Source organism: Mercenaria mercenaria, chromosome 8, assembly GCF_021730395.1.
Source record: "Mercenaria mercenaria strain notata chromosome 8, MADL_Memer_1, whole genome shotgun sequence".
Classification (NCBI taxonomy): Eukaryota; Metazoa; Mollusca; class Bivalvia; order Venerida; family Veneridae; genus Mercenaria; species Mercenaria mercenaria.
This window is the reverse complement of record NC_069368.1, coordinates 49,758,095-49,830,183: the sequence shown is the minus strand read 5'-3', so window position 1 is coordinate 49,830,183 and position 72,089 is coordinate 49,758,095. Positions and strand designations below refer to the sequence as shown.

Sequence of the window (72,089 nt, the reverse complement as noted above, 5' to 3'; positions counted from 1 at the left end):
AACTATTGTCTATGTACATGATCTTATTTGCTGATGACATAGTATTGTTCACTACTGATCAAAATAGTCTGCAGTCACAAATAGATGCTATACATCATTACTCTGTAAAATGGGGCTTAAAAATCAATGTTAGTAAAACGAAAATATGTGTGTTTGAGAAAAGGAAACAGAATGTTTATCCTGACTTTCATATAGATAATGAAAGAATTGAAATTGTTGATAATTTTGTATATCTTGGAATCAAATTCACCTACACTGGTAGCATGGTAAATGCTGTTAAAGCACTACATGATCAAGCCCTTAGAGCATATAATAATCTCTTAAATGTTTTTGATAATGTTAGTCTTGATATTAGAACAAAGTTATCTTTATTTGATTCTATGATTGTTCCTATTTTAACATATGGATGCGAAGTATGGGGTGTTTATAATTACAAAGAGGTAGATAAATTACACATTCGTTTTTGTAAATATATACTGGGTGTTAAAAGGCAAACCCCTACCTATGCTGTATATGGCGAACTTGGACGCGTGCCTTTATCAGTTATTTGTAAGGAAAGAGCTGTTAAGTTCTGGTTAAAAATTATGAAAAATAACGAATTACCTATTTACCACATGTATAATGATTTATGTAATAATGTTAATACTGCTTGTTGGGCTAGCAGAATGAATTCTATCATAGATCACCTCGGATATTCGAATATCAGATTATTCTTTGATACCAGTGTAAATTATTATAATTTGTTAAAAACAAGAATAAGGGACCAATTTGTCCAAGAGTGGAGTGTTAATGTTAATGCCATTTCAAAATTAGACAGTTATTGTAAATATAAAACTGCATTTTGTTTTTAGTATTTAGATGTCATATCAAATGACAACCTAAGGAAACAAATGACTAGTTTACGATTATGCTCACATAATTTAGAGATAGAGCTAGGAAGATATGCTAATGTAGAAAGGAATAATAGATATGTAAATTATGCAATCAAAATGTCATCGAGTCAGAATACCATTTCATATTATGTTGTCCACGTTATAGTTGCATAAGATCCAAATACCTGGGCCGATGCTCATGGCCTACTGTGCAGAAGTTTAATACACTAATGTCATCCAGTAGTAAAAAATGTATATATAGTCTTGCAAAATATATTAAAGAAGCATTATCTGTAAGAAAGAATACTCTTGAAAATCTACTTGTCTTCTGATCGAATACAATTATTCTGTTTTGTCCTTTGTCTTCTGTATATATGTTCACTTTCTCGTGTATGATTGTCTTTGCCATAAGTTTTTTTTGTAAATGGCCAAAGGCAAATGTATTGCTGATTGCCAATAAACTGAAACTGAAACTGGTATTTGATTGACGTTTCAAGACAACTTTTTCCTCTCTAGACCTGTCAATCAAAATTCTTATGGGCGGACGTTTATCACTTCAAAGCGTTCGCCGACATGGCGTACGTGACATTTTGCACAGGCAAACTGTAAATCAGTTATTGGTCATATCAAACTTTATAGAACTTATTGCTGCACTCCGCTACGCTACGCTTGCTATAAATTCCATAAAATTTGATATTTGACCAATAACTAATACAGAATCTGATAAATCACCCTTTAATGTTATCGGAAATTATGCAAACCTATTTTTACCATATTTCATCTTTATTACACTGAGAAAAATATATCTATATTTATATGTTTTGTTGTCAGTAATTACAAGAGGGTATTACGTAACAACATTTGAAAATCTGAGAAAATCGCCTTTGCAAGTTTCACTCACATTGTTACAGATACAATATAAATTTTTGTATAAGGCACACAAAGCATGAAACAAGTTTGTCATTTTTCCCTGCCAACAAAAGTTCAATCAATATTAATGATTTAAAGAGTTTCTTTGCAATGCAAAGCTATCATTATGAAAGGAAGACAAATATATAAGAAAGTATTACTGCGCATTTGCATGTATTTGCTCATTTGTAGACTTTGAAAAGTCAAATATCCTGGTTCTCTCTAACCATATCGCATGCTCTTTTAAAAGTGCAATGCCACCAAAGTATGCGAACACGCCTTTTATATTGATTTTAGCCTTGTTAAAATTAGGTGATGACTTTCTTAAAATACCAAACAATATAGTGCCTAATATTAAAGCGGATTGGTGAAAAAAGATAGATACAATGTAATTACAAAATAAAGGTTGTCTATTCAAGAAAAATCTTAAATAAATGTTTTTCAAAAATAATTCCATAATTCTAGTACATTGCAATCATAAAGGTTTTTCGTCATACATGTTCAAACGTTAAAATCCCCTATTTTGGTTGGGCAAAAATAAACAAATTGTCTTTAAACAGTTTTCGACAATATTTAACGTGTACTTAAATGTAACGATGTAAATGATCAATCATAAACTTTCGAACAAATCCATTATAATTCATACTCCGGAAATACAACATTGATGAGCTGGTAGATTTGTTGTTGAATATGCACGTCCGACGTACTCCTACAAGGCGATTTTCTAAAATTGGACCGGTGTTTTTTGGTGGTGATTTGTTCACATACATTTTGTAGTAGCTTATACTGCAATATCGTATATTCGCATATCTCAGGTGTGGGGAATTAACTGTTATGAATTTTATCCCTTTACTTAGTTTAATCATTTCCGTTAATGATGAAACTGTCAGTACTGATTTGTTAGACACGATAACAGAGATGTGATCATATAAGCAAATGTTGATCAAGTTACAATGGGTAGTGCAGTCCGGGCATTTATTTTACAACGTAACGGTAAACTCAGTATTGGTCTTCGACCTAATTCCAAATATTATACCGTTTGGTTCGTAACTATTCAACACTGGAAAATAACATTTCAAATGTCATGTGCCTTCCTCGCTGAATGTTAAGTTCACCATATAATCGTAAGATGTATTTTGTCCAGTTAGGAGTTTGAGGTTTACAATATGATACACTATTAGCATTTGAAATGTTTTACATGTATTTCAGATCTAATTCGTTATTGGGATACGCTTTATGAATATAAAATGTCGCCATAAAAATTTACTTATGTCAGAACTTAAAGACATTTGTATAAGTTACGTATATGCACCAAAAGGTCTGGAATTAAAAACTAGCTAAAAACGTTATAAGTAAAGAAAATACATATAAAAACAAAAGTATATCTTTGGCGCGTCCTGTAGAAAAAGAATATTTAAAGATCCATAAGACTTTTATTTTTACATTAAACAGATAAAGCAGTTGCCCAAATAGATAATATGTATAATAAATATGTTAGAAAGAAACTTCTTTCAATATTACACAATCAACGTATGCAGGCAGGGTCACAGGTGGAGGTAATTATAACAACATATTAAATAGTACTTTCTTCTCTGTTAATCAAATATTCAAACCTATGACAAATATATTAGAAAACAACTACCAAAACTAGGAATTAACAAGATAATATTATTTATCACACGTGACAGTCAATTCAAGCAAAGTATCATGTTATATTTGCGTGTTATCTTACATTATTCTAGTCAAAATCAAACTCTATACGGCACCTCTGTATTCATAGGACTGGTATCCACCCTTTTCTTTTAAACTCGGCCTTTTATGTGTATTTTCGGGACTTCTTTTCGTAATTCAGTAATTCTGAAAGTTTGGAATTTATTGACAACATGTTAATCTAAACGTTTGTTTAGTTTCGAAAATGAATTTACAGTGACTTTTAAGATATAAGCAAAATAGCAAATAGCGGTTTAATGATGTGTTCAAAATACAGTGCGTTATTAATTGCTTTGAAAAATGATAAAAATATCTAGTAAGTAAAACCATTGGTTTCCTACTTGATGTCATTAAATCATTGCCTATGCCTGAAGGTAAGCGCCAACCAGTTTCCAGAGCCACAGGACAGTGATTAGAAGTTACTCTAAGACACAAAACGGTAACAGAATACTCTTTTAGATTAATATAAAAAGAAGCATAAAATACCAAAAACGCATATATTAAATTCTTTTGCAAGACGCCGAAGTACCAAATGACACACCACAGTTCGAAGACGGGATATCAAAACAGCTATTACCTGTTCCTAGGCAAAAGTATAGTGTAAGTCTGTTAGCAGACTGAATACCATACGAGTTTTGTGTTCCATAGCAGTCGGGTTATAACCGTTTTAATAAGATGTTCATAACTTCAGCAAAGAAGAGTTAGCATACTGCTATGACCCAAAATCTTATGTTTGTATCAACAACATCCCAATGAAAAAATACGTTAAATGCGCACCTATTCCAATGTGCATGCAGATTATAAAATAAATCGTCCTTCTTATATTATAGAATCGTAAAATAGTGATACATGACTTATCTTATAAAAGCAAGCTGAATTGACCGAAAAACAGCACATTGCACGTTAAAGACATGAGCGTCTCAAATCCGTAGGGAAACATTTCAGCTTGAAAATTCAGTGGCGCCTAATTACAATACGCTACAATTAGCACGTACAATAAAGCAGACATAAATTTATCTTGTTAATGCTGAATGCAGTGAACATGTCTCATATTTGCTTTTCAAAAGTAATGAATTTCAGTACCGCCATATAACGTAATATTCTAACAGCAGACATGATATAAATCAAACTAATGCATAAGATCCTGCACTTTACAGTTTGTGCAGCAAATAGCAAAATTAATCTTTTGCAACGATTGATCTTATGCTATGCATTTTTATATCAGAACACGAGAATATTATCATTTAATGTGAGTGTAAACGATTTTCACTACAAGTATGGTTAGACAAGACGGCAATTTAGGCTTCGTCATCACGTGTCCAGCTCGTCCACGAAATCTATCAAAGAGTTCAAAAACTGAAGAACTGAAACGCATGGTTTCAGGGTTTTTCTTTTTTTGATTCTGACAACTATTTTCTTTGTTGTTGTCTGCATGCATGGACAAATGCATTTACATTAAGTAACCTTACATTTGTCATTTATCTTAACAAAGTATGTCGAAATACACATTTTGCAGACCTATCGTTGGCCAAGTATAGCAAATCTGCAAGTCCTTTTTATAGGTTTCTTGATTCGTTAATAACTCGTACTGGATGCTAACACACATTTTACAAAGAAACATAGATAGACATTGTGTAAAAGGCATAAAGACAGAAGTGCACATAATTGTTTTGATAGAAATGACTTAACGTCGAAAAATATTTGATATTTTGCGCATACACATTCCGCTATATAATAATCATCGTTCTATATGGAACGTGACAGTTAATTCTAACTGGCAGTTGCTTTCCTGAAGGCTAATTTAAATGACTTAAACATTTAGGAAATGAAGATATTAACTGTCAACAGTTTTTTATGCCAGTAGGAACCAAGATGACATTTCATGAATACTACTTATCCACTGGCCTTTTTTTCGCGATACTGAACATTTATCCTGACTCTTCAACTGCGGTGTTTTAAATAAAATAGAGGTGGCAAATACAGATGGTTATATAAACTTCAGCGTTTAATTTATAAGAAAGAGACAAATACATTAATGAGTCTAAAATACAATTTCTACCATATCGATTCATCTGTATTTTGAAATTGACAACGTGAAGACAGTAATGCCAGAATAGTCCGCTAGCACACAAAAACAAATGTTTTCCATTCTGTAATTTAACATGATTGATGACACAGACTGTTGACAGTTAATCTACAAATAATACTGACATAATTTGATTTTTTTTGACAAAATTTCGAGTTATTCCCAGACAATGCAGAAGTTTTAAAAGAATATTTTCCTAAGGGAAAATGTAATTCGGAGACACTATGTATAGATAGTACCTAATTTTTTCAAATTATAGGTATGAAGTTAAAAAGGTTTGAAATGAAGGCAAATGTACATATATTTCTCAAAAGTAAATATATTGACAATATGTTAACCAGGAGCGCAGAGTTATGAGCATTTAATATTTTTATATAAAAGAAAATTTTGTGATCAAGGAAATGTAACTCTTCTTGAACATGGAGAGCAGAAACATCAAAGGGACATAATATATTGAACATTTTCTATTTGGGTGCATTTGATTTAACATTCAGCTGTGATCTGGATTACTAAACAATGATCCATGATACTATTCACTAAAATTATAGAACATGTGGAAAAGTCTGATAACAGCAAAAACATGATGTAGCAGAGTGCAAATATTTAAGCTCTGACCGGGACTCGAACCCAGGACCTCTCACACCTAAGGCAGACACTCTACCACTTCCCTATAACAGCAGTATTACGTGAACTGGAACAATATCTTGACAATAACATGTTCGGTGTACTCCGGATTATCGGCGTATTCGTTTTGTTACCTAACTGCAGTTTTTGTGTAAAGAAATAGTATAAACTAATTCTGCCAACAATTTAATCTGTCAAAACTATCCAAGTTTCTCTGACGTGTTTCTTAGGGTATGAACTTAATAACTGGTAGTACCAGTGAAATATAACTTACACCGAATCTTTAATATTTGCCCTTTCACCTTTCTGCAACACACGAGGTCATTAGCATTCACTGTCAATCAGTATTATGACTAAGATCGACTGTCATTCATTCATTCCAATGGTTCATAGACAGAGTCCGTTGTTTACATTTTTAATCGTAACCGGTGCTCTTGTAAAAAACACTACATTTTGAAAAAAGATGTGGTTAAATTTTAAATATCGGACATTTTAATCAAAAGTATGAGGGCCGCCCATTAAAATTAAAAATGTCGTAATTTTTAAGACACATATAGTAATTATTTCGTATCTAATATGTTGAAAACTGTTTCCAAATACAATAATGTAAATGATCAATTATAAAAGTTTCGAACAAATTCATTATAATCCTTACTGCGAAAATACCATTCATTTGGAATAAAAACATAGTAAATACAAATTATTGCAATTAGAATTTTAAAATTTTAAAATGGGTTTGCGTGTTTGGTTGAAATATAGCTGTGATTTACAAAATTTAAAAGTAACATACATATAAATGCGGCATTAAAAGCCTACTGTCAGATGTTATAATTAAATAAATCTATAAGAAGATAACTGGCAAGCACAGGACGCAATAAGCAAAGTGCTAATTGAAAATCACGCAAGTTTTGCAAACATCCCATAGTAATAATATTCAGTACTGAGAACAAGAGGGCCATGATGGCCCTATATCGCTCACCTGTTATCATTGCACTTCTTGTCCTCAGAAAAAATATCTAAGTCCAAAGGATAGGAACAACAAAGGGAAGAAAGTTAACCAAAAAGAAAAAAAAATTCTTAAAAGGTACAGATATGTCAAAATACACCTAAAAATTGGAGGTACCATCCATGTTGTACCACAGTGGTCTCGGTTTTAGCCAATAATAAAAAAGTTACTTAAAATAAGCTATTTATAGCAACGTAAAAGGGAAGTAATTAAAAAGAAAATTATTGTAAGTGAACAAAAGAAGGAATCTGTTGACATAAATGAAATTTCAGATTAGTATCTTCATTAGTTACGAAGAAATACCAATCTTAATTTGAAATAAAGGAAGGTAATTTGACACAAAATCAGTCCATATTTATCTACCCTGATTGGCTCAGTCCAACTAATGACAATAATGGAATTTCAAATAAGTCCTATAAGTACTTACTGATATAAATCCAGTTTGATTACAATCAGGGGAGGTAATCAGATATAAAATAACCTACGATTGGATCTGATTTGTCATGGAATCCAAGATTTATTGTTGTTGAAGATATTTTGGAAGTTTGTATCAAATAAAACCATAAATCAAGTCTCTATATGGCTGCAAAAGCCAAAATAGCCAATTTTGGACCTTTAAGGGGTCATAACTCTGGAACCCATAATGGAATCTCGCCAGTTCAAGAAAGAAACCAAGATCTTATAGTGATACAAGTTGTGTGCAAGTTTGGTTAAAACAAAATCATAAATGAAGCTGCTATTGTGCAGACAAGGTCAAAATAGCTGATTCTGGCCCTTTCAGGGGCCATAACTCTGGAACCCATAATGGAATCTCGCCAGTTAAAAAAGGAACCAAGATCTTATAGTGATACAAGTTGTGTGCAAGTTTGGCTAAAATAAAATCATAAATGAAGCTGCTATTGTGCAGCCAAGGTCAAAATAGCTACTTTTGGCCTTTCAGGGGCCATAACTCTGGAACCCATTAAGGGGTCTGGCCAGTTCAACAAAGGAAATGAGATCTTATAGCGACACAAGTTTGTGCAAGTTTGATTAAATTCAAATCATAAATGAAGCTGCTATTGTGCAGACAAGGTCAAAATAGTTAATTCTGGCCCTTTCAGGGGCCATAACTCTGGAACCCATAATGGAATCTCGCCAGTTCAAGAAAGAAACCAAGATGTTATAGTGATACAAGTTGTGTGCAAGTTTGGTTAAAACTAAACCATAAATGAAGCTGCTATTGTGCAGACAAGGTCAAAATAGCTGATTCTGGCCCTTTCAGGGGCCATAACTCTGGAACCCATAATGGAATCTCGCCAGTTCAAGAAAGGAACCAAGATCTTATAGTGATACAAGTTGTGTGCAAGTGTGGTTAAAATAAAATCATAAATGAAGCTGCTATTGTGCAGACAAAGTCAAAATAGCTAATTCTGGCCCTTTCAGGGACCATAACTCTGGAACCCATAACGGAATCTGGCCAGTTCAAGAAAAGAACCAAGATCTTATGGTGATACAAGTCGTGTGCCAGTTTGGTAAAAATAAAATCATAAATAAAGCTGCTATTGTGCAGACAAGGTCAAAATAGCTAATTTTGGCCCTTTCAGGGGCCATAACTCTGGAACCCATAATGGGATCTGGCCAGTTCAAGAAAGGAACCGAGATCTTATGGTAATACAAGTTGTGTGCAAGTTTGGTTAAAATAAAATCATTAATGAAACCACTATCGTGCAGACAAGAAATTGTTGATGCACGCACGGACGCACGAGACGCACGGACTGACGACGGACGACGGTTGATCACAAAAGCTCACCTTGTCACTATGTGACAGGTGAGCTAAAAAAACAGCAAATGCGCCATTTGCTATATGCCAATATCTTAAACATTTGTGAACGCTCATTTAAAATTAAGCATAGGGTTAGAAAAACATTTTATTAATAACATCCAATGTTCAAAAATATCATATTACTTTTAACAGCACGTGAGCGCGAGAATCTCTCTGTTAACATATGTTTTCTCTTCTGTTAAAACAGCCCCGAAAAATGAGAAGAACAAGAATAGTATGTTAAGTTAAACCACATTATCGTGAGATAAAGTTTTCTCCAGTTAGGAATTTGAGGTAACCATAAGCATTTGTAAAAGTTTTGATATATATTCTAACATATTTAAGATTTTCTTTTCATATAATCAAAAAAGGATTTTAACGTGTATTGTCTTGTCGATTTGAACACGTTTCACAAAATGACCTACTTTTGGCTATTCCAGTTTACTCCCTCGTATTTAAAATAGCATTTTATTCCAGATTAGTATCCCTTCCTGGTGTAATTCGAACGTGTTAGAATGGAAGTTGATTTTAGTTTTGCGCTCTTTGTTGGCAAATATAACATAATGAACGTATGCAGTCAGGGCCATAGAAAAAGATAATCAAAGTAATAGAATCAATAATACTTCCTACTTTGTTAATCAAAACTGCGACAAATATATGAGAAAACGATTACTAAAACTAGGAATTAACAAGAGATTAATATTCTTTATTTAAATAACACAACACGTGGCAGTCACAACTGAAGCAAAAAATTCTGTAATATGTTTGTTTTGTTTTACTTTACATTTTCTAGTAAAACTCAAGTTCTATACAACACCTCCATATTCGTAGAAATGGTATCCATCCGATTTAAAAAAAAACAACGTCTTTAACGTGTATTTTCGTGACATTTTAAAACTGTGTTGTGGTAGTAAAATTAATAAAGTTACTTCTTTGCATAAATCGGTAATTCTGAAAGTTTGCAAATTACTAGCAGTTAATCTTAATGTTTGTATAGTTTCAAAGACATTTACAGTGACTTTTAAGATATAAGCAAATTAGTAAAAAGCGGTTTAATGATTTGTTCAAAATCAGTGCATTATTAATTGCTTTGAATAATGATGAAACTATCTAAGTAAAGTCATTGGTTTCCTGCTTGAGGTAATTAAAATTGAGCCGCACCATGAGAAAACCAACATGGTGCATTTGCGACCAGCATGGATCCAGACCAGCCTGCGCATCCGCGAAGTCTGGTCAGGATCAATGCTGTTCGCTTTCAAAGCCTATTGCAATTAGAGAAACCGTTAGCGAACAATATGGATCCTGACAAGACTGCGCGGATGCTGGTATGTTGGTTTTCTCATGGTGCGACTCAAATCATTGCCTATGCCCAAAGACATGTGTGTCATTAAGTCCGATAACTTACATCCGTTCCAAAAATCTAATGACAGAAAAAAGCATCGCGTGCAAAATACTCCTTTCCTGATTCCCAAGTGAAAACAAGCTATTCACAAATTCATTGGTTGCAAATTACTAATAGGTTGTCATTAAAAAACAAGCAAATATGTCATCTGAAATGTGCACAGGAAAAAATCGTTGGTTTTCAATGTTTAGTGCAGCCAACTTGTCTCAGATTTCATTTTTTAAAGTTGATGACGCAAATGTCTTAACTCACGCGAAGGCCTTAATAATGGCAACAAGAAATATCTTTAAAAATGATGGTCGGCGAATTGTAATAAGGAAAGAAATTTATGAATTTTTCATCTAACATTCATCTTTCATCTAACATTTTTCAAATTGCAAAACTAAACACCGCACTTTAACAATTTGAATGGTTCTCTTTTAATTTTTCGCAAAAGTTTCGTAGGGTTGCAATTTTGTTTCGTTTATCCTTAGACGAATAATTACAGCAGTAGTTTGATGAAGATTCATGAAGCGGTTCATGAGAAGAGTTCATTAAACGTGTTTATATTTTTACCTAAATTAGTCACTATCCCCATTTGTAACAAAATAGCAGGAGACCTTACGATATTGTTACACATCGAGTTTGATAAAAATCCATTACATTTTAGTGGTTAATGCGAAGAAAGGCATATCTACTTTTAGCTATAGTGGTCCCTAATAGGGCCCAAGTTCCTAAATAAATTAATTTGGAAGAGGACCTTATAATGATGCTCAAGACCAAGTATGACAAAGATCCACCAAGCTGTTCATGAGACGCTGTATAAAGGCATTTCTAGTGTTAGCTCTAGCAGCCCCTAAAAGGGGTTAAATGTCCCAGCTGAACAAAGTTGGCTACGGGCCTAATAAAGATGCTACAAATCAAGTTTGATTAGAATACATGAGAAAAAATCAATTAAAGGATTTTTTTTTATTTATTATCTTTACTTGTTTCTAAAATAGGCCAACTGATCCCACTTTAACAAATGCATATTCGCTATTCATGAATCTTTGGACAATGACGTCACACTTGTAAAAAGTGAAGGTCAAGCAAAACATACAATTGTAATTATGTCATTATTTCTGTTTCAAAAGCAAAGTTTGACCGTAGTCATATCACATAGATAAATTGTATGCAGCGTACCTTCGTTTCAGTGTAATGAGATTCAGTCATTATTTAGCATATATATAATAAAACTGATTTCAACTGAGTTCAATATTTGCATGCCATACTAAAGAAAAATATTCATATATAATAAATCAGTTAAATAATTTATAACAAATATATCAAAGCAAACAAGTACTCATTTTAATATGCAATCTGAATAAGTCACAAAAGCAAGAAACCTTTTCATATACAGACGACAACTGTAACAAGGAAAATCTTTTAAAAAGCACTTCTCTACATAAAAGACTCTTATCACACCCTTATTTGTGTGATACGCAGACCGTATTCAGCTCTATCTTTAATTTGATATATGTTGGTATTTGAACAGGTTTTTATCATATTTATTAAACTTACTTATCATTTTGAGATATATCAATATTCTTGCTAAATATACTGAGCCAAAGTTAGCTTTAAAACTGTGAACAGCGTCGTTTAGGATAAACGCTTTGTCTACATTTCACTCAGCGTAGCACAATCAACAGAGTGAAAGAAATTGACACTCTCGTCCAATCAGGCAGAGCGTTGCATAAATCTTCCATTTTGATAAATTATCTATAATGCGTTATCAAGTAGTTTGATTTGCAATCTGAAGTCACGTGGCATAGGTAATGAAAACGAATTTAGACGGCGTCGCCGAAAAATAAGAGACTGAAACATTATCCTAGAAATATACATTTGACTCAAATAGATACTTATTGTTATTCAAGGCTCATTTCGAAGCGATTAAATAGCTGGTATGATATTCTACATATACTGACACTTAAAAAAATGTGTTCCTTTATACACTGTAAAACAGTGCCATTTTAAATCTTACTATTATTGACTGAACGTGTTCAATCACTTGAAGTAACATGTTCACTTTTTGTATACATGTATTCAGTTAGAAATTTATTAAAGGAACGAAAAGACCCGTAACTTATAGTTAGAACCTTTATTAGAATTTTATATATATATTTGATGAAATGTTGCAGTCACCTCGCTTAAATATGAAAGTATTTAGAAAGCTGTTTTCTATTTAATTTCTAGTTTAAGGTTTCCATTTGACCGACACTGGTGTGTAGCTTCGGATTAAAATTATGTTCATGCTATCTTAATTGCGAAGCCAAGATTGGAAAGGGAGGTAATAATAGTTTTGAAAAAAGTTGATGAATTTTGTACAGGGAAAAACCTTCCACTTGTTAACCTATATACTATGCCAACTATACATATATGCATATGCTGACGTAATTCTTAATTGCCTAAGACCCTAAAATGTATACACAAGTATATGTTCTGTTTGAATGACAATTGAAATTCAATAAACGTAATGTGATTATTGTCTCTTTCAGAATTCCTTGCATAAAAAAACGAACTGTCAGGTAAAAATAAAAATCCAGTCATTTACAGCTTGTCTTTAAATGAGTGCAGTTATCTGGTTCCCATTCAGTATTAAGGGAGAAAACTCCTCCGGGCTTGTTTGCTTTGGTCGCGAGCATTTTGTGATGTCATAAATAAGTGACGACATCGAGATCAGGCGTGTGTGTGTGTGTGTGTGTGTGTGTGTGTGTGTGTGTGTGTGTGTGTGTTCGGGTTGAGATCAGGCGTGAAATTGTCCTTTTCCACGCTGGATTCAAGCAGGAAGGTCGACTATTTTCTTTCTCTTAAAATTTTTTAAAATAATTTTGTTTAATTCGTTATATAAAAATAGCAATAACGTAGAGTTAACAATTTAAGTAAAATTAGTAGTACTACAGTAGGCTCTGTAATGTATTATAGCGCAATTGTCGTCTTTTTTATTTTTATAAAACTGCTTTATGAAATTACGATAGGAAAGACCAGTCATTGAGTCAGTGATTTAATTTCGAGAAAAATGAGTGCCGTAAAAAAAACATGTAGTTTAGAGTTGGGTTTAATACCTAGTCGATACATTTATTATTTTGTTTAATAACTAGTCGATATATTTTATTATTTTTCTTTGAGAAAAATGCCTCGGACACAGAAATCCACATCAAAAAAGAGACGAGGGACCACTGCCAAAAGACAGACCAATTCCAAACGGGACACGCATCATACAAATGTGTCGGATAAGAAAAGGGTCACCACCACGACACAAACAGACAATAATACGCCATTACAAAATGATTCATTCGTTACACCTCCGGCTATGGATACTATGTATGATTATGTGGACAATGTGAATCAGGGTTATAATTATGTGGACAGTTATGCTGATCAGTGTTGTGGGAATAACCCAGCCCAGGGACGTACATTTGCGGACCCAAACATATATGGACCAGAGCTCGGAATCACTCATGCATACGGGCCTCCACCACCGCCACCGCAGCATTATACACAGGGATCAAATATAGCCCAATACTCAAGTCAATCCTGCCTCAGGGGTATTCGGGCCTCCACCACCGTCTCCGCAGCACTTGGTACACAGGGAGCCAATCTAGTAACTCCTACCTCATCAGCGTTCAGGCCACCACCACCGGCACCTCCTACCCCATCAGTATTCGGGCTTCCACCATCAGCACCTCCTACCTCATCCGTGTTCGGGCCTCCACCTCCGGCACCTCCTATCTCATCAGTATTCGGGCCTCCACCACCGGCACCACATGTTATGTCACAATGTCAAGGAACCAGTTCGAGCCCCCGATGTTACATGGAGCCAACACAGATACGCCCGCATCAGGTAAAATTACTTTCATTTCTGTGGTATCAGATATGGCTATACATGTCAATGCAAATATTAAAGAAAAAATCTTGAATGGCGAATTTGTTGACTCAGAGCCACACGTTAAAGGTTGTAAACGGCGAAATATTGTTGTCAGACAGCTCTAGGTTCAAAAAACTAAATATACAGTCAATTGAACAATGGACCGATGCCTTTCTTATATATATGAGCATTTTAATATCTAGAAGCCCGGCATTAGCAAAAGATTTGTGACATTATTTCAACACGATCCGGTCTGCATTAAAATTAAATCCAGTCGGCTGGATAAAGTACGATAAATATTTCAGGTACAAAATGTCACAATATCCAAATACAAAGTGGTCCAGTATTGATGCTGAAATATGGATGGTTACCATGACAACTAATATAGGTTCAAACGTAGTACACAAACAAAATCACTGCTATGATTTTAATGGAAAAGGATTCTGTTCAAAGCCGGGCTGTCAATACTTGCAAAAGTGTATGAAATGTACCGGTACACATTCTGCTTTATTATGTAGAACACCTGCTTCGGGTTTTGTGAACTCTTATAATACTTTCAGGCCAAATACTTTCAGATACCCCAGATTTGAACACTACTCAAAATCTGAACCTCCCTAGAGCATCTCTGGGACCTAGGCAGCACCCCCATAGACACGTTGCGGTTAGAAACGTGGCTCAAAGATTATAACTATGCAGATGCTAAATTTATATTACATAGCTTTAGAGAAGGGTTTAAGTTGCATTACAGTAGACCACACTGTACATTCACAGCAAAAAGATGCAGTCTGCGTCACGATATCCCGACAGTCTTGCAAAAAAATTAGAAAACGAAGTAAAATTAGGAAGAATTTTGGAGCCATTTACAATTAAACCGTTATCGAATTTACGAGTTAATCCAGTGGGATGAGTTCCCAAAAGCACAGGCGGAGTGCGTCTTATTACTCATTTATCATATCCATATGATAGTACTAGTGTCAACGATTTCATTGATCATGAAATTTCTGCCGTGCAATATTCCCGATTCGATAATGTTTTAGAAATAATACAGCGTTTAGGCCCGTTGCACTGATGGGTAAAAGAGACGTAAAAAATCAGCTTTCAATCTTTGCCCTGAACGCCAAACCGATTTTGATTTATTAGGTATCAAATTTGACGGCATGTACTGGATTCAAAAGATGCTTCCACAAGGCTGTGCTGTCAGTCCAGCCATTTTCGAGATATTTTCAACATTTCTCCAATGGGCCGTAACTAAACGTGCAAATTCATCGAACTTGGGCCATTATTTAGATGACTTTTTCTTTGCAGGAAAAACAAAAACAGAGGATTGTACAAATCTCATGTTGCATTTTGAATATATATGTAATGATATAAATATCCCCATAAATGACGAAAGATCAGAAGGGCCAACTACAATAATAACATATTTGGGCATAGAAATTGATTCTTTGAAGATGGAAATCAGGGTTCCAATGGAAAAAATAAATAAAGCAAAGACGCTTTAACGAGATGCACTTGTCAAACCTAAAATTAAGTTAAGAGAATTACAATCAATTTTGGGTGTACTAAATTTCTTTATTAAAGCAATACCAGCGGGCCGAACTTTTAACTGTAGACTGTACACGGCACAGTCTCAGGCTAAGAGACCTTATCATTACATTAGGTTAAATAAAGGTCTTAAGGATGACATCAGATCATGGCTGCAATTTCTAGATCAATTTAATGGCGTATCCATATTTAGCAAATTAAACTGGTTGTCCAGCCATGACCTTGACCTTTATTCCGATGCAGCTGGTAACAGACAGTTAGGCTGTGGTGCTTACCTGGATGTGGATGGGGAATGGGTTGTTTTCAAATGGCCCGCGTTTTGGAGTGTTGATGTTTTTAGAGACATAACTCTTCTGGAACTCGTCCCGATTCTTTTAGCTTTTTACACATGGGGATCAAAACTCAAAGGAAAAAAGATCATACTCCACTGTGACAACATGAGTCTTGTACAAATATTGAATACAAAACGTCGCGAAACTCTAAAGTCATGATACTTATGCGAAAACTTGTTCTGTTATTGCTTTATAACAACATACAAATAAAAGCAACTCATATCGTGTCGAAGGAAAATGAGATATGCGACGCTATAAGTAGATTACAATTCCGTAGACTGCAGAATTTTTGCCATTTACAGCAAGTAAAACCCCTCTCTATTCCATTCGATTTTCAGCGGTATATCAGCACGAAATCGTTCGATTGGTAAATGGGTCAGTAGCCGAGAATACAAATAAATGTTACAAGTCAGGAGTGGAATCTTTTGAAAAGTTCCGACGCTCGATGATCTATCCAAACTTTTGGCCACCTAGATTGAATGATATCATAGAATATGTAGCGTTCATGTCGCAGCGCGGATATGCATATAAAACGGTAAACTGCCATATTGCAGCGATTAGTTAGATTAATAAGATAAATAATCTACAGGATAATACCCAATTTTGCATAGTTAGGAATATGTTAGAAGGAATGAACAGGTTACAAAGGCGGTCTGACACACGCAGGCCGATCACATTAGACCTCTTGAAACAAGTTGTGCATAGCTTGACGTTTATATGCATATCAAGCTATGAAACATTACTCTTCCAAACAGTTTTTTTTTTACTTGCATTTTTCGGTTTAATGCGTGTGAGTGAAACGGCATTTCTTAGCAGTGAGATACTTTGCGACTCATTCGTTCAGATACACTTAAAATCGTCCAAAACAGATCAGCTGGGTCAAGGTCAAATTATTCGAGTAAGTTTTGAAACTGAACAAGCCGTTTTGCTCAAACGTAGTTTGGAAGATTACGAAAATCAAACGCCTTATGTGCAAGGTCAATATTTTTCTGCCATGCAAATGGAAAGCCTTTAACGCAATATCAATTTAAGAAGGTTCTACGCAAATGCCTTAAACAGTTGGGGCAGCCTCTAAAAGTTTTCAAATCACAATCGTTCAGAATGGGTTGAGCTACTTACATGTATAGTAAAGGCATGTCGGAATCTGCAATAAAACAGGCAGGATGCTGGAAATCGAATGTTTATCGGTCATACATAAGAGAATAAAATATTTCATTATTTATTTAGGTCCTTCCGAGGTATGGGTGATAGGGTCCTCGATTATCCGAGACGTTTTCGACTATGCCAGAGAAAATCAAGGTTGCAACCTCGGATTGGACGTTAATATTATTTGCGATTTCAGGCCGGGAATGAAAGTGCAGCACTTGGCTAAAGGAATACAACAGGTTTCATTAAAATATCAAAAAATACCCGGACCTACTTATCATTCACTGTGGGGATAATGATATTGGACAGACACCCTTAAATGAGGCTGAGCTTCTAGCTATACGCATACTGTACGATATCAGTTATGTATTTATAATGGCATTCGTATAAAAATTGTGCGGTCGCAAATTTTACCACGTCTTTGTTACCGTGGTGAACGTTATCACGTTAAGTTGAACAAGGCCCGAACGCGTTTTAATACCACACTCCAATCATAATATTGTAAAGCAATTGGTGGTGCCTATATCAGACACCAGGATATAGTTGAGGCTCAGCCTTTTTTCCGGGATATGGGTTATTTGTCTGACTTCGGTAATGAAATCTTTACAAATAATTTGAAAGAGGGTATTGTGGCTATTTTGCAACATAACAGAGACTGTTACCCGTAAAATAATGTATTTTTCAAAAGTTTTTAGACATTGAAACGCAATAAAAGTAGTGACCGAAATCCGGCATTATTTTCATAACTATATGATATTATAAATGTATAAGCAGATGAACCGCTTACAATATACAAACAAAAAAAACCCTTCCTGTTTGAACTTCATAATTAATAATCAAAATATCTCCGACAGTTTTTTCAAGTTTCTGAGCTTTATATTCATTATATTTTTCAAGATTGGCAGGGTCTGAATTCCGGTACTAGCTCCGACGTCCGGGGATGCATATACATATCACTGAATCCCGGCACTAGCTCCGACGTCCGGATATTATACAATCACTATTTGATGACCGAATTCCGGCACTAGCTCCGACTTCCGGAGATCTTACCATTATTGGTGACCGAATTCCGGCACTTGCTCCGACGTTCAGGAATATAGATTGAATATGTCGTATAAACATTACCGTTGACCGGATTTTCGGCACTAGCACTGATGTCAGGAGATACAAATATTTAACATATTTCCACTATCGTTCACTAACTCCGACATCCGGAGATATAGGTATTTATCACATAATCAATATAGATGACCTAAGTATATCTCGGAAAAGATATACTTATTATATATTTGATATAATCAATAAATCACTAGTGGTGACCGAATTCCGGCATGAGTTTCCGATGTCCGGAACATAGTTTTAGCGATGACCGAATTCCGGCATAAGCTCTGATGTCCAGAGAGATGTAATAATTACAATTTAAGCGGTGTCCGATTTCCGGAACCCCCTTTTTGATGCCCGAAATCCGGCGTCACGTTTCCGAGATCCGGAAACAGATTAACAGATCATCTAAAACCTTGCATTGGATGTGCAATATGATCGCTATATTAGCGGGCCATCCCAAATTATCGGCGTCCGAACTCCGGGCCCACCTCCGATATCCGGAGTAAATTTCACAATTATCTGTAGAAATTGGGGGGTCCAGTTGAATTTGAAGGGGGCCTTAATACTTTTTTGCTGTTAAGGGCTATTGATAATGCGCTTGTCCTTGGCAGGGCTTGGTCCTCGGCTTATCGTCTCGTACCGGCGCTTTGGCATTCTAGCGCACTTATCAATAACATATTCATGTTGTTTCAAGTTATTCGGCATTGTACATGATTGGTATTTGTATTACTAAACATTTTTCTTGCATATTTGCAATCGCAGTCAAAGTTATACTACAATTTTTGTATAATATCTATTCAAAATTTGCATGTACAATGTTTTTTATTAACAGTCAGTCATGGCCAAAGCAATTGCCATCCTTTTAAACTCTTAATACTATATCATGATATGAATATTTACTTGAACTGAATAGAACGGATTAACATATAATTGTGTTGTTAGTTGTCTCCTATGGTGACCAGGTAACAAACCATGAATATATCTGTAGTATACATTTCAGAAAACAACATTGTGCGATATCATTGCAAGACACTGAAGGCATATATTAGTAGTCTGTCATATCTGTTCTGTCGACATAAAAGACATAAGTGCTTTATATCTGCCAGTCACATTGCGTGTTTTATCACATTCATCTTAGCACTTTACCCACAACATAGAGTACATAATCACCTCAATTACGTGGATATCCGTCATAAATATTAGAATATTTGCACAAAAATAAGCAATGTTTTCTTCTGGCAAACTTACATATCATAACAAACCATTCCATATGACATAAAATACTATCTATATGTCTTGCATGTATTCCTTTAAATACACACGGGATAAAGTCGGTAGATAGGGGCTCTGTACAAAATCAAAACCTGTCAAATAATGTGCATATTGTTATAATAATACATAGGCGTGAACGAAGTAACCTTTATTGTGGGATCCAACAGATTGTGTTACTCATATTCAGGAATTAGCATGTGGCTAAGCCAATGTTAAGCCTATAATATGGTGGCTGATTTTTGCCATGCCTTGTGAGTGTGGCGGCGAGGCGAAAACACGACAACACGAAAAGTCAACACATATTACACAAAAACACGATATTTGGGCACGATTATTCATTTGTTGAGTTTTTGTGTTGGAGGGTAAGAATATGTCATGTTCGTGCTATCGTGATTTCACCTCGCCGACACGAAAACATGACAAATACCTTCTTTGTCGAGTTTTCGTGTTTTTGTGTTTCACTCCGTCGACGAGGAAACACGTCACATATCTTATTGGTCGGGCGTCCGTGTTTTTGTTTTCACGTCTTCCGTTAGACATGCGTGTAACAAAAATCAATCAATGTCTAACAAATTAGTATAAAAAAGTAGTCATACCTCCTTCGTCAAACAAACTTTTTGCATTATCACATAGTCATATTAGACTATCAGACGTATTTAACATGTATATATGTTGTATTACAAAAACGTTTCAATGAACCATAAAATTACATGATAAACTTTGATCCAAAGTAGCACCAAGATACTGATCGTAAGCAATCTTCAGATGACGAAAATAATTTTAAATACATAAATCTGCCCTAGAAAGCCCGTGGATTACATGAATGTAAACTGTAAGATATTTCATAAGGCAGGGCAAAATCAAAATGATATCATTTGTTTTTCTAACTTTCACATTAAAAGTTGCACGTACAAGTGTAACACTATGCCTTATTATATATATATATATATATATATATATATATATATATATATATATATATTCATTGTATACAAAAACAATGAAAACAAATATCTGTATCATATATGTATCTCAAAAAGAAGTTGTTTTGTACATGTATATTACATACTAAGCACATGTATAACAAATATATTTGATAGTAGTACGTCAGTTGTACTCCAGTTGCAGCTAAGTCTGACGTATGTCCTTTTTACTGACGTATGTCCTTTTTACTGACGAATTTGCTTTTTATGCACTTATATTAAAGACTGTCTTACGATGGACTTATTTGCGCCGACTGTTCGTAATCTACGCCGACGAAGATACACTTTTCTCTGTTTACCTAAAATGAGCCAAAATATAGATTTTTTTGTAGGTAAGTCTGACAGACTAATTTGTTTATTTAACATCTTGACAAGTCGTGGGCTGAGCGCGAAACTATTGTAACTGTATATAAATAAAGTACAAGATACAATAGTTTCGCACTCAGCCCTCGAAGTGTAAAAAAAACTTTATTTTACATTATTTAACGACATAATTATCTAAAACGAGCTGAAAGATAGAAGAATTTGTTCTAGGTAAGTCTTATAGACTTACTGTTTATTCAACGTTTTGGCAAATGTAAAAACTTTAAGTTTATTGCCGCGGCGACTAGAGTTTATTTTGATCTATTTAACAACAAAATTACCCTAAATAAGCTACAGATTTAGATCACATTTTAGGTAAGTCTAATCCCGTAAAACATAAAGTTTAGAATTTAAAAAGACTGCACTTAACATTGCTATAAATATTTATGTTATATAATAAGATTTGTTTATGTTATTTGAACCCCGTTATAGATATTAAAGACCAGATCATACGACAAAAAGGATATTTATAGATATTAGTAAATTAAATGCTATATTTCTAAGAAGGTCAATGACAGATTATAAGTTATGAAAACACGTAAGAATTATTAGTTTTTACTATTTTACCATTCAAAATCGAAAAGCTATCGTAACGGGAGGTACTGCATTAATTACAAAGCTTTATACTCTACAACCATTAACTGTTTTAAAATAATTGCGAAATTTATTACACTTATTTAGGAAATAATTTTACTATATTGTAGCTCGTGTTAGGTAAATATATTTTGAAGAATTACGAAACCTATCAGACTCATTTGGTAAGAAAATAAATTAACTGTGTTTTGCAATCTTTATGTAAATCTGTTGTTAATAAAACACGAGATTCAGCTAGACATGTACAGAAATAAATGTAATATAATATATAATCTGAAGTAATAGTTTACAGCGAAATTTCTTTACAACCAGCTTGAGACCGCTGGCGTGTAAAAATAAGTGTAAAGTCAATGAACTGTCGAAAAATAAGATTACGTAATTTGTTTTCATTATATTTGTTGTTAACAGTTACATGCCTTTACATTTTTCTGTCTGCAGAAAATAAAGCAATGTTACATATGTCACTTGGGAACAGAAATTTTACTTCATAGGCTCCGTATCGAATTCTGTATTTGCACTTTACTTTCCGGCGATAGAACCAGAGCACTTTTCTCAATTCAGAGCTTATAATGTTTAAACTATATACGGCTAATATTGTGTAAAGGATATAAATCAAAATATGTTTAAAATAGCCTCATTAAAATAATTATTAAAATATTGTCGTTAATGGACTTTTTGACGACATTAAAAAGTAAAAGGCGACATGGCCAATAACAAAATGTGAAATTTGTGATGTCTGAAGTCCTATTGCAAGGACATGGAGACCGAAAATACGTATGCAAAAAGATACTTTTTTTCAGGCAATTTATGCGCTTTGTCATTAGTAAGATTATATTATGCATAATGATGATATGAAATTGATCATCAAATTTGACGTCAGAAACGTGTTATACACAATGGCAAAATACCTGTTTCGATTCTAACACAGTCTGCATCAAATGATATATAAAAATATATAACCTATGTTTGATTATACGATTAAATATAGTTTGCTGTAACATTTACAATCTACGAACTATTTCAGTGACAAACGGTAGTATATACATAACGAAGAGCTCGTCTAATCGTTCTGTTTCCCATCATAGTTTACTGTTACACGATGAAACAATGTCACATTTGAAACATTTAAACATTTTATCCTCCTTCAAACATTGACTAATGTTTACAAGAACAAGATACAGGCTGTTCTCTCAATATCAGACTAGTATTTAACATTAAAGTTCTGTGACCTTTTACTTACAGTGAACATATTTGTGAGATGACAGTATGCTATAGGAATGGAGATAAAAACATGCATCGTAAAGGCATCTTCTCTAGGACATAGGCTGTAACTGATGTTATCTTTCACCTGACCCTTAAACACCGACCTATATGTTGTATTGCATCTGTAGATGGTATCCACTTTGTCTGATTTCAGTTGCTTTTGTAATAAAGGTGACCAAAATTAGTTTAGATTTGCCGTTTAGTTAAGATGTTCGAAACTTTGTTTTTATACTCTACAACTAAAACTATAAAAAGAAATTTTATGATAAAATAATTAATTAATCCATTTCGTAACTAAAAACATATTACAAAAATTATGTGCTAATATTTAAAGAAGACTTTCACATGTTTAAACTTTGTATTACGAAAATATTAACAAAACTCACTTTTGTAAGATGGTGAGTCATCTTTGAAAAGAGGTTTTGTATTTCACCTAGTTTAAGTCACTAGCTATGTTTTATTCAGTGTAGTTATATTGTCTGGTCATTTCGGATCGTTGAGTACAGCAACACAATTCTGCCTAAGCTATTGCTAGGGCCGTTTCAGACCCCGTCAAACCGAGTCTGCTATTACTTTGCTAACTTGCGTCCTGTGGTTCTAACGGATCCTGTTTTAGACTAACTCGCACAAAATTGCTAATTATATAGACCGCTACTTCAATTTTCAAAATCTAAAAAAGATTCAATTTTATTCTAGAAATACTTCAATAATGTTAAAACAAAGATGTTATGTTTAAACAGTAATATTAATTGTAATATCTGACTTAAGTTAAAGATACTTGCTCTCAGTAACGAAATCTTCTGTTACACAGCGATATGATATGTATATGAGATTTATCAAAAAAGTTAAAAGTTAATATTGAATATTTGTATTAATCTAAGCAGAGGTTGAGTTTGTACACTGTTTCAAAAGTTACTCAGAGTTACTCAGAGTTCTTAAACATTTTGAGGCATTTATTTCTCCACAAATTTCAGTGGTACTTTACTTTGAATGTGGTAGATAATATAAAGATGCATTGTCATATTGTAACTTTGAACAACTTGAACGAATTGCAACATTGCAAACAATGTATACAACTTTCTTTAAAATTCATTTTAATTCACAACTAGCTTATAATTGCATTAACTGTTTACATAACTTTAATATAGGGACATTATATTCAGAATGATAAATATATTATTTTTAATCATATTCTTTGAAAGCATTTAACCCCATCCCATATTGTCCAACCAACGTTCTACGCCTGCCTCTCTCTTTTAGTTATATTTTCCCATACTCCCAACCTCCTTCATAACTCCATAACATACAAGTTTTACTTAATTCTCATTTCTAACATATTTCATACACAGGTGGCAGTAACGTACCTAGGATACAGTATGGGTCCATGAGCCATATACACTTAAAAATATTACAATTATAACATTTTCTTAGAATAAATTACCAAAACGTCATTCTGAAATTCATTTGCCTCTGTGACAATAAGCCATTAGAAAGGTGTATATGAGCATTTTGACAAGTACATTACATCCAGTCCGTATTTTTTTTTTTTAAAGTATTTCTTTATCAATGATAGGCCGTCCTTTTGGCAAGTGAATACTCTTTCAGAAAAATCTTACTTCAAAGTCCAGTTGCAAACCGTTTACGCACAACGAGCTATCAAAGGCGTAAAATGGTAATTTTTTCTGTACCCGAATAAATCCCTCACATTTTCCGCACCAAGTCTTCCCCCTAAAACAGATCAAGTACACCATGTCAGTCAAAAATAGCGTAACAAGCGATCAGAATAGGGTAAATGCAAAATAACAAGACTAGAAATTAGGTTCAATCCCACTTAGTCACTTAATTTGAATTTGGTAAATAAAATTCGTCTATCATAGCTGCTTGTTTGTATTCGGGTATAATTCGAATTTTATCGTTACGTTTGAAATACGTAAACTGTATCCACCGATGAAAACGTTCTTTACGTCTGCCGTCTTTTCATCGAAAATCATGGCAGGCGAAGGTAATTTGTGAAAGCGAAAAAGTTAAATAGCGAATCTGTAAGTAACAAAGTGGGACTGAACCTGATTTTCGGTCTTGTTAGTTTGCATTTAGTCTGTTCTGACCGGTTGTAACGTTATTTTCAACTGGGCCAGTACTAGTTTACTTGATGTGTTTTAGGGGGTGATTTTGGTGCGAAAAATGTGTGAGATTTATTCGGATAGAGAAAACACTACCGTTTCGTACGCCGTTGCTCGCTCGTTATGCGTAAACGGTTTAGAACTGGTCTTAGAAGTAAGATTTTTCTGAAAGATTATTCACTTGCCCAAAAAACGGTCAATCACTAATAAAGAAATATTTTTAAAAAAAAAAAATACGGACCTGGAAGCAATGCACATGTCAAAATGCGCATAAACACCTTTCTTATGTGCTCATTGAGGCAAAACATTTTCAGAATGACGTTTTGGCATTTTGTTTCTAAGAAAACATTATAATTGTAATATTTTTAAGTGTATATGGCACATGGACCCATACTGTATCCCAGGTACGTAACTGCTACCTATGATTCCATATAGTTAATGGATATTTGAAGCACTTTATCTACTTAATATAGTTGTGGCTGGTCTCTTTAAATGTGTGGCTTTGGCTGTGTTTGTTGTACTCACTTCTTTCAGTCTACTCTTAACAGTTATGTTTTGTTTATTGCAGTATGTAACCAAATTTGAAAAAGTAACCAACAGAATAAAATCACCTAACGTGAAAAACGAAACAAACATCGCATGCGCAGAAAGTTAAAACAGCGCTATTTGATCACTGGGTAAAATGATATACATGTACATGTAACATGGGGGACTCTGCATGCAGCATTCAGATGAGTTATAATGATATGTAACTGTACCTATAACAGGTAGATTCTGAATCATTTATGATTTTTTTATAGTTTATCATGATGAGCTTAATGTTGTTAACCTATTGAGCACAACATCAAGAAAAAGAATAAAGTCTGGAAAGTAGATCCCTCGGAAGACGAGTCTCTATATGTTATAAGGAGCATGGACTGGACAGTATTTAGCTAAAGTCATACTAAGAGAAAGAAATTGTTCCCTTGTTTGGGCTTTTATTAGTCCCTGTCTCAGCAATAAGCATTTTGATTATTTACCATGCGCTGACTAGTCCTTTTGCTGAAAAAGACTGTCAGTAACAATTGAGATATCCAGTAAGTTATATTATTGTCCAAAATCATGAAATATTTACATCTCGAACAACAATATCATTTTCTTACAATGATCCACACTATCTTTCTACATTTGCAAAACTTGATTTGTACTTTCGTCTCGTTTTTGTGAAATAAATATTTCCTCAAGGACTGGAACCGTGTATCCAGACAATTGATTATTATGATAATCACCCAAGTGTTGTTATGTTATATTAGCAGTACAATGTAAAACACATTAGCTGGTGCATATACCTAATAGGCTCACGAAACTACTATCAAACCTCGTTTCGTGTATGCCAGACAGAATTTTCCTGTTTTTGAAATGTGCTAGAAAAATTTGTCTTACACCCCGGGGTGTAAGATGACTCACGTGCTGCAATTAATGAATGAATGCGTTAATTCTTATACTACTATAATGAAATAGTGCTAAAAGGAAAAACAATCGTTTTACTTCATTTCTTCTATTAATTAAAGAATACGGCATACAAGAAAAAGAATCTATCACTAGCTGAATGTGCACATGGAAATATCTGACTCGGCGGTAACTCGACAGAGGCTCGTTACAGCCTAAACAGTAGCCCTCAAGCCAATTATTTCCATCCGTACCAACAACCAGTGAAAGATTCTTATAATACATCATCTCAAGGATTAGTTTAATGATGCCGTGTGTATCAGGTAATTGGGGCCTAGGTCATGCCGATACAATAAAGACAATATAGCGACCTTCCAGATGTAGTATGGGAACAATGCTAAGTATAATATACCTAGTAATTGAAATGTGATTAAAATCTTGATTTTAATAAATCGTACTATAAGAAACAGTAAATTCTTGCTCTGGTAGAATAGGCGAGTACATATATAGTACATGATAAAAACGCTAAGCATATACATCATTCCAAGCGACATATTTTACGAAATTAAGAGGGAATAGAAGTTACAATTTCCCGACACTATATATGTCCAAACAAATATTTCATCAGTATTATTTCGCTTAAGTTTTTTCATCTTTATTTATGGCCATATCAAATTAGGCCATACAAAACTAGGTCAACCAGGGATTGGGTTTTGGCTGTGTGGTGGGAAAAACATGTAAATATTAAATTAAAATAACAGTTAGCAAAAATGAAAAACATTTATAATTACACACGTACTCTTTTACAATGTACTGTGTTGCATACATTATACTTCTGGAGAATATACTTATAAATATATCGTATATAACTTAATATTTTCTTACAGCAGGCAATTGTACTGATACTGTAGATATCCGTAACATAGTGAATATATCATATTCTATCATATCTTGACAAAACTATGGTGAAGACTACGGTGTCCCACTGTGGTCTTTCACTTGTTCGTTTTGTCCTCATGCAAGTGCGCGTTTGGTAGTTTGCGCTTTTGGAAGGCAGCATTTTCGGAACATGGTTTTTCCTGTTGGATATTTATCCTTGTTTTTTTTATCAACATTTTTGACTTTACGATCATCTAGTGTGCTTCACAATAATTTTTTTCAATTGGTCTTTATAATCTTAGGATTTCCATATTAATATATTTCCATATATTTCCAAGCAACGTTGTATGGATGGATATGCAAATAACGAATGTTCACATAAACGCGCCGCACGTGCGTGCGTGTCTGTGTACCAATACAGTTAAAATTAAAAGGTAAAGGTATGTTTCTATGAAGCACACAGCATTGCAAACAGCCAGAGCCATATAGCGCAAAGTAAGCCCGCAACAAAAATGCTTAAAAATCCAACAAGTATATTTTAATCATATTAATTTTAAGATTCAAAACTGTGTATAGACAGTAAACGGAGAGGTGGGCGTGAAAGAAGTGGGGTGGGGGAGGAGAGTAGCTGACATATTAGATGACTGTATTCTGTTAATACATTTGTTTACGTATCCTGTAACGTATACAATGTTCCTTCCTGTTAATATTTTAAAATAGGTGTTTTCATGCAGACAATATTCGGACTACCTTTGTTTTACTATGTTTTAACACTAATAAAATTCTTTAAAAGACCGTTTTTCACTTTGTTTGGGATTATATGTAATTTGCTTAGCCAAATGGTAACCGAAGTTAAAACTTTACATTTATTTCTATAGAACGAAACTGTCTTAATTTATTCTTGAACCTTAAATGTTAAACGTCACAACAGTCAGGCAAGGCTTCCTTTGCGTCTCGATATACATATCTAATTGCACATGATTCCCATTTCTTAACGACTGATTGTCTGTTACATGTCACATACATGTCGGTAGAGTATCTGTTTATGGTTATTGCACTTGTCGAATGCACAATTTGAAGTTCCAAAAACTGCTGTGCAAGACATACTATAAAATGTTTACATATCCGCTTTTATTCAATCTCTTATAATTGCGTGATGTGATTTCATTTAAATGTAAAATCGTCTCTGAGATAGACAATAATCACAAATTCCTTTTATACAAACAACCGTTTGAGACCCCTCTAGTTCAAGATATCGATTTCTAGAATTGTTTAGTATAAACGCTATATCAATGTACATGTACAAATGTATAAGGATTAAATCAGGCTGATGAGAAAGTGGAACACTTAGCCTTCTTCTACTTTTAACCAACCCGGCTTCAGCATTCCCACTTGATAAGATGTATAATTGTTCCTTCTCTTGCGAACTGATGACCAATATTTAAAACAGACATTGCAACCAAAATTTTAAAAGATAATAATTATATATTTATATAGATGTGCCCAAGAAGGCACATTTGCTATGCTTTAACTTGACAAATTGAATGTATAATATTTCTTTTTAGAAAAATTCAATCAGTGATCTGCTTATCTTAGTTACGCTTTGTACATTATACATTATGTTTTGTACCGTGAGATTTACCTGACATGAGATTACGAAAATCGTTTTCAGATTACTTGAACATACGTACTAAACATTTGGCTTTCGTAAGTATATAGCTGGGATGCACATCGATCTTGACAGACTGTATTAAACTGACAATACAAATCATCGCATTTCCTCAGAGCCCATAAAACAATAGTCTTCGCAATACATATTTATTACATGCGTAGCACATGATATTAAGACCTTAGACAGCAACCTATTCCAATAACATTTCGGACTGCTTTGTACGTAAAACTGGCAGCGTAACAAAATTGGATTGTATAAGAAGCTTACGAATTATGCATACAATTACCAAAGCGCATATGCAACCATTTTAACATTACCTTTGTGAGAAAGAAAACGAATCCATGAAGGAAACAAAGCATTTACTAAAAAAACGTTGCATTATCACAGACCTTCAAATCACACAGTTAAGAAACTAAAGATACACACAAGTAATCAGTAACAACAGTAGCTGAGCAGAGTTACGGATGTTTTGTTACTATACTATTTACATACAGTCTGCATATGCAATCTCGTGCGCACCTATCCTCTTGAGACCTATGTACACAATTTAAAGAAACTTAACCCAAGTGATCAGTAGTATCTCTAGTTGTGCATGGTGTATGTAAGGTTCTTTCAGAAAAAAGTTTTACACAAGTGATCAGTAGTATCCCTTGTTGTGTAGCTGTGCATGGTGCATGTGAGGTTCTTTCAGAAAGAAAATAAATTGCAGAGTTACGGATGTTTTGTTACTATACTATATACATACAGTCTGCATATGCAATCTCGTGCGCACCTAACCTCTTGAGACCTATGTACACAATTTAAAGAGACTTAAACCAAGTGATCAGTAGTATCTCTAGTTGTGCATGGTGCATGTTAGGTTCTTTCAGAAAAAAATGGTTTGCACAGTTATGGGACTTTGTTTTTGATAATATGCTATATGCATAAATCTGCATATGCAATGTTGTGCGCGCCTAATCTCCTGAAACCTTGCACACCAACCCTAGTTGTGCATGGTGCATGTTAGATTCTTTCAAAAAACAATTCTGCAGAGTTATGGGACTTCGGTTTCTTGTTTCTATACTATATACATACAGTCCACATCTCAGAACGTGTGAGATATTATGATATCCTTAATACAATTATAAATATCAATATTTCGTACATCATAATAATTAATATCAACATCAATTTTTACCTATTTAAGGGATAAAATGAAATCTGTCTTATGATATCTGAATATCTGTACGTATTTCTGGATACCAATAATTCATTTCATAATATTGTAATATGCATTTGTGCTATCAATAACTGAATAAAGGATATCATAAAATATTGAATATATCAAACGGCATCCTATAATTTAGGTAGGGAAGATGCAGGAATTTGTCTATCTGGGAAAAGTTTTGTAAGTCATTTATTCAAATCTTCTTCATAGCTGTTCTTTTTTAGTTTCTTTTTCTACATTTTAGAATGTATATGTATTGTAGACTCATTCCTGAAATTTATCACTGAAATGGCTTTTATATACATTTTGTCCTGTAGAATTTCAAAACTCTCTATCCCCAGACTCATTTCAAGTGAAACCTCGTTATTCTTCACGGAGACACAATTGAATTTGACAAATAGCTTTGGCAAGCAGTATCTTTGATAGAGGAAATTAAAGCAATCAAAGATATCAGTCCAAAATAAATGAAGAATAAAATCTATAAGTATAAAATACAACCAAACAAAATAATAGGCTACCAGTTTCGGTTCGATTCAATCGGTTCATGACCATGCTATTTACTCATTTAGATTCTCACATGTTTAACACGATCAAATAGATAAGAAAATATGATAAGATATTGAAAGTTTTATACGATATATTGTATACAATGGGGTCATTATACGTATTTATGATTTTGTTTTCTTCGTCTTTAGTGTTCGTAGCAGGTGAGTAAAATATACACTTTATTCATGTATATAGCATTGAAAATGGTTTCCACATTTTGATGCTGAAGGTTATGCTATATTTCTGCAATGTTTAAACATGAAGTTTTCCGCAGTTGAGAGAAATTGATAAGGTCGCATGCATGACGATAATGCTTTCGTTAAATACTCTTGACAAAGGCTGTCCAATTAAAATGTTCGCATACAGACACGCGATGGATCAAGTAATTGCGAATGTCTAGTTGTTTTATTTCTAAATTCCGATGCGACATCTTGTGTAACATTTTATTTATGCTGTGTGCCTCTTTCATTGAGTCATTGAACATAATATTAATCTATTGTTTTAGGTTCCGACTTTTTGCCCGAAATTATTATACAGACACCTGAAATATTCCTCAAAGTGCGTCGTGGTATTTTAACATCTTTTATAGTTATAATTTTTTTTTTCTTAAGTAATGTAGATGCCCGAGAGATTATTTGGTGTTCGGTGACCACGATCATAAACAGAGGGTGTCTGCAGACGTTTATACACAAAACTAACGTGTAATGTCACTTTTGGCATAACCTTTCACACAAAGATTAAATCCATCGTTTTTGTGGGTAATTTACTTGATGAAATCCGCTATGTTTTTTAATTAATATTCCGGTTGAAGTCTTTCAGTTTTGTTATATTTCTTGGTCCTTTGGGGGATCATACAGTATATTCAAGCTTGCTCTTGTGGTATTAAATTGACAATATACATCACCCCATTCCCTCAGAATCCATAAAACAATAGTCTGCGAAATACATATCAATTACATGTGTAGCACAAATTAAGATCTGAGACAGAAACCCATTCCAATAATAGTTTAAACTACTTTGTCCATAACACTGTCAGCGTTATAGAATCGGATTGTATGAGAAGCTTAAGAATTATGCATACGATTACCAAAGCGTATACGCCACCATTTAACGTTACCTTTTCGAGAATGTTAATAAATCCACGAAGAAAACCAAACATTTTTAATAACGTTACATTATCACAGCCCATCAATTTGCTAACATGATTACATTTATGAAAATCGGTTTCAACTGGTTTCTTTGTTGCGTTGTTGTTGGGACAAAGGTTTAGATGTTTGCAACTACGTCAGTTGTAGTGTTCACGGATTGAACACTATTGACTTAGCTTAACTTCTCTTATGTTGCCAAGTGTTATCTTTGAAAGAGGAAATTAAAGCAAGCAAGGATGTCAGTCCAAAATAAATGAATAATAAAATCTATAAGCAAAGAACACAACCAAACAAAATAATGTCAGTGTCTGACTCGGTTTGACTGAGTCAGTTCTTAACCATGCTGTTTTCTCATTTAGATAATCACCATGGTCAAATTGTCACCTTGTATGTGTTTTGACCAATTCTCTCAATTCTCTCATGTTAAAAGGATCAAATAGATAAGAAAATATGATAAGACACTGAGTTTTAGACGGCACATTCTATACAATGGGACCATTATACGTATTCATAGTTTCTCTTTTATCGTCTCTAGTATCAGGAGCAGGTGAGTAAATTTACAATTTGTACACATATTGAAAATCACATTACTGCTTAATTCTACAAAATTCTATTCAAACATGAAGTCTTTCGCCGATGTGGTAAATTGATAAAGTGGCATGGCGACGACGACGATAATGCTTTAATAATCTTAATGATAATACTTTTGACGAAGGCTGTCCTTTCAAATTGCTCGCATATAGGCACGCGGGCGGATATGTAGTTTTTTTTCTAGAATTCGTTGTGAAAGTTGGCATAACATTTTATTTTCGCTGTATGGTTGTTTCAATGGTTCATTAAAACATATATTAATCTGTTGTTTAGGTTTCGAGTTTTTATCCGTATTTTTATACAGACACCTGAAAATATTCAACAAAGTGCGTCGTTGTTTAACAAATTTTTATAGGGATGGTACGTATTTTTCTGAATAAACGTCATCAGATGCCCGAGAGATTGTTGTTGACCGTAGCCACAAAATAAACGTGTATTGTCGCTTCTTGCATAAAACATCACACACAAATTTAATCTATCGTGTTTATAGGTGATCACTAAATGATATTCTTTATTATTCTGGTCGAAGCAGTTCAACATGTTCAGTTATTTTTTTTTTATATTTCATGGTCCTTCGGGATCATACAGTCCATTCAGTTTTACTATAGTGGAGTCATGCTGACAACAGTGCTAGTGGATGTGAACAGTGTTCGCTGATGGACAGATCAAATGAAACCTAGGATTCTATGATTTTGCTTGATTGCTTTCTCTGTTTTTGATTTAAATAATATCCGTTACTGGGCGTATAAATCAATTACACTACAAAATCATGTATTCATTGTTTTAAAACGATAACTATTATGCCTCTTTATTCAGACTACTATATTAAGATAACTATTATTTATCATGACTTCTACGATACTTTTGCTTACTGGTTCAAAATTTGTTACGAACCATAGATAATATTTTGCATGAGTAAACAGAACTGACTTGCTTCAAACAATTATATGCACTGAGCGAGAAAGGAAACAAATACCGGATGATATTTTCTAGCGTCGTTGGTAAGATTCCTGAAATTATACAGTAAGTTACGTGTGATTCAGTAATCATGGTTATCGATGAAAAATAAATACCTGTTTTCTTATGCCGAGTTCAAGAGGGTAAAGGGGGGTGGGGGCGGGGGTGATCGAGTAAGCACAATTATAAGACGGCTTTATGTCAGACGGGAGTGCTTTTGGTTGGCAACTAATGCAGCCAAATAAAATGCAACTTTTATGCTAGAATAAAAAGATTTTTTATGAAAAAAGAATACGATGAAGATTTCAGAAATTCAGTTGAAACATTGTAAGAAAATTGAAAAAAAAATTAATAACCATCATTAACAACATGTGATATGCCTTAAAACTGTAATTTTTAATGCAATAATTTTCATTTTGAATTTGTCTTTTAATAGAAACATCTCCCTGAGCTTGATAACATTCAACAGAGTTCTAAGCAACCAGACTAGCTTATGACTTTACTCATTGCCAATCAATACATTTGGGATATATATACATAAAACTTCGTATCAACCAACATTTATTTAGAAACTTATTTTTAAGATGGCAGCTGTCCAAATGGATGGATTCGGCATGGTACAACTTGTTACCATTTTAGTCACGATACAGAACCGATGCTACTGGCAGGTGTAAGTTTATATTAAGTATTACTATATAAGTCTTAAAAATATACTGAAGTATTTAGATACTGTAACTGAAGGTTATTATAATGGATGTTTTTGCGTGATAAGTCTCCTTCGTAACAAACGTAATTTTACGTACTTGAATGTCAGTCTATCTATACTTTGTATTTCATCAATTAATAAAATAATGAGTGTTTTCTATGTTCAAATTAATGTTGAATTATACCTATAGATAGCTTGTCAACAAATGGATGGTGCTTTGGTGGAGATAGAGTCGAAGGATGAAAACGTTTACCTGGCTGCACATGGCAAAGATTTAAACAGTATGTATAATCACAAATGTGCAAGTTCATATTTTACTTCGTAACGTATCTTACAAATGGTTAAAAAACTAATAATAGTTTTTTATGGTATATTTTACTTATAACATGTAAAGTACTACTAGTAAAAATCTCGTTAATGTTTTGCATTGTTAAATTTCTCCCAGCCTGACTAAAGTACATCTCCTTTTACGCTACGCATAGGATCTGAGAACGACCTATTCATAGCCTCGTTCTGACGACCCTTTCGCTAGCCAATCAGGGCTTAACTTACAAAATTTTGCAAATCTAACTGTAGCCTTGACTTTCAATACAATATCATTTTCAATATAAGTCGGCAATATCGACGTTACTGTGATATTTTATTTCGCGCAATTTCGAAGCCTGAAAAACGTTTCCGTAATTGATATAGCATTTTCTTTTAAAAAAAGTAGTAAGTTAAACAATTAAATCGTTCTTTGGGCGCGTAAAATAGTTTAATAGACCTTTTTTTAAATTCTTGTTGTTTTATGTGAAGAGTTTTATATACTAACGGCACAAGACAGATATGCAAATAACTCACCAAAATTATGTACAGTGTCTTATTCATGGTAACAGTAAAACGTCCATGGTCAGAAATCAGTCTCATTGGAAAAAATCAAACATGATGTTGAAAGTAACTGAAGTAAAATTTCAAAATACGGTAGGAATTTTATTCCATATGTATCAATGAAACATTCCTCGTTATAAGTTTCAAATACTGTAAAAAATACCAAAATCTGTTATATACCTAAGAATTTTCTGTCTGAAATACAGCCTGTATTCTACTAATGAATACAAAACCATGTATTCAACTCCCATCGGATACGGAAAAATACTCAATGGGTGAACTACCTGATTACATGTGACGTGCGTCAAAAAGTTCACCGTTTTATACGAGCTTTCTGCCAATTTGTCTAAAATTAGAGTACATTTGGCCGATATTTCACTAGAATAGGTTATATATATTAAATTCATTTGGCCGATATTTCACTAGAATAGGTTATATATATTAAAACTTTAATTCAAGTAGTGCTTTGATCTGCAATGATGCATTCAGCTCCGAGACTCATGGATCTTACCTAGACCGTATCGCACTCGTCGCGTGCGCCTCGTGAGATTCAAGTCTCGCAAATTCCATATGAGCCGAATACAACATCGCTTATCAAGGTACTATTATGATAACCATATCACACATGTCTTTTTTTGTGAGTAGCTTATTACTTCATCGGCCTAACTGACTTACAAGAAGAAACAGTTTGGGTTTGGAATGGGAGCAAACGTCCGTTGACAACAACAGGTTACATTACCTGGAGACCTGGTGAACCAAATAGCGTTGGCAGTGATGAAAACTGCGTCGTCATGGACACACATAATAGTGGACAGTGGGTTGATGTTGCATGCCATACATCTTTCCATTATATCTGTGAAAAGAAAGACACGTAAGTAAATATTATTTGCTCTAATAAATTATGAGCTGTATATATCGAATACCAGATAAGTCGCGGAAAGTTTTTCTCAACTACTTCGGTCTTTCACATTTCTCGGCTTGCTTGTCTTGATTGTTAGATGTGTGAAAGGCTAATCGCTATATTAATGGGCTGATTCTACGTATTGTGGTATGTTCTTGCATAAAAACTACTTTTTCACTGGATCCGCCCATGTATTAACGGGGAAAAAATCGTGTGCAAAGAAGACGATTCACGTCCCAACAATGTACACACCCGCTTTGTCTTGTCTTTTACAGCGTACTTTTGAACAGTATGTCTTTTTATTCTTGTGACCTTTCCTTATGACCTTTGCGACCAGTGAAGATCATGATCAGCCTGCACATCCGTGCAGTATGATCATGATCAGCACTATTCGCTATTCAGTCAGTATCTTTTCGGTAAGCACCCCTTTTAATTAACAGTTACTGGTACGGTCTAAATTGAAAATGGACAAGTTTATTATAGAAAATTAGCAAATGGTTTAAGACAGCTTTCCATTCTTATCACATGCGTCAATAATTGATCAATGGCATTGAATTTCAGGGAATCCGAGATTATTGGATAAAGCTTGCGTTGACTGGACCATGGGAATACATCTTGTACACTGGCAACATAAATATGACTTCTTGATAAAGAAATGAAAATTTACAATATCGTTAAATATTTTTAGCATTCAATGTATTTTCATGGCAATGGTCAATAAATTGTAAAATATGAAAATTCAAACTTTTGTACTTTCAACTAAAACGTCAGCTAACAGCGATTAGAAATGCTAGAAGTCAACCTAAGCTTCATGTGAGCAAATAAAAGATGTTGATACATGGTGTATGTGGATATCATTCTAATGGCAACCAAAATAATTGAACATATTAGTTCCGATATATCAGTATTGTAATATGCTTTTTTTTCAGATTAACGTTTGTAACAAAAATTTTGATTAAAGAATTAAAGCACATTTTGCAAATTAACACTTATGTCCATTAAATCTTTCAAAACATATTTTGTAAAAAGATTGGAATTGGCCGTGAAATACAGCTTATTGTAATTTTTGTAGTATATTCTTCTGCATGACTTTGCAGTTTAAAAACAAACTTTGTACATAATTAATAGAGTAATGAGTGCGTTTTTCTACATATTTCGTTGACGCATAACAGATGTCTACTTTTTTCATGAACGAATGAATGGGGTTAACACAGATTTTCGGCATATTTCCTTGATGAAAGTTTTCTGAGCAGTGCTTTTCGAGATACTCTATTGACAGAAAAGACGTTATACAACTGATCGATTGAATGTGTCTAGTTTCAGATCACCTACAGATGACCCAGTTTTTTTGTGCAGTTACTTTCCACTTTAGATTAGTGATCAAATAAGTAACTTTAAAATCAGATTTATTAATTTTGTGCGTGATACCCGAGAGACGTTATACAAAATACCAATTTAATGTGTGTAGGTTGAGACGTAGTTCTTTTATGCAATTACTTTCCACTTTAGTGCTCAAACAACTTACTTTAAAATCAGATTTGATAGTTTTACATGTTTAATTTAAGAAAGAAGAGACTACTACGACCGCAATATTTTTTTTTTTTTACAAATTTACAAATTCTGTAATTCATTGCATACAATGGTTGATATGTCTTTGCTTCCAGATTGATACATGTTTCCATCCGAGACTTTTCATCTGATATCATATAATTCTTCATAATTTGGTTGGTCTGTCGCGTGCCGTTTGACCATCAATCTAAACCGAAACATGGTCCAAGTAATAACTTGATACGCTGCAGTAAATTACTTTGCTTCTCTTCCTGCCATCCTCTGACAGTGATATAATGGTAAATGGATGTATATATTACTTACGAGGATACGCGATAATGCATCATAAACGTACACAAAGTGATTATTACAGACAATATTTATAGCAGACAAATGTAAAAGAACATTTCTTATTATAAAGTTCGTGATGTAAGAGTGAGGTTGGGTGCGCACCATAAACCGGTTTAAGCTCCCCAGTGGTGTTTTTGCCACTGACCGTTCCAAGGCGGTGCCCCACTGTGTTCCTTTGTTCGTTTTGTTCTCTTGTGTAGGCTTTGTGTGTGTATGTGTGTGTGTGTTCCTTTGTTTGCTCGTTTTGTCCTCGTGTGTTGGCTTTGTGTGTGTGCACGTGCGTGTGTGTTTGTGGTGTGCACGTCAGCGTGCTGTAAGTTTCGTTTTGGGGAGGCTGCGATTTTGGTACGTGGCATTCCCTGTTTGATATTTGTCTTTGTTTTTGGTCTTAACATACATTATAAACGTGAGCATTGATTACCAAGTACGCAACATCATCATTCATGACAAAATAACTACTATTCATGATTGTCAAATACAGGGTAATATTACGAAATGATTCCTGCGCAATGTTGCTATTTTCCTACAGTTTCTATTTAATGATTTGAGAATTACTTATCCTTGTTCGTTAAAGTTCCAAGGATAAAAAAAAAATATGTCTTGTGTAATTGACAACAAGCTCACTTGTGATAGCACTTTCTAAAATGTGCCAACAGACTTTAAACAAATTAGAGCCAACATTGAACTTACTACTTAAGCGACGTACACAGGATAGCAGACAGTGGCAAATTATAGTAATTTCAACATGATCCAGTACATAATGATTAGTTGTAATGATCAGTTGGACGGCATGGTAACGTATAAGCACTCAAAAACAACGAAGATAAACGAAGACACCTTATAAATTGTAAAAAAAAAATCTTTTGATTGTATAAAACTTGCATAATAACATGTAGCTTGTATTGATTGCGACTGAAATGTTTTTATCAAACAACTAGGAACTCTTGGATATAGGAGTAGATATAGAAATGTACTTAGAACCGTAAAATAAATACTGTGGGTGGGAATTTTTGCCAAGAAGAGAAAAACACAGTTACGCACTCGTGATTATATACAGTAATAATGTAGGAAGATGTAACGCTTTCCTGACAATTAAGGATTTGAAATATGCATTTACAGCGGATGTGTGCGTGCCTAGACTAGAACTACATGTAGTTATATATCTGCGATTGTACTGAAATGATAGTGGGGGTATCCCGATAGATGAATCATGTATGTGGAAACAGAAAATAATGCGTGGTAAATGTGCTTCAGAGAAAAACACATTGCTTTTAGTCTATTATTTGATGTCAGTCCGAAATAGAATACATAATGTGATGTGTGGGGTTATGTTTCAAATCAAAAAATGCAAACAGGAACGAGATTTCCCTTAAAAACTACCTTTCGTGTTTATAATTATAACATAACTTATTATCGCCTGTCCGTAGATTGTGCTATACAACCGGTCTATATCTAGGACATGTTTGTTAAACTTACAAGTACAAAAATAGAAATAAAACTGTAAACATTTATCTCAGATGTCATATAATAAACACTTCGGGCTAAGGACAATACTTTTGAATGTTGACTGGCGAGGCATTCAATAAATGTATACAATTAATTTAAAAAGTAATACAGATTCAAATGATACAGCTCTGTACCTATATCCGCTCGATATACGGAGGTCGATGACGCAGGATCTTTTTTATGCCAACAAAATCATCCAATGTTATTTCCTGTTCCTTCTCGCGAAGATACTCCTTTAATTATAGAAAATTTCTAATTGTCTGTGTTTCATTTCAAATGAAAGGGTTGTATTTCATCTTTTTTTTTTTTTTTGTTTCGAAAATGTGTCTCGACGTTGAGCTTAGCTTTAGAAGATGCAAGCAGGATCGATATAATGCATCGCAACACAAGCGTTCATTAGAAGACGCAAACAGACACAATGAGTATATATTAAGAGCCTTCGATGAACGTACTTTAAGAAGATGCAATCATGAGCGATTTTTGGCAGCGTACGAGGCAGTATCGTAACAAGATGCAAACACGGAGAGACAAAATAAACATTACGACGGGTGCACCTTGAGAACAAGCAAACAGGAGCGATATTATGCAGCGTACGTTGAGTGTATCTTAAAGAGGTGCAAACTTGAGAGATATAATACTGCTACGATCAGTGTACCTTGAAAAGGTGCAAACATGAGCAACGTTATGCAGCGCTCGATGACTGCTACTTAAGAATTGCAAACAGGCGTGGTATTATTCAAAGTACAATGAGCGTGCCATGAAATGGTGCGTCGCTGTACAAAGTAATCATGGTGTCAATATTCTCCAAAAAAACACTGCAACAGTGATATTTGAAGTCTGCAAAACGACAGTAACAAAAGATTTTTAGACTGACGCAAATCCGTCTTTGTCTCAATGTAATATATACCCTTTCCATTACATCTAGGATTAATGAGATGGAGTTTTGGTAGGTTGTAGACCTATCGTCGTTTCAACTCTACAAACTGGTAACTCTATTTGTCTAACTATGATGTGATTTTGGTTCGATGAGTTCTGTACAATGATTGGTCATACCTGCTTGAAGAGCTAGCCTTTATAGAGTAAAATTCAATTCCACAAACAGACAACTCGCTAATATTGTTTGATAGGTATTATTGTTTGCCCGTATTATTGTATTTCTAAATAACAGCCTAGAACTGCAGAATTATGTAAATGTCACTTCTGTTCGGATACACATTATTTTGGATGGCATTCCATAGTCGATACATTTTAATTAGCAAATTACTATTATTTGTCAAATTACTATTATTAGCTATTAGCCTATATTATTAATAGATTTCACAATATGGAAAAGTATTTAAGTTAAACTAGCTTCATTTGTCCTAATTAGAGATTAACACAGTTATCATATTGTAGACGCTCAAGTCATGTGGCAATTGTTTTTGTTATATGTTATGAAGTATAACATTAAAATTATAAAATATCTAAAAAGGAGATATCCTAGATAAGGGTTATAGCATCAGGTCGCCAAGAAAATAGACTTTGGCAGTGGTTGAATTGTACATGGCTTGGGAGGGTACTACATAATCGATTTGTTTGTTTTGTGTTTAACGCCGTTTTTCAACAGTATTTCAGTTAAGTAACGACGATCAGTGTTCATGGTACCAGTACCAACCTGTTCTCTGCAAGGAACTGCTAACTTCCCTAAATAATCAGAGATGGAGGACGAATGATTTCAGACACAATGTATTTTATCAAATCGTCACGGAGAACATAACGCCCGCCCGAGGATAGAACTCACGACCCCGCGATCCGTAGATTGGCGCTCTCTCTCTATTGAGCTAAGCGGGCGGGTTTACTGGGCATATGAATAGTTTTGAGTGTGTGAATATAGAAGTAGGTAGTAAATGTGCTTGGTTGTGGAAAGGTGACGGTGACTGGTCTACATTGATCAGCTTACATTGATTTTGCGAAATACAGTTAGAAACGTTGTTGATACGGTACTGTACTAGGGTTTGCCAGTTCAATGTATTTATTATGTGGGAAAGCTGCCTGTATAGTCGTAGAAGTCACACAACATGCTGCGGGCTGTACTTCATAACTTTTGCCGGGGGTACCACTTGCCAAACAGCTGAATAATATTTTAGTATGGGTTTGACATATTTGTCATAAGCCTTAATTTTATCTATTTATTTTTTTTACATTTCTCCTGTAGTGATTGTTTTGCGTTATACTAGTAACTATGTAATATTACTAATATCTGCTGACCTGTTTAGATCCTAAGAGAATGTCACTCCATGGTACTTCAGAGGAAATGGTGATTTTAATTCAGTACAGTGTAGTGGAAAACGTGTTTTTTTTCTTTAGTTATCCACAGCACTGATGAATTTCATGAGCCATACTCCCGTATTTAGAAAGGTTTGGAAGGCTGACGTACGTTTGCAAGATGTACAATAGTGTTATCTGCAAACAACCTTGTTTTGCTTTTTACCGAATCAGGAAGGCAATTTATATAGTTTATGTAGGAACGATAGAGACAGAGGCCAAGAATCGTATAAGGGAACTTGAGAGATGCACAAATCTTTACTCCATTTCCCAACAGTGCTATCAACATAAGCATTGTAGACCTTTCCGAGAGTATACATTGACAAGTGTATATTTTGCCGAAATTCGTTAGAAATGAAAGTGTTTAAAATGATCTTTACCTCCCTTTGTCTATCTCGGTTGTGCACAATACCTGTCCTCTAAGTTCAATAGGGAGAGCATTGATCTACGGATTGGGATCGTGAGTTCGATCCTCGGGCGGGGGCGTACGTTCTCTGTAGACATTTTGTCTTAATTCATTCGTCCTCAACCTCTAATCCATTTGGGGAAGTTGGCAGTTACTTGCGGAGAACATGTTTGTACTGGTACAGAATCCAGAAATACGAAAACAAACATACATAACAAACGAAAAAAGAACACAGAGGGGCCCAGGTTGGAACTGTTTCTCGAAAGAATACAGTTTCATGTAAACTACCATGTCTTCCTTGTATTTCACACTAAAATAACAATTCCAAACAACAAATCAGAGTTCAGACAATAAACCAGTTGTCAAACAGAATTGTAAGAAAATGCAAATCAACACAAAGCAACATTAGAAAATTAAAATAAATATTTCTTAAAATAAATATGTTTTTCTCTATTTGAAAATTAAGTTCTAATGCTTGCAACATAGATTTGACTGACTGAGGCAGACACTTTTCTTGTACACACTTATTTTACACGTAATTATCGTTCAGCAGGAAAGCAGTAGGATTTCTAGGATTAGACGTAATTAATTCCGGATATGGCCTGTCAGCCATTTATAAATGACACAATTTATGTCACTCATTAGTTTACCAAATAACTGCGAATCAGCATTCGTCTGGGTTCAAAAACTTGTCAGTGGCACATTGACAGAAAAACGACGTTGTTATTAAATCAGAACCTGGTGTCAAAACTATCTTACTGTATTTTCAAAGAATCAGCCTTTAAAGCAACGTTCAGATTATTTCCGTTCATTTTAAGAAAGCACCTAAATTGAAGGTTTCAATTAATGTCGTTCTGTAAATAGTTTTTGTGCATGAAATAAGAACGCTAGGGCCATCGTTGATTCACCACTTCGACCTATGTATCTATGCAATACAATGCAAGACGCGAAGAGACGATGCAATGTAATACGATGCAAAAACGCGAAAACACGATCAGAATACACGATATTAATACCACAGTTTCGCATCGCCGGCTAGACATAGGTCGAAATACGGGATTACGATAGGGAAGTGTGGTACTTATTAACATCGCGCTATGATCGTACTTTCGTAATATCGCCCTTGGGTTGAAAGAACAACAGTGCTATGACACTATGCAAAAAAAAGCGAAAATACGATGTAAATGTAAACTTTTAGAATCGTGTTTTCGCGTTTTTGCATGGTGTTTTCTCGTCATTGCATCGTATATTAGCAGTTTTGCATCATGTAGATACATGTACACTTTTTGTCTTAATAAACTACAGGGCAAAAGGGAGAACAGCTATGATCCTAACGGAACACCACACTAAACTATAAACAGTTTGAGAATAATCTGCATCCAATTTATATCAAATTGAACCAAAACAATTACCGCCACCATGAGATAATAACTATTGAATTCTTTCACAGCGAGAACTAAACCATTTATATGCAATATAGATCGGTATATAATCTATAAAACTAGAAATAGCTTCTATGGCAATATGATTTCTTTCAATACAAACTTTTATAATTCTTTTACGACGTCATTCTTCTAATATTTGATTACATAATTACGAAAGTATAATAGCATTTACACGTAGTGCTATACGGAAAAGTATATCTGTATACATATTTTTCTTTCATTCTGTCGGTTAAAATGGTTCTTTTGAAAATGTGCATTAGCTACAGTATTGTGAAGTGTGTGTGTGTGTGTGGTGCGGGTGTTGTTCGTGTGTGCCTTTGGGGAGGCTGCGTTTTTTGGAACGTGGCTTTCCCAGTTGGATATTCTTCCTTGTTTTTAGCCGTTCAAGCAGGCCTTTGAAATATGTTCGGACTTTTTGCTAAAGATGTAAAATTGAGACGTTGCTAGATACCCGGGAACCCACCTGACCTTTGGGTACAGTCGATGGTAATTAAAAAGAAAATAACTGTGTCACTCGATTTAGGTCGGTATTATTTTCCTTATAACTGTTTTAATACTGGGTGGATTCTATTCAAATGCGGTGCATATCCTCCAGAAAAGAAAACACTTCCCTCGTTAGTTAGTAATACTGTCACTACCAACTGACTCCGTCAAAGGTAAAATAGAACATTTTAGAACATTTACCCACAGAACTCCGTAGAAACCAGTAAACAAACTTGTTGAACATTCAAAGCAGAAACACTAAGAGGTGTCCTCACTTGAAACATCAGTTTAGAAGTACGAACAGGATAGATTTAAGTGAAATTGTTAGAAAAATGATTTACATATACCGAAATATGGAAATCATCGACATGTTCGTATTTAATATTCATAAGTTTCCTTTATATGCATATCGCTGTTATACCAGAGATAGATTTCAGGAGGGTCTCTATGATTCTTTGCCCCTGTCAATTAACTTTACTGGTCTAAAATAAACCAGTTTATAGCAACTGATACATAATACAAACATACTGAGCAAACGCAGACAACAGTAATTAATACATTGTCTTGTTTTATTTTAAAATAATTATGTTCCTGAATGTTAATGGACGAATATTACTGTTAGATCATTGTGATTTTAACCTCATTAAGTAAGAATGCAATACTATATTCTACAGATAGCTGTATGCTACATAGACAGTACATGCACACTGCCAGTATACTTTAGCTGAATCCACATGATTCAGTCACATTCAAACACTGCCAGTATACTTTAGCTGAATCCACATGATTCAGTCACATTCAAACACTGCCAGTATACTTTAGCTGAATCCACATGATTCAGTCACATTCAAACACTGCCAGTATACTTTAGCTGAATCCACATGATTCAGTCACATTCAAATTCAAAGTCAAATTTCTTTCTGACAGGTTTAAATTTCTCTCTCTCAAAGTTACCTTTGCTAAAATCTGTAGAATCAGATTTTTGGATTATATGTTGTAACAATCAGCATGTATAAACTTTAGAAGAAAACTTTCTACTGTTTTTAAGTAATTTTTTTAAAAAGTTGTCCCTGCTATGAAGCATGCATATATTTACAGAAAGGCCTGTCTAAGCTCAGTCTTGCGGTTTATGTGCTCTAGTTTCCCTTTTAGGCTCGAAGAATCAAATAAACCTGCGAGTTATTGTCCTTGCCCCGGCGTCAGCTTTGCCGTTGCTTTCAATTTTAAGTTTGTCTTACTGACAGGAAAACATCTCTTGCTTTAAAGTCTTGCAAGGATAAAGTTACATTTGAAAAAATTCCAATTTCAATATTTTCATTTGTTTCCAGTATCCCCATATATACCACTTATACGCTTCACTCTACTATATATTTAACACGAAAACACCAAACCATTGTTAACGTGCGTCTTCTTCTCTCGTTTTAATGCCCCCGGGCATATAGCGATTGAACTGTACGTCCTTCCGTCGGTCTGTACGAACCAGATTGCCTACAGCAAACATTAATGACCAAATTAAGTTCGTACTCACACTCAACCGTGTGGCAAGACCTACAAACTGACCTATCTATAGATAACACTGAACTCCATCCGTCCATACGAACCAGAAGACCTACAGCCCACATTAACGAACCATTTTAGTTCATAGTCATACTCCATTATCCCTGTGGACCTACAATCTGACCTATATATAAATGACATTGACCCTCGTAAGACCTTCAAACTTAAAAACTTAATAAACAACGGTTTGGTCCTAGAGCCAACATAAATGACCCAATTGAGTTAATATTCACAATCAACAAGACATGTGGCAATACCTACAAACTGATGACCTTGACTTCGTATGATCTACACCATTAAGTTTGAACCTAAAAAACATCTTTGGTCATACACCCAGTGTTTTGATAACACGGCTCCTTGTTGTCCTCCTCCAATTGGTTTTAAATATACCCAAATACGTCCCCACTTCTCTATCGGCAGCTTACATTGTTATCTTGAGTTTAGTATTGTACATATCTTTTATCATTATGTATTAGATTACGGTTAGATAGGCTGGTAAATACTTGATAAAGCCTAGATTCGTTTTAATGCGCACTGCCCAATAAAGCAGCTAATATTAACTTAGCTTAAACAAGGATAACACAAAATTCATGTCACAGAAATACGGTTTCAGATTCCTTGAAATCATATGAATTCGTGCATTTATATGTATTCTACTGATGTACTCATCTTGTCTGTGATGTTTATGTTTGTTTATGGTTTCTTACTTTTAAGGCTTTTAAGAATTATTCATTCTTCTAAAAGAAACACATAATCTTCACTAGTACAAGAGCAATCCATTCCTAAGAAAGTAGAATTGGAGCCAGGACACTGAAATACATTGTGTATAATTGATTTGTTATGATTGTATGCCTTTTCTTGGTTTAACAGGGATGCGACATAATGACATTCAGTGCACTTAGATATCTATAATCTCGTCGCAGTTCTTTGTTGCCAAAAATAAACTTGCTCTTTGTTTCCGAAGTTCTTACATAATTAAATGCCGTTATATAATGCGACCGGCCTTTCGTACATGAACTGTGAAATAATGATGTAGCCAGAACTCTAAGCTCTCAACATTTTACTGATTGATTGATTGTTTCTTTTTACTTTCATCTAAGCAATTGAAAATATCAAAACAACTTTTCATGTTAACAAATTTATATTTGCTCTGCAACAGCATAACTTAAATTAGTCTAGCTTTTTACCATTTATTTAATTGTAGTCTATTCAAATCATTGTAATAAAACTATAGCTCATTAAAAGCAGCAGGAAATGGCGCATTTTACAAGATAATGACATGGTATTCTTTAAATAAACGGTAATCTGCCTCTTTAAGGTCCATTGTTCATTGGGACTGGTCTTTGCTATTGCTTCGATTATATAATGGCGTCATTACACGCCAAATACGCACTTAAATGGAAGATATAGGGCGTCATATTTACGACTTCGTAATATTACAATTACAGGATAATTGAGAGTAACAAATTTCTGACGTGTCTGTAGAGGATAGATGAGAACATGAACAGGCTCTCATGGTCGATTTAAAAGCAAGGCATAGACCTTATTATACTCTGACTTTTTGGAAGTCCATTAAGATCTATACGACAAATAATAGCAGACACGGGTCATAATAGGTAATGAGATGAGCAACACCTCTCGCGCTTGCCTCTTCCCTTCGGCACCTCTAGCTTCGACTGAAGCAGAACTCAGAAACAAAGAATGGTCGCTATGAACGTAAAGAACAGACGATGTAACAACAATGTAATATAAGCTAATAAGGCTTGTGTCTACCTTTCATTAGCACAGAAACGTCAATAAAACAGACAAAACTAGAACTGTCACAGGAGTGACTCATACCCCCACCATACGGTCTTGTCACAGAAGAATGGCAACCATAAGAAATCTTAAAAATACTTAGTCTTTGGAGTACTTCATCCTGGGCTTCCACATGTAAGTAATACTAGTATAATACTAGTATAGTAATACTAGTAAATATATTAAATCTCTAATATTAGAGATACACTGAAAGTGAATACAAAAAAATGTCTTACCGACCCATGTTACCACAGAAAAATGTATTTACTTTTTACATAGGACTTATAATAAAAAAGTTAGAAAAATACCTAAAATATTGAAAATCTAAAAATAGGATTTCTAAAAACAGACTAATTCCTGGAATTTAAGGTGAAGAAACTCCATACAAAAGTTAAAAAAAGGTTACTTCCCTTTGGCTCTAAGCCAATCAGAATGAGATATAGTGAAAATACATCAAAATTAACCTTAAATTCTAGGTAAAAGGGGACACAATTCAAGAAAAATTAGTGTCAGAGTTATGCACCTTGTGTCACATGATGTGGGTGATGAGGTGGAACATCTATTTTAAGTCTGAATCAAATCCATTCAGTAGTAACTGAGATATAGTGAAAATACATAAAAATTAACCTTAAATTCTAAGTAAAAAGGGGCATAATTCATGAAAAATTGGTGTCAGAGTTATGCACCTTGTGTCACATGATGTGGGTGATGAGGTGGAACATCTATTTTAAGTTTGAATCAAATCCATTTTGTAATAACTGAGATATAGTGAAAATACATCAAAATCAACCTTAAATTTAAAGTAAAAGGGGACATAATTCATAAAAAATTTATGTCAGAGTTAAGCACCTTATGTCACATGATGTAGGTGGTGTGGTGGAACAACTATTTTAAGTTTGAATCAAATCCATTTAGTAATAACTGAGATATAGTGAAAATACAACAAAATTAACCTTAAATTCTAAGTAAAAGGGGACATAATTCATGAAAACTTGGTGTCAGAGTTATGCACCTTGTGTCACATGATGTGGGCACATGATGTGGGTGATGAGGTGGAACATCTATTTTAAGTTTGAATCAAATCCATTCAGTAGTAACTGACATATAGTGAAAATACATCAAAATCAACCTTAAATTCTAAGTAAAAAGGGGCATAATTCATAAAAAAAATTGGTGTCAGAGTTATGCACCTTATGTCACATGATGTGGGTGATGAGGTGGAACATCTATTTTAAGTTTGAATCAAATCCATTTAGTAATAACTGAGATAGAGTGAAAATACAGCAAAATTAACCCTAAATTCTAAGTAAAAGGGGACATAATTCATGAAAACTTGGTGTCAAGAGTTATGCACCTTGTGTCACATGATGTGGGTGATAAGGTGAAACATGTATTTTAAGTTTGAATCAAATCCATTTGGTAATAACTGAGATAATAGATTTCGGGACGCGACGGGACGGGACGGGACGGGACGGGACGCGACGGGACGCGACAAAACTGACTCTTATATACCCCCTCAAACATGTTTGGTGGGGGTATAATTAGACAAATAATACGTTTACTTTTTCTGTAATATCTCTGAGTCAGTTGTTTCTGATTTAATTTGATAAATATAAGAATGGTCTTTCTATGCACACTTATTGATTTTCTTTTCGATTTTAACACGACATACATTCGGCAGAATAACTTAAGTAACGGGGATAGCATATTTGGCTATCGGTGCAACACAATGATATGTAATATAGACGGTGAAATGAAAGACAAGAATTAAGATATTGTTTTGTGAACAAATGAAATCTAAGTGAAATAAGCAGTATGTAGAACTATAGATTTAACATCTTGGAATCATCAGAGAAATGTACGGGAAAGCGATGAATTATATTAGCAAGAAGTCTATTATACTTGCAATTATAACAGAAATAGACTCAAAGAAACATATCATGAATATAGAAATGTATCAAGGACATTGACGCTTAGTGATAAGGCATGAAGTGGGGATAATGTGCAGCTAATTAAATTAAGAAAACTGACGGTCATTTTGGGAGAACAGAAAAAGAAACAAGAAACGTGGAAATTCTACGAAAACCAGGATTCCAAACTTTGCATCACGCCAACAGGTTCTGTTTAAAAAAGGGTCATGTTCTGTTCAACAAATTTGAATTCTGCATTCAATCATGCTGTCACAAGTTCCGGTACATCAGACATAGATGTGTCATTGTCATATGTAGTTCCTGACTCAAGTCATTAGTTTGACCTAAGCCTTTAGGCAAAGTAAGGCCCAGACCAGGATTTGAACCATGAGCTGTTCATTCCACATTATAAAAGGTTCAATCCAACCTTTCTTATCTACAGCTGCAGAAAATGCAATGGAATACTACATTTTCAATCTACGTCAATATTTTACATGTACCGGCAATGAAAAAGTACATACACGTTAAATTGTTATTGTTTTATTATACTTGCCACAAGGACTGAAACAATTATAACGCTTCACTGACTATATTCTGCAAACCGAAGTTGCTTTCAATGATACTTTGAAACAATTTGAATCATTCAATTCTGTACTCAGACAAATCTCTGGGTCAGGTTATGTTAACAGTCAATGACCGGAAGAAAATTTTTCCGATTTTGTTCATTGCCTTTTGAAATTTTAGCGCATCATTCAGTTCACTAGTTATTCAGACAAAGCCGTCAACATATGCTATTGTGATGTCCGGAGACGTCCGCATATATCCATTTAGATAACTGGCAGAAAGTCAAAAAATATCAAAATCGTTAAGCAGAGTACATGTTATGATTGACCCCTCTACATTTATCGCTACGCTTTCCTATTTGATGGTGCGATGACTAATAAATGTTAGACTCCTTGCTGCTTTTCTCCTAAATCCTACAAAAGAAACGGACGAAGGGAGTGGAAATTTGTCGTCGTGCTCTTAAAAGTTAGGCTCTTGGTGCTCTGACTTCAGTCAAGTTGTTGAGTAAATTGGTGTAATTATACCTTAGGTTGGTCCTACTTTTATGTTTTACTTTATATGATCTGGTATTTTGTCACTAATGTTAGAGCCTTTCTCAGCGGGTAGTGATTTTATTTACACTGTCTTGTCTAACTTGTTGAAAATAGTGTAAGTGCGAGGTTGGCATGCCCTAAACGCGTTTAAACACCCAGTTTTCTCTTTATAGGTTACTGACCGTTCCAAGGCGGTGCCCCTATTTTCAACTTGTTTTCAGTCCATCTCGTACTTTGTGTTGTGTATGTTGTCTTGTTTGTTGTTTGCGTTTCTTTCCTCTTTCTCCTCACTACCACCATCACCCCATCCAATCCCTTTCTCTTGCATTTATGCTCTCTTGCATTTGCTACCTCGCTCCTTTAACCAAGAGTAAAATATCGTGCCCACCATAATTTTGACCGACGGTGGTTCTAAGACGGTACCCTACTGTTGTTTTTCCTGCTTATGTGTGTGTGTATGTGTGTGTGTGCGTGTTTGTTATGGCGATGCTGCACAGTGTTGTTTTTTCTTACTTTTCTGTTTGTTTATCTGTGTATGTTAGCTGTGTGTGGGGGGTAAGGAACGTGGCTTTCCCTGTTGAATATTCATCCTTGCTCCACTTCCCCCCTACATCCGACCCTTTTATCTACCCCTTACCACCCCACCCTCATTTTTCTGTATTTTGAATATATTTATAATATACTTTTTTTTTTGATTTTTGAAGCAACCCGTCTACAATATTTTTCCGTTACAGCTGTTTTTGTTGTGGGCCTACTTTGCGATGCATGGCACTATGGCTGTGTTTGGAATGCTCTGTGCTTCCGGGAAATCTACCCTTACATTTTATATTTATAAAAAAAAGTCTCAGAACAATGACAGTTTTACAGTGAAATGGACTAATTAGCTATACCTCCAACCCGGATACTTTGCAAAGTACATTTCGATGGTTACACTTTATCATATTAATATTCTGCAAAGTTTAACTTGTGTTAATTCTTTGTAACCAATGTTTTGTTACACCCAAAAGATGTATTTGTTCTTGCCAGGCAGCAGACATTAATTGTCGAAGACTGAAAGTGCTTCTTATGAAAAACACGTTTTATAATGTTGACAACTGTTGTTTCATGTTAGGTCAATGCAAATTGCAAAAGGAATTAGTGAAGGATATATAAACTTACAAATTCTGTTGAAATTAAATAATCTGTAATAATGTTAATTTCTTTCTTCATACTGACACTGATATTTCTCAGAAAATTTTCTTTCTAGGCTCGTCTAGTAAGAGATAAGAGATATTGTAAATATTTTAAAGAGGATTGTATGGTAGAGATATTTGTTTAGAAGGACTCAAACGACTGATACCAGTCTAAAGGATATGTTGTACAGTAAATTATAATAAGACCTTTTACCGAGCATCTGCACAAACACACATGCACAACAAGATACTCATCCAAAACCTTCACTTCATACATTACATGATAACTCGTGGAGCCGCCGTAGCGCAGTGGTAGCGCGTCCGCCTTGAGATCGAAGGGTCCCGGGTTCGATCCCGGCCACTGCCTTGGTGGTTGTGTCCTTAGGCAATACACTTTAACTCCACAATGCCTCTCTCTCTCTGCTCTTAGAGGTTGGTTCCATCTGGAATGAGTCTCGAGAGCCATTAATATAAGTTGTAAGAACTTGTTTGGCAATCGAGAATAAATAAATTAGTATAAACTAAACTAAACATGATGACTGGTGCTAATTTAAACTCCTTCTAAGACGCGAAACTATCAGTACATAACGTAAGAACACGTCTTCCTTAATTACTAGTCTCCACTAAATGACGCGCGTTAAACCAAGACATTTATGGTCGATTTTGAAAACGATAACAATTATTTATAGATGCGGCAATTGATATTTTGCGACTGTCGAGCCTTCGCAGACAGTGGGTAATTTCTAAACAGATCCTTAGCAAGTATAAAATGCAACTAAGCGAAATAATAGTACACTAACTTTTGTCGAGTCTGATCAAGTGTATTTATATATCATTACAAGACTCAGTCAATAAGTATATTAAAGATTATTTAAATACGATATCATAGAGAAGAAACTACAAATTTTTGTTCCAGTAATATTGACGGCACACATTAGTGTTGACGTACTTTTATATGTATGACAAAACCATAACATTTTTCTCGAGTATATACATTGTAATGGCAAGCTGCTTTAAAATGTAATTTAGTGTAGTAGTAACAGTTAATGTACTTAAGACAATAAAATGAACTGGACATGAAAACTTTCAAAGAATGCGTAATACCAAAGGTTAATGAAACAAAATACAGAATAATATTATTATTACGAGGTTTTGTTTTCATGAAACATCTTATCTCTTTAGTTTGACAAGTTATCTTTAACTGTTTAATCAAGTCAAAACACCTGCCGTTGCAGATATTTAAATGTCGAAAGGAAGATAGGTATGGCATTTAGGCTAAGGTAAATGAGATAAATAAGGAAAATTCTCTCGTTTGAATTAATTCTATAATGTGTAATATTTAATAGTGTGCTTCTGTTATTTCGGCAGCCATTTCAATATACCTGGACAAAACACAAGTATTTGCACAGGCACAGTAAAGCGCACCGCCTGTTAACACATTGTCGCGTTTTTTCTGCACGTTGCAAGATTATGTTGGAAGTGAAAGTCTTTTGTTTTGTTCTACTATGTAAGTAACGTTTCCTATTATTTTTTTTTTTTTTTTTACATTATGCTGTTATTTTTTAAGTTCTAAAGAATTTTGAGAGAAACTTCGTAGCTTAGCATCAGATATCAAAATTGTTCACTTTAAAATAATAATATATGGAATATTTTCATATTCCGGAACTTTTTTTTTCTCTCCCTTTTTTATCTGAAGGCGACTTACAATTTAACGTTGGAGGGTCTTTTTTTATTACAAAAGGATGATATTTATGAAAGAAAACAACTTCTGTTTGTAGGAAGCACCTGTAGAAATGTAAATATAAGACCTGAATATTACTTTTTGTGCGCTTAGACGCAATCAATAACATTGGGACTTCTTGCAAAACATTCAAGAATCGCTGGGGCTATTCATGGATTTGCAAGAAGTCCCAATGTCATTAACGTCTAATCGGATAGAAATAATATTTGATTCTTAATTTGTTTTATAACCTTCCACTTGTATCTGTTTCTGTGTATGTCCATCCTAAGTATGCAAACACTCATAATTTAAAAAATAATATTTTTAAGGTGATAACAACTGCATGATATGTAATTGCGTTTTAAAAAGTAGCACTTTGTTGAATAAACTGTATTACCCGCTTGAAAACACGCCACATCTTCAAATCCGTTTGAAGAACTTTGATGGTGTGCAATTAAACTTGTAAATGGCATTTGTGTGTCATGACGCGTTACATTGATACAATATGTTTGAGGATAGTACCTTGTTTGTGATAGACATTATTCTAATTCTTTCTCGGCATGGATTCTTCGGGCGCAAGACGGTTACCCCTCATTTACAGATGGTATCTAAAAATTTCAAGTTAGACTTATTTTGTGCTTTTTTTTGCCAATGTGAAATGATGGCTTAGTTTTGTCGTGTTGAGCGACCTGTGGAGTTTCCACTTTTTTTTCTATTTTAGTACGTCAGTTTACTAAATATGATTTTTTTCTTAATCTCCTTCTAGAAATATCATCAAATATGAAAGCAATTATGGACAACTCCTGTCTTGACAGTTTTCCGTAGATTTCGGAATTTCCAATATTACCCTAACTGAAAGCAAGTACCTTTAGCTAAAAAGCAAAAATCTTAAATACTTGCAGTAAAAATTCTTTTAAGTCGTACAATTCCTTGAAAGAAATTGATCCTTTTTCATTTTGATAAACCTAATTTTCTTAGCTTGGCCTCCAGCACACCTTTAACAAAACTTTTAAGTGTATGGCATGACAAAAAGTTTATGTTCTATATAGGAGACAGAGTTTTAAACAAATGTAGGTCATATTTTGTCTGCCCGACTAGTTATGGCCTACCGGTATTTAGTTTTTCCTTCACTTTTGATCAATGCTTTTATGTTGGCTTCAGTTTTTTAGTCAGTTAAGAGTTGATCCCCTTGAACCTCTTGCATAGCTACCATCCATCTCTAACTCATTTCTGAAATTAAATGTTAATGTAATGCCGTAAAGAATATCAGAAGAAAACAGGAAAATAACAAACTTTAAAGGCGATACTATATAGATAAACCGTAAAATATGTAAGATCAAATATATTTAATGGGATACATCCATGTCTAACATGTTTATTCGTGGCTACGCTACTCTATATTTGCTGTATATGTGTTTTGCATCGATACTGTATTGCTTATTTTTTAATACAATTTACCTAAAATATCAGAAATATTTAGATAACGGATGTCTCAAAAAGACTGTTTAACTATCGTTTTATTTCGTTCAGATATGATTATAAGGATCTTACATGCCTGCCTGTGTAAGACGGGGTTTTCCCTACCCGAGGGACAGTGTAGAATGGAAAACCGAGTGCTAGCGAGGTTTTTTATCCATGCTGTCCCGAGGGTAGGGAAAACAGCTGTCTTACACAGGCAGACATGTAAGATCATTTTTCTTGCCTATCATGTTCAAAATAGATCGCGGAGACCAATAGGTTTGGGTATTTCCTGACATTGTTTATAAAGTCCCAATGGTACCAGTATTATGTGACGTCGCCTTAGTGTACGCAATTTTAGACAAGGTTTTTCCCTAGGGAAAGACAGGAATATCTATCCCCGGCGCGTGCTCGGATAAATGTATACTTTCCCCGCTACGTAGGCAAGAAAATAAAATCTATAAGATCCTTTGGAAACATAGAATGCAACCAAGTACATATGCATCAAATATACCATTTACTTTTGATGTTTGACAAAATTTGAATCAGACTGAATTGATATTGTTTTACTGGAATGATTGTGTGTTTGACACTAGTTATGCTCTTACATCATGGGGTAGATCTAGCTCTCATTCTTTTGTATATATGCCCCTTAAAAAGAAATTGATCAATTAAATACAAAAGACACAGTAAAATCATTAATTTTTGTTAATTTATTTTGCTCATCAATTTCAATTGACTTGTTTTACTTTCACCTATTGTATTTTCTTTATACAGGTGCATTATTACAGAAGTCGGAGTCAAAATGTAACACACTACTCATGTGTCCATCTTTCTGTATGAAGGTGAAATATGGTTGCTACGTGTGCGACTGTGGTAAACAATTTGTTTAAACAGTTGTTTCTCTTGCTTAATTTGCATGATACATCAAAAATAAAGCAATTGTCAAAAGACTCTTATACAAGATGGGGGTTATTTTCTAAAATATCACATGGTTTGATTTTCTAGACGTACACTTCACGCAATGGTAGTTACTAGCATAACCAATATAGTTTCAACAGTCTATGTTAGTGGAATATTCAATTGCACTTACGCTGGGATCCTATTTTAAAGCTTTTCAACACCTCCTGGTGTAGACATAGGTAAAGATAGTATTATAGCAAAACTCAGATACATAGATATGCACATGATGCAAGTACAACTTTCTTGAATCAGGTATGTTTTATGATTACTTACACCGAGCATCCGATAACATGGCGGCCGAATCTGACAGACAACCATCACAGCCCGGAACGAAGCTTAATTCACTTACTTCCGGATATGTTACTTCAGATGATCATAAAGCATTATCAAATTTTCAAAACACTCGAAGAATTCAGGACTACTCTAACATGGTAAATAAAAAGCTTCTGTTTATGCAATTTTTCGAATTTGCAGACCGAAATTAGAGTTTTTAATTTCATACAAGTAAAAGAGTTTTAGGTGTTGTCAATGTGTCTACGTGGTTTAGGCCATAACTACAATATGGCGCAATTACAAGATTTCGATAATTATATTTTTGGTGTTTTCATGCAATAATATTAACATAGATATTCGTATAATTTATTTTTTGATGTTTGCCAAGGTCCATTCTTTTCTAGAACCGTTTTAATATTGTTAACCCAAATAACACGGAATGTGCATATCGTGTTATTCTGGGCGTTTCATCGAGACGAAATTACGATAGGAGTTCTATTTGAAAATCTAGACAAAGGCCGAAGCTTCAAATGCAGTAAATTTCTCCCTTGCTTCCTGTCTTATAAGAACCTGTCCAGCTGAGAACCAGCTAACGTATCGCTACGAGCCCAAAGAGACTCTTAACTAAACGTGTTTGCTATCAATGGCAAGCTGAGGTACTTTGGCATGAATTTCAAGTATAAATCTAACACAGGTTAGATCTGCGAAAAATGTAGGAAAATACGCTTGTGGGAGAAAAACAATATCCTGTAATAAATGTGTATAATAGCTGTTGTTTGTTTAATTTGGCCTAGGAGCTCATTAAAAAACTTGAATTATGCTAACAGTAATTGCCATTTTCCATGTCTTTGGAGTTAATGCTGATACGATTCAAATCAAATTATAGCCACGAGTTGCCGACTACCTATGTTGTGTTTTATTTCTCTTATCTATTAATCACAGATCCGGATGGGATTCCAATATATGAATGTACGTCCCCAACCTTTGGTTCCTCAGCATACCATGATGGCAGCTCCAGATATTAAAAGTATGTTCTTTATATTGGTGTTGGCTGTAGGGAATACTATGTGCATGAGTTGACGTATGGGTGTGCAGTGCACCTTTTTCATGGGAGATTCTTGAACAAACTTTTCGGTCATAAAACTGTCAAATGTTAGTTTAAATATTTTCTTGGTTAAAATTTACTAAGTACTGTACCACAGCGGGAAGTCATGTGATTTTTACGGTAGCTGCAACGGACAAGATGGCCGGATAAGACTGCCGATTGAAACCATAAAAACAGGTATTGTAATATCTTTTACTTATTGTTGTTGTGAGCCACATTTACCATCTTATGCGAATTTGTTTTACAGAAAATTGCGATACCGTTTTTATTAGCACTGCTTTTACACTTTTCTCAAACACTTAAAAATTCTACTGGCAGACCGCAGGTGAACATTAAAATGTTGTGATAAATTCCACGTATAAAACAGAATTTGGCAGTTTAATATTTAAGATTAAACATTCGTAAAACAGGTCATTGACAAAATGTGTATTTTAGTCATTGCAAATCGAATGTATAATTTATTAAATTTATTTTACTGTACTTGACATTTTAAGCTATCTAAAGAAAATGGTAGCTTTAATGCTGGGGGTTCGTTTTGAGGAGGCTGCGCTTTTGGTGCGTGGCACTCCCTGTTTGATATTTTTCTTTGTTTTTTAACGGACATGATAGATTCCACGTAACAATCAAATTAGCAAGACAGATTCCACGTTACACCAACAAATATCGAGCTCACTTTCATATATTGAAAAAGAAACAAAATATTTTTAATAAAACTTACGTTTAGTTGCTAATTTAATAAAAAAAAGTGGAGAAAATCACTATTTATACACGATATCAACATTTTCTAAATCTTATTTCAGAAATCATGCCTCGAAAGAAGTCTCGGCTAACAATACAAAGTACGAAGAGCCAAAAAATAAATTTAAATGAGTAAACATACATGCAAAAGAAACATCTGAAAATGAAACACAATCTGGGTTATTTATAAGAAGGACATTAACACCTCTGAAGTCACCATTCAAGTCACCCTTTAAGCTACCACTCTACAAAATTAGGAAAACAGTAGCGGACGACAACAATTCTGATGAGAACAAGAATTCTTATTTTTTTGTCTCCGTTGAGGTTTATAAAATTTGCTTGGCTTTGAAAACACGTTAACGTTAAAGGACAGACAGGAAACTCTACAACGAAATATTGAAGAAGAGATAATATGAGGGATGTCCATATTGAAATTCGTCCAACTTGACACAAATGACAGACATAGATAGGTCACGTCTGAAATATATGCTACTTGAGTCATTACAGAAAATCACAAATAATTTGATTGAAGTCAAGACAATTAAAGAGAAAACAGAAGAGTATTGCAAACAGAAACTTATAGAACGGGATGGTGATTTAGATTGGAGCAAAGGCAAATATGTATATGTCGTAAGCGCGATAATTGCGTTCATTCATGATATTTACCGTTTTCTAGAAGGAGTTGATGTCAGGGAAAAAATATGCCTCATTATTTCGTCCATGAATAAATTGGCATATGCCGTTAAAGATGCAGTGAACTTAGAGGCGCACCACTGCTGTTATGAAATGAATAAGCAAGTTGGTCCAAGCGAGAACACTCAAATTATACACCGAAGATCGGAAGTGTGGTCAAGTCTACGCAATTTCAAGTTATATGACATTATAATAAGAAACAACTTTGGAGGCTTTTAGTGGTAGCGTTTAATTAATTCTAAAAAAACTTTACATGCTGTTGTTTTGAATGCGTAAAACGGAGTGAGGATTGTAACATTACTAATGATATTAAAAAATCTATATCAGCTTCCCAGATCAGAGATAGCATGCAACAACATGCATTGATGTGGTTAAGCAGTCTATTTGTAATACATTATAATATTTAGTCAACTGTGAATATTTTCATTTATTAAATGTGATGCTTTTAGGTTATGTGGTATAGTTATCACATAGAGAGAATATGATTTGAGTACAATAATATTAAAGGTCAATGGGATCGTTTTATCAAAGATCTTACGACACGTCGCAGCCATGACCTTTTTTAAGGATTATTTATTTATAATTTTTATAGTTTTGACTGGTCGTACGTTGATAAAATGGGTCCAATATGTTAATAATTATTATTCACATTTCATCACGGAAAGACTACGTTGTCTGCAAGCTTAACAGTATAAGAATATTTAACGGTCTGACGTGTGCGTATTCCAGTGTTTACACATGAGTCAAAATATATTTTTGCAACAAAATCGTGTCCCAGGCAATATTTCCATGACTGCAATAGATATAGAAAACATTATACGCTTGCGGGTTAGAGTCTATATAGTTCTGTCTGGTTCAGTGAAAAAATAGTGTCAGATGCGAGAGGAAAATGTCAAAACATTTGATCAATTTGTCATAAAATGTATTTATCCAATGTCTCCAAAGTGGTATTTTGTTAATCAGATGCAATTGCACCAACTCATAGGGGTAAAATACTGTTCCTGTACATTTCGTTACTTACTTTATGCATATTTTTTTGAAAATAAAACATACAGATGTTAAATTCCTACATATTTTATGTATATTTTCCATCGAAAATCCTGTCCCCTAAAACTAGTTCAGTGCTGTAACATGTTGCAATTTTCAATAAGTACAAGGTTGCTTGCCTTTGTGATTGTAACGCCATTGTACCTCCTTTTAGAAGAGCACTATTGGAAACCATTATGGCGGGAGTCGTAGCACACTATCGTTGAAATATTTTCGTACGGCAATTTTTATGTTGATAGGTAACCGAGTACAATTAAATCCTATCAGTGACGTAACGGTTTGAAAACTGTTTACATTTGTATGAAAGCGTGCATGTTTTTAATATTAAATGTGCTGAGCAAATTGTAAATGTTTGAGAAGAAAACAAAACACATGCAATGATTATGGATGTAGAAAGTGGCGTTATATAGTTAAATATATCCTTGATGTAACAGTCAGTGATGTTACTGTGAAAATCGTTACAGCAAAGATGGAATTCGCTACGTCAAAGAAATGATTCTAGAAAACGCTTCGGATTTTTTTTTAAAGGTGGATGTTTTTGATAATGTCTATTTGTCATAAAGTACATGTTATATATTGCAAACGTTTATGGCAAAAACAGCTCCTTGTGTTTTCTAATGCGCAGGAAATCTACACTATTACAAAAGTTTGTTACATCAAGGAATACATACTGTTACGCAAAGGAAGAAATATGGCATTCTTGGCATTATATGTTCTTCTAGCAAATGCAGCTGTGCAAAACAAATCACAGACTTTGTGTGTGTCATAGCTTCACATTTATTTGCATAAAATAGTACAGCATAGATACGTGTGAATGTGTAACAAGCTTTGGAGATAGAAATTGTTACATCAAAGAAGAGAATTTGTTACATGATGGAAATTATCACATAAAATGTTAATATGCTAGCTACTGCATTTTATAAAACCTTAATTTGTTTCCACTTTTTTTATTAAATATCTCTATATATCTATTCTTTGCAACTAAAATGGTTATTTTTGATGCTTGTGTAAAGTAAAGATCTCAATTTAATGTATTGTTACACCAAAGAATGCATATTGTTACATCAAGTAATTTATATAAAATAGTTCTGTTTTTATTGAGAAATGCAAATACTTGCAGTTATTTGTGTTTTTACATTATAAACGATTCCAACGTAATCTTTAGATTGTATTTGAATTGCATTTAACATATTGTCAATGTGATAAAACCGTTATATAAAGGAATGTGAATTTAAACAGATAACCTTGTATCAGAGACATACTTACATAAAAAATATGATGGATGTATACCTATCCATTGTAAAAGTATAAAATAGACTTAAAATAAGTTGTTTTATATTGTTTTATCTTGTATATCAGGCATGAATCAATATAACAATTGTTACATCAAGGAAACGCTTTGCTTTAGACAGTCAACTTAACAAATGTTACAGAAGAATGCTTGGAATATAATACATATATAGCGGAAAAAATAAATAAATATGTCTATAGTATATTTTATATATTTAATTATTCTATTTAATGAATATGAAATAATACAACTTGACCGGTCTCATCTGTTACGGGATCTTCAGGAGTAAAAATTTTTTATTTGACATCAGTAACATCGCTTGGTAACGACGTCAATTTATTGTAATAAAGGGCGTTACTATTTTGGGATTTGTCAAGGGACGTTACTATGTCTTTATTGATTCATTAAAAATCATGGTAATGTCAATTTATGAAATACGAAAAAAAACTTTTTGTCCAGAACTGAATGCAAAATAGCGCATCAAAAAATACATGGTGACGTCCCTTGACAGATCCCAATAGAGAAACGTCCATTATTACAATAAAGTGACGTCAACAAATGACGTTACCGAGGTCAATTAAAGTGCTATATATAGACATACGCTGCACAGATTAATCAAACCAGTTGTAGCAAATAGAGATGAGCCCGTGTATATTTTATGGCGTTCTAATAGAACAGATATGACCAGGGAGCATTGGGTACCAAACCACTTTGTACCATGAACCTGATTTAGGAGTTCAAAACAATGTCAATGTTGACAATATCCTTGCCAAAGAACGAAACAGTGGAAATGACGAAAGGAATGATAGCGATAATGTTACAATTCATATATGTATATTGATGGTGGCAATGTTGAACAGGATAGTGCTGTGAAGGACAATGTTAATGATGGTGACAATGTTGAACGGGGTAGTGCTGTGAAGGACAATGTGAATGATGATGACAATGTTGAACAGGGTAGTGCTTTGAAGGACAATGTGAATGATGATGACAATGTTGAACAGGGTAGTGCGGTGAAGGACAATGTGAGTGATGGGGACAATGTTGAACAGGGTAGTGCAGTGAAGGACAGTGTGAATGCTAGGGCAATGTTGAACAGGGTAGTGCGGTGAATGACAATGTGAATGATGGTGACAATGTTGAACAGAGTAGTGCGATGAATGACAATGTGAATGATGTTGACGATGTTGAACAGGGTAGTGCTTTGAAGGACAATGTGAATGATGATGACAATGTTGAACAGGGTAGTGAGGTGAATGACAGTGTGATTGATGTTGACGATGTTAAACAGGGTAGTGCTTTGAAGGACAATGTGAATGATGATGACAATGTTGAACAAAGTAGTGCGGTGAAGGACAATGTGAATGTTGATGACAATGTTGAACAGGGTAGTGCGGTGAAGGACAATGTGAATGATGGGGACAATGTTGAACAGGGTAGTGCGGTGAAGGACAATGTGAATGATGGTGACAATGTGGAACAGGGTAGTGCGGTGAATGACAATCTGAATGATGGTGACAGTGTTGAATGGGTCAGTGCTAGGGGTGTAACGATACATCGAACTATCGATGCATTGCGATACTAAGTGTCCCGATAGCATGCATCGATAGAAAAGTCACGATCCAATAACAATCGCCGATAGTTCCTTCAACAATCGATAGTTTCGATAGTTTTGAAATTTTAGTAAATACAGAAATAATTTATAATTTATAAACCAAGAGCCAGCTTTCATTTGCGCCTCGGAAAATGTTTACGTCTCCATTACAATAATTACCCTCACGGAATTTAACTACCATAAAGGACTGAGAAGTCTGGAGATAATTAATAAATTTAGTTTCTTAGAAACTTTGATTAAATATATTTAAATAACCTGTTAATCTTAGATGAGAAAATGTACTATGAACATGGAGAAAGAAGGATACTTGTATTATACAGCAAACTGTTCGGTAGGGCCCTTCATTTAGTGCTGGTACACCTTAAACCGATCCGTTAATTTTCGTCTTTTTCGATGCTTTGGGTTATTAAACATGTTGACACTCGCAACAAAATGGCCGATTCGTTTGAGTATACCTTGCATAGGTTTATGTTTTACTTATTGTTCCAAAGCTAAGGAAGTCAAGAAATATTTAATGTTAGAATTATTTCTGTCCAGTTCATTTATACAAACATCTCAATGTGTGTTAACAGCAATTATAAACAGTGCCGTCTCTTACACTGTGTAACAATGCCAGTTGGTAGCTTTACTGTATAAAATAGGATGGCCGATAACTATTGCAATAGTATCGCAATAGTAACCTGCAATAGAATAGTATCGCAATAGTTTTTAAGCAATATCAATAGTATTGCAATAGTCAAAATTGGCCTCAATAGTCACCCCTAGTCAGTGCAATGAAGACAATGTGAATGATGGTGACGATGTTGAACAGGGTAGTGCGATGAAGGACAACGTGAATGATGGTGACAATGTTGAACAGGGTAGTGTGGTGATGGAAAACGTGAATGATGATGACAATGTTGAACAGGGTAGTGCGGTGAATGACAATGTAAATGATGATGACAATGTTGAACAGGGTAGTGCGGTGAAGGACAATGTTGAACAGGGTAGTGCGGTGAAAAACAACGTGAATGATGATGACAATGGTGAACAGGGTAGTGCGGTGAAGGACAATGTGATTAATGATGACAATGTTGAACAGGGTAGTGCGGTGAAAAACAACGTGAATGATGATGATGACAATGTTGAACAGGGTAGTGCGGTGAAAAACAACGTGAATGATGATGATGACAATGTTGAACAGGGTAGTGCGGTGAAGGACAATGTGAATGATGATGACAATGTAGAATAGTGTAGTTTGGTGAAGAACAATGCGAGTGATGATGACAATGTTGAACAGGGTAGTGCGGTAAATGACAATGTGAATGATGTTGACTTACAGTCTTCTGCAGATAGTAAAGGAGAGAAGTATGATGACAAAAAGAGATTGTATCTTGTCGGAGATAATGTCATCGTTGATTTTAATTGGAAACCATATGTTGGTATTGTGAGGAAAGTAATGTCACCAAACTTGCTAGTTGACTGTATGCACACAACAGGCAAAAGAATTAACAATTCTTTCAGTTGGCACAAAAAGATAAAAGACCAGAATTGGTATCATGTTAGCAATATCATTACGACTGTCAATCTTCACAAAATGTCAGGGGCTACAGATAAGTATATGCTAGATGATAAATCCTGGAATGTTTATTCATCCTATATATAAACATTCTTTATGTAACAATTCTACACAGTCAGTGACTCAAAATAATGTTAGGTTAACATTTGTTTGTTCATGTCAAGTCTCACAAACACTGACTTTGACTCTTGATTTTCATTGGTTTCTTTCGATCATTTCAGAATGTTTCTTTGCAATAACAAAATTTTCCTTGATGTAGCAAAAAGCTTTAAAGATTAAAAAATGAAACTGTTGACATTATCATGTTAAACACTATCAGCAATTTTGAATTACGCATTAAACGACAAAGCTGGTGTTCTTTTAGTAAATACTTCTCAGGTTTATTAAACTTTTAAGCCAGTTATGTGTAATTATTTTCCTTCCTGTAACAAAAACTGTTCTTTCATGTAACGAAAATTCTTTAAGTGTTTTTAAAAATGAAACTGTTGACACTATCATGTTAAACACGATTAGCAATTTTGAATTACGCAATAAACGATAATGTTGGTTTTCATTTAGTTAATAGTTCTAAGTTGATTAAACTTTTAAGCCAGTTAAGTGTAATTATTTTCCTTCGTGTAACAAAACTGTTCTTTCATGTAACGAACATTATTTTAAAGATTTTCAAAAAATGAAACTGTTGACACTATCATGTTAAACACGATCAGCATTTTATTATTACATATTATACGACAATGTTGTTGTTCTTTTAGTTAATAGTTCTAAGTTTATTAAACTTTTAAGCCAGTTAAGTGTTATTATTTTCCTTCATATAACAAAAACTGTTCTTTCATGTAACGAACATTCCCTGATATAACACATCACTTTTTTCTTAAATTACATCCGTATATAACAATATATAACTGCTATTGTATGGGAAGTTTGTTAACAAGTGTCCATACTATTGGACAAAATAAAAGGCACTATAGTACTGACCATACTTTTTATCCTGGAAGAAAGATAAATTTCATTTAATGAATATCATTTATGCCCTTTCCATATACACTCGCCTAAAGGTCCATAAACGCTGAATTCAAATGAAAGTGTTTAATTTTGTTAGAATATATCTTTCTGAGAGTGGCAAGTGACAAAGAATTTAGAAATATTTGATTCTTTAACAAAAAAAAACTGTATTTTAATTTGTTACATAAAGGAAATACAAATTGCCTTGTTCACTTTTGAAATCATTTTTCAAGCCATATCTTACAAATTCTCGGTCATTTTAGCTTGTTCCGTCTAAAAGAGGCATCGATCCAGCTGTTCAATGGGATGATTAATCGCCGATAGTTATTCAAAATTTTAATTTCTAACTTCTCCATTTTGTTGCAAAAATATATTTTGACTCACATATTAAAATATTTGTGTATTTCACAAATAAAATGATGACTAAACCTGAGTGATTGATTTATACGTTGCACGTAACATTTAAGGCCATATGGCGATGCCTAGCTTTTATAGTAGAGGAAGACCCCAGGTGCACGTCGGAGCATCACTGAACTACAATAAGCTAGTTGGATAGCTTCCTCACATGAAATCTATCTTCGACTCAACCAGGAGAGCTCGAACCTACAGTGGTGAAGAGCAAGTGATCATAAGCCTGAAACTTAACCCACACGGTCACAGTATCTATATTTTAACATATATAAATAAATTTGAAATAACGTTTTGCTTTTAAATGCATTTCGCAAGAAAAAGCGGGCGTGGGTACCCAACATGCTTGGAGATATAAGTGCTAAGTTCACATAGTGAAAACACATGATTTCATACTCAACTAAACATATTTTAAATGAAACTCGTAATTGTGTTAAGATAATATTTTTTTTCATAATGACAATCAATGTTACTGCAGTAAATCAAAGCCTAACAAACACATGCTTTTGTTTGTTTATTATTTGTATTCTTTCAATACAAAACTATAAAATAATGTACCACAGTAATTTAAAGTTCTTGTTCGAAAGTCAATTAAATGTGTATCAATAACCAAATGTTTTCAACTGAAAGTGATTGGCAGTTGTTAGAAACCTGTTTTATTATTTATTAATAAATGTGCCACATTTACGCTTGTTGAAAAACGGTGTTAAACCAAACACAAACAAACATTTACGCTTATGCCTTGTCAAACCGGATGAATATCTAAAGGTTTCCGCAAGTACAACGATGTCTTTTTTCATTGCTGTGTACGTCCATATGGTCCCTAAGGGATGTGCATGTGACGTGTTTGGCGCCGCATATGCCGCATGAGAACTCTGGCTCCTTGTGGATTCTTTCGTGGCGGGTTAAATCACGTTTAGTAGCACAGGTGTATGGACATACAGAACATTTAACATCTTTCGCCAATCCGTGAGCAGAGCATCTGAGAAATAAATTATCATAATATACACAGATGACAGAACGTACACAGGACCGTACGATACAAGTACTGTAAATAATGCATATGTTTTGACATTTACACTCAGAAGACATAACGTTATTGGCTGTTGTAGACCGATCACCTGTGAATCAATTGTTGTTAATAAATACATGAGCATCATGTCCCATCACCGATTAAAATGTATTTGTGCTATGAGGCCACCAAAGTTGTACAATTATATTTGATGTACTGGTAAAATAAAGCTGTAACAAACTGTAAGAAAGAGTCCTATCTTCGGCCCGACTTTGTCATACTATATTACTTCATTTATCGAATAAAAGAAAAAACATATAAGACTTACTTATGGCGTTTCAATTTAGCCTTGCTTAGATAACACTTTCCACAGCACCTGTATGGTCCTTTTCCTTCATGGCGTCTCTCGTGGTCACTGAATTCCGACCTTGACTTCAATGCTGCACCACAGTGTTTGCAAATAAACTTTTTTACGTCCATTTCTATAAATAAACAATTATGGTGAAAATCATGCCTGCTTGTTTTCTGTTGTTTCGCTATATGTATAAATAATGCCACTTCGTTCGATAGCTGTACTGGAAACAATGTGACAATAACCTTTAAATGTTTATAAATGTACTTCGATATTAACCTCCAAGTGTTTTGCGGAAATATATGAGCAAAATATTTTCATACAAAGCCGTTATAATAGTAGTTTTGCATTTATAATGATATTTCTCGGACACTTAAATGTAGGCCCTACGTGGTACTTTACATATCCATTGTTCACATTCTCTACGCTGAATTTATCATGTCCGTTCATGCTATCATCTTTTAAAATATATTATTTCACTATTAAGCACGCGCATATTTTACAACACACTATATACATAGTGGTTATAAATACAATACACCCTTCGTCAGTAATCATTTATAAGAAGTATAACGTATTTAGGTTTAAAAAGTCGTATTTTAGGTTTATAAGTGGAATTTATCACATTTTAATGTTCACACGCGGTCTGCCAGCAGAATTTTTAAGTGTTTGATAAAAGTGTAAAAGCAGTGCTAATAGATACGGTATAAAATTCCGCATAAGATGTAGTTTACAACAACAATAAGTAAAAGGTATTACAATACCTGATTTTATGGTTTCAATCGACAGTCTTAGCCAGCCATCTTGTCCGTTGCAGCTACCTTAAAGATCACGTGATTCCCCGCTGTGTGTACAGTGTCGCAAACGTTTGATTAATAAATGTTTCTTTTAATTTATACGTGGAATTCTAGAATTAGGTTTACTAATAAGTTTATATCTCCTGGAGAATAATGTGAAGTGGTAAATCTATATGTGTTGCCATAAAAAAGATCCTAAAGGCGATATGCAGTATAAACTTCAAACTACGAAAATGTTCTTTTAATGAACTCTTACTTTCTGAATTGTGTGAATGTTTATATTATGATAATTTAGATTACGAACACAGTTATCAAAATATGCCAGGCGTGAGTTGTATCCTGGTTGACGACAGATGTCCCTCGTCTTGTTGGCGTACAGACGTATTCACTGGATGTGTTCATTGTGCTTGTGGTAAACATGATTTTAACACTTGCTTCATAAATATTACAAGTATCAGTTATTTCGAATTGATTTAGTTCCAGAAATCATTAAAATGTTGTCCGTTATTTCCTTGGATAACGGAACATCAGCAGTCTTAAGATATTTTCAACATACCCAGAAAGCTAAGCCAATTTGCTGGCTTTTTGGCGAAATTGTCTCCTTTGAAAACAGCTTATCGGGTGTATCGATTAGCCATTATCGGTCAATTTACGCCTACTGAAGTATAGAAGGGGAAATCCTTAACACATCAAATTACATCAAAAGCATTATCTGACAATATTTATTAAGTTATTGAAATAATCTGCAATATTTACATTTTCTTTCAATATAATTTTTAATAAAATAAAATACGATCTTCTTGCTTCCCTAAGCGTTTGAAGTAAGTAACTTATTTTGATCCCCAGTCCCACTGATTTCTGTAGGAAATGACAGATTTTAAGCTTTACATGGTCTTTTTAAATGATATACTCTCATATTTATACTCACCTCACAACATTTATTAAGTTATTGAAGTAAACTAGGAAAGTTAATCGTTCTTTCAATGAGTTTTTTTAAGTTATTTTTATGTCTTCTTGCTTCCCTAAACGTTTGAATATCACTGAATTTACCAATTTGGAATTTTTTTGCCCGTCTTAGTACACGTGTCGATCTAATTCCGTGTTTAATGACATTACTTTGGCAGATTAAATAAAAAACAATGTTATTTTAAATTACATGTTGAAATAAGAAATAGTTCATTTTTTAATTCATTTAATACTAATTGTCACTACTAGAATTATTCATTGCATAAAACACAACATAACATAAAGTTGATTAATATATAGAACTACATGTTCATAGTTAAACTTGAATATTGTACATGTAAATATAACACATGGACAATGAAAGTAACATCTGCATTAAAACATAAACTTGCAGTTTACTCTTTTTTTTCGAGTTCCGTCTTTTTCACATACTTCATTTAAAAGTAATGGGCAAATATGAAAACATTATACTAATTTGTTTTAGTTCGTTTATGATGAAAGCTTCAAGCTTATTAGAACCACTCTCGAGTCCGCTTCCTGGAAAAAACCAGTACTGTAGTTTCATATGAAAAGTCATGGTCGTGACCCCAGTGGGGCTCGAACCCACGACCCCGAATTGAGCGGCCGACACCTTATCCGCTTAACCACCGCTGCAATTATTGTGATTATTGCATATCTGTACATAATAAACCATTAAAGTAAAATAACGCGTTTACTAAAAGTTTACCGAATGCTGACATCTTTCTGTATATTATGGTAACTAATTAGATTAGTGTCTGTTTGTCTGACATTCCCCGCGGCTACGGACAATTATAACACTTTAAAGTTAAAATCTAAATTATGGATATGAAGATAAATTTTGATAATTTACATTACCGTTTAAAATCCAAATTTACATTATTGTAATTTAAAAGTAAAATGCATTTATAGGCCACGGATCCATAATATTCAAAAGCTTTTTAATTTGAATAGACACATTTTCCAAGGAGACCTGAAATACACATAATATTTTGCCCTTAAAAATATTTAAAAGAAAATAATTACATATTTAAAAAATATAAGTAATGGGAGTAGCATGCTTCCCGGAAATTTTGAAACAAATACCAGATTATCATTCAAAATCATCAATTTGAAGAAATTACAATGTTATGTATATCAGATATAGACATGTACGTCGATCTAATTCCGTCTTGTCAAATTCAATAAAAAATGTCATTTTAAATTACATGTTTGAATAAAAATATTTTAATTTTGAAAATTATTTTTTTTAATTCATTAACTTTAAATTTATGATTCACAAATATTTTTGCCCTTAAAATATGTAATCAAAAGATTGAATATCATATCTAAAGTTTTCCTGACTCTCAATTTTGAAACAAAAACCAGATTATCATTCAAAATCACCAATTTGAAGAAATTACAATGTTATGTATACTGCAAATAGCCTCGGGCAAGGATAAACTTCGCTTGTGTAAAAAGTTTCATTCCATTTCGTTTCAATAGCCCTAATTAACAAAACCAGCGTGAAGTCAAGATTAACAAGATAAGAGAGATTAACAAAAATCGATACTCGCGTTAAGATTGTATAAAGGGAAACAATCAAATTTAAACAATCTGGCTTAATAATCAAGGGACAGTACTCTTTTAAACACGGCCTTATTTCTGGACATGGACATAAAACTTGCCGTATGTAATTACAATGTATGCATTATTATTTCTTAGTACATTTGCAAGAATGTGAAAACATTTAGGTTACTACTAAGAAATTTTGGTAATCTGATCTTTAAACGTAAATAACTTCCTCGTTCGGGTTCAAGTTTTATCACGCGCGCTTATGAATAAAAACAGACATGAATAATTCAGTTTATTTCTTATTCAGGTCATGCTGTCAACCGACCAAATGTAAAACCTGCACAAATTTTGAAAGACACAAGTCCAAGGATACCTACCAAACAAAGCGGAAGCCACACCTTGAACGACAGACATGGTCAGCAAACGCCTACACCTTTGCCTAGGGTAATCACTACGCTAACGTCAAGAACAAACAAAACATATGAAGAACCAGACAATGAACCGTTGTATACCTTAAAACATTCAGTCCAAATAATTGTTCCTACCGACACCATCATCTCTACCTACAGCTTTTCGGAAATATGTTATAAGACCTACTTCGGAAGTTAATAAAGGAAATGCGACGTCTAAAATATTTATTTATTTATTTTGTTGGGTTTAACGTCGCACCGACACAATTTTAGGTCATATGGCGACTTTCCAGCTTTAATGGTGGAGGAAGACCCCAGGTGCCCCTCCGTGCACTATTTCATCACGAGCGGGCACCTGGGTAGAACCACCGACCTTCCGTAAGCCAGCTGGATGGCTTCCTCACGTGAAGAATTCTACGCCCCAAATGAGGTTTCGAACCCACATCGATGAGGGGCAAATGGTTTGAAGTCAACGACTCTAACCACTCGGCCACGGAGGCCCCACGTCTAAAATAAGCGGATATCTAATCCCAACGGCTCTTCCAAGCTTAAATATATTATTCTCAGCGTTACACCCACAATTTGAACGGAATATGATGGAGACGGATTCACAGTTGAATTAGAACAGTAAGATTAAATTTAGGAGTAAGAAGAACAACATATCTAACTCCCATCGGTCATCCTAAAACAGGTAATTCTTTATACCGTAATTTTGCGTAAACGTCTGACTAGATATATCAAAAATAAATCTTTTGTTCTGGGCTACGAAAATCCTCCTGGGACCTACACAAATACAAATCAGAGTTCAACATCCTAATGATCTGACACTAATTTCCAGGATAATTGATGCTTTACGTGATTTCACTGACAATATTGCTATGGAAATTAGGCACAGAGTTAAGAAATCGTTGTCTTCAAGCAAATTAGAGTAGCCGCTAAAACCAATGATTACGGTCAAGACCACAGGTTACCAATCAACGGCAAATAACATAAAATCCATTCAGAAGCATCTATCATTGTCGTGTACATTTCTTTTTTCAAAAACGGCACTAGTACTACTGGAAACGTTAAGCATTTTATAAACATTCCCAAAATAAAGATTAACCTGGATTTTTTAGATAATACATTTTCCTATTATAACGAAAAACGTTGTTTTTTTTTTCAATAAATGTCTTAAAAATGAAGATCTTAAGTTTTTTTTGTACAGATGCATAAAAATAAAGTATTTCAAACGACACTCCTGGAACACTAATAAGGATTTTAAAGAAATTCCGCAACGGGATAGGAAATGATCTGGAATATAAAATTATATTTGACCTTTATTGACAACCAGTATTTAATAAAATATCCTACACTGAAAATCTTAAATATGTCCCCGAAATGATTAAGCATGCTTTTTTAAATTTCTACTCAGTTGTGAAGTTTTGCTGTAAACAGAAACCCGTGCAGTGAATTCAAAACAATACAAAAAAAAACACAAACGGAATGCAGATACTGTTGTCCGAGGGGACGTATTATGTTATCACGCTGGTGTCCGTCTGTCCGTTAGCAATTTCGTGAACTCTTGAACCCCTTGAAGGATTTCAAAGAAACACAAATATCACCACACCAAGACG

At 34.1% G+C, this 72,089-nt stretch overlaps 2 protein-coding genes across 3 annotated transcripts; both read left to right on the top strand.

Annotated features, from left to right (window-relative positions):
• Positions 1 to 13,558: 13,558 nt before the first annotated feature.
• On the top strand, positions 13,559 to 14,344 carry LOC123565358 (uncharacterized). Its single transcript, XM_045359224.2, has one exon. The coding sequence runs from the start codon at positions 13,559 to 13,561 to the stop codon at positions 14,342 to 14,344; it is 786 nt and encodes a 261-aa protein (XP_045215159.2).
• Positions 14,345 to 30,808: 16,464 nt separating this feature from the next.
• Positions 30,809 to 36,655, top strand: LOC123566379 (lactose-binding lectin l-2-like). Of its 2 annotated transcripts, none has more exons than XM_045360405.2 (5): positions 30,809 to 30,908; positions 34,028 to 34,113; positions 34,340 to 34,430; positions 35,662 to 35,887; positions 36,479 to 36,655. In XM_045360405.2, the coding sequence occupies exons 1-5, from the start codon at positions 30,851 to 30,853 to the stop codon at positions 36,498 to 36,500; spliced, it is 483 nt and encodes a 160-aa protein (XP_045216340.1). In that variant the 5' UTR covers positions 30,809 to 30,850; the 3' UTR covers positions 36,501 to 36,655. The 2 variants fall into 2 exon arrangements, with proteins under 2 accessions (XP_045216340.1, XP_045216339.2); XM_045360404.2 differs by lacking the exon at positions 30,809 to 30,908 and adding an exon at positions 32,311 to 32,442.
• Positions 36,656 to 72,089: the final 35,434 nt, after the last annotated feature.

Excerpts from the sequence above, each read along its gene's own strand:
- LOC123565358 (XM_045359224.2), top strand. The coding sequence starts at position 13,559 with ATGCCTCGGACACAGAAATCCACATCAAAAAAGAGACGAGGGACCACT.
- LOC123566379 (XM_045360405.2), top strand. The coding sequence starts at position 30,851 with ATGGGGTCATTATACGTATTTATGATTTTGTTTTCTTCGTCTTTAGTG. Across the intron at positions 34,431-35,661 it reads ACATGGCAAAGATTTAAACA|CTTATTACTTCATCGGCCTA; the intron begins GTATGTATAATC and ends TTTTGTGAGTAG. Across the intron at positions 35,888-36,478 it reads ATCTGTGAAAAGAAAGACAC|GGAATCCGAGATTATTGGAT; the intron begins GTAAGTAAATAT and ends ATTGAATTTCAG.